Source organism: Marmota marmota, unplaced genomic scaffold (assembly GCF_001458135.2).
Source record: "Marmota marmota marmota unplaced genomic scaffold, marMar, whole genome shotgun sequence".
In the NCBI taxonomy this organism is placed as follows: Eukaryota; Metazoa; Chordata; class Mammalia; order Rodentia; family Sciuridae; genus Marmota; species Marmota marmota.
Window position 1 is genome coordinate 21,384,362 of NW_025999869.1, and position 54,129 is coordinate 21,438,490.

General features: G+C 46.3%; 2 protein-coding genes and 1 long non-coding RNA gene across 4 annotated transcripts in view; all 3 read left to right on the forward strand.

The window, feature by feature from the left end:
• The window catches only part of Sparc (secreted protein acidic and cysteine rich), a 22,454-nt gene extending 17,121 nt beyond the window's left edge, over nt 1-5,333 (forward strand). For both annotated transcript variants that reach the window (XM_015492705.2, XM_015492704.2), the window contains exons 7-10: nt 569-702; nt 1,303-1,451; nt 3,510-3,658; nt 4,154-5,333. In XM_015492705.2, the coding sequence (XP_015348191.1) occupies nt 569-702; nt 1,303-1,451; nt 3,510-3,658; nt 4,154-4,182 (461 nt within the window). In that variant the 3' untranslated portion in view covers nt 4,183-5,333. The remainder of the gene's footprint in view (nt 1-568; nt 703-1,302; nt 1,452-3,509; nt 3,659-4,153) is intronic.
• Nucleotides 5,334-32,000: 26,667 nt separating this feature from the next.
• Nucleotides 32,001-35,872, forward strand: LOC107148094. The gene is made up of 3 exons (XR_007351848.1): nt 32,001-32,051; nt 33,498-33,544; nt 35,658-35,872. It is a non-coding gene; the product is annotated as an uncharacterized LOC107148094 (long non-coding RNA).
• Nucleotides 35,873-37,892: 2,020 nt separating this feature from the next.
• LOC107148093 (transmembrane protein 14C-like) lies at nt 37,893-38,398 on the forward strand. Its single transcript, XM_048814674.1, has one exon. It carries the CDS (start codon nt 37,980-37,982, stop codon nt 38,298-38,300), a length of 321 nt encoding a protein of 106 aa, XP_048670631.1. The 5' UTR covers nt 37,893-37,979; the 3' UTR covers nt 38,301-38,398.
• Nucleotides 38,399-54,129: the final 15,731 nt, after the last annotated feature.

Genomic DNA, 54,129 nt, shown 5'->3' on the forward strand with positions numbered 1-54,129 from the left:
GGGGGGGGGGGGGCTCTGATCATGTGGTCTGCAGTAAGCCCCTTCCTCCACTGACCTCCAATGTGTCCAAGAAGAGGGTGGACTTGGATGAAATCTCCAGGTCTGATCTCTGGGAGGCTAAGTTATAAAGGCAGGATGGAGTCATTATCTCTGAGAAAGTTCTGGAGGCTCATTTTCCTGATTCCTCTGCCCCCAACCCAATAAGCCTGCCAAGCTCATTCCTCAGCCTCCTGTCTTCAAACGCCTCCTGACATTTGACATAGTGCAGGCTCAGCCTCTGCAGGCCTCACACCCACAGCCATCACCCAGGAAGGTGACCCTGACCCCAGAAGTGCAGATCAAGGTCAAGGAGGCAGAGGGATACCTCCGCACATCCCCATTTTCAGAGCATTCTCCCCACAGGGTCTCCTGGGAGGAGCTGCTCAGAGGTGGGGAGCACTGTCCCAAGGCACTAGGTGAAGCGGCCGTGGGAGTCCAGCATGGGTGTGGAGTGGCTTGGGCAGCGTGTCAGCTCTCAGACAGGGAGAGCCCGGGTCTGGGCTGACCACCCATGTGTTCTGGACCCTAGACATCCCCCCCTGCCTGGACTCTGAGCTGACTGAATTCCCTCTGCGCATGCGTGACTGGCTCAAGAATGTCCTGGTCACCCTGTACGAGAGGGACGAAGATAACAACCTTCTGACTGAGAAGCAGAAGCTGAGAGTAAGTGGGCTCTTTCCTGCCTGGCCTTGCGGGCCCTGGGTTGACTGAGAGCCTGTCCTGGCCCTAGAACGAGGCCCTCTCTGTAAGCCTGCGTCCTCCCTGGGAAGCACACTGGCCCTGAGTACCAGGGCATGTGGTTCTCCTTGCTGCCTTTGGAGGCTGACAGGCATCTTAAAGGACCTGAGAAGTCCTTTAGTAAGGTGTCCACTCATTTTGTCCGGCCCAGTGTTGAACAAAAGAGACACACGTCCTGGGCCTTCTTCTTTCTGAGTTTGTGGATCTTTAATCCAAGATGCTGATGCGATGTTAACTCCTCAGCTTCCCTTAACCTGGTGCATCAGCTTCTCTGTGGCCAGGAAGCTGCCCTTAAGCACATTCTCCAGGTGACCCTGACCGTGGAGCTCTATGAGGACACTTTCAGGGGGTCCCAGGCCTGCCTGTTTTTGAGTGAGTGCCTCTGCCCCTTCCTTCTCCTTACTGAGACCTGAGGTCTTGGCTGGTTTCTGTCTGCCCCGGCCTCCTGTCAGAGGTGGGAAGGGCCCAGGTGGGCTTTGAGGTTTTCCTGTGGATCCTTTGTCACCCGTGTCTCTGTCCCCACAGGTGAAGAAGATCCATGAGAACGAGAAGCGCCTGGAAGCTGGCGACCACCCTGTGGAGCTGCTGGCCCGGGACTTTGAGAAGAACTACAACATGTACATCTTCCCCGTGCACTGGCAGTTTGGCCAGCTGGACCAGCACCCCTTTGATGGGTAAGACCCCAGGCCCTCAGGACCACAGGGGCCGGCTCTGGCTTGGCCCTGGAGCCGGTGGAGTCACGGGTCAGGGCTGGTAGGTTCACTAGATGCAGCCAGAAAGCCTCTAGGCAAACTCCACTGTTCCCAGCCTCAGACCCCACAGTTTGTCTGGGGCTTGGAGCAGAAAAGGAAGAGCCATTTGGAGAAAAGATGTGGATTTGGGAAGAAGAAAGCAATAAGATGCCCTTGAGCCAGAGGTGGAAGTCACCAGGAACTGAAAATACCTCCTTAACTCTGAGAGTGTTGGGACTTAGGTCCCCACCAGTTAGGAAGGAGTACCAGACCCCAGGGGGTACAAGGGTGGCCGGCATATTCCCTGTCCTTTGGCAGAACATCTGGGAGCAGAACAATCATCCAGCAGAGTCTCAGCCTCATCCTGAGGCCCAGTCCCAGCAAAGCCTGGAAGTTCCTATAAAATTCGGACTCGGTTTCGACTACATTGCTTGTCCCTGGCTTGAGGTCACCTGCCCCTTGTCCAAATGACTTATGCAGCACAATAGGCAGGCAGCTGGGCGGTTACGAGGTACACACTGTCTCTTCTGCGCCTAGGACTGTTCCAGGCAGGGACTTTAACAGTGCTCAGAGATCAGGCTCTGTTCTCACCCCTGCCACCACCCGCAGGCCCGCTCTTGTGGCAATGAGAGCAAGAACCCAGCTCAGCCAGAAGGAGATACCCTTCCCCTCTTTCCTGGAGCCCTTTCACCCTTTTCTTTGATCATGAGAAGCAGATGTCTCACACTGGGGACAGGAGGGCCACCCTGCTCAGATGTCTGGGGGAACAGCGCTGCACCCTGGGACACTCCTCTCTGGGATGCTCACTGCTAGCTCTTTGTCTAGCCCGTCCGTGGGGATCGTGCCCACCCTGTGGTCCATCCTGGGTGGCTGGGTTCTCCGGGGCTCTGGGAAGCTCCCAGCTACTTCTCTCCCAGGCTCTTGACGTGGCAGGGATCCAGCTGAGTCACTCACTGTGAGGGAGAGGGGGAAAATCATAGGGGACCATCTGGAACTCAGGCTGAGCCCTTGGATCCCACGGCAACAACTGGATCTGGAGAGAGGTTTCCAGATGCACCTGCAGGAAACATGCATCTGGGAGTGCGTTGCAGCCTGGGCTGGGGGAGCTACCTCCTACTCCTCCTCTGGTCCTAGAGTTGTGGGTGGATTTGCCTATGTTCCCACCCCTCCCTTCAGTCTCCCGACCTGTGCAATGAAGCAGGGTGGGGCCGGGGAGTGTTTCTTCCAGTTCAAACATCGTGGGATTCCCTCCATGAGTTGCATGGGCTGTGAGGTCTGGTTAGGAAAAAAAAAAGTATTGAAGTCCCAAAGTTCCCTGGAGTCCCTTGAGGGGAAGAGTGACTTGGGACAAATTGTTAAGGGCATTGGGAAAAAAAGAAAAAAAATCACACATGTGCTCTGGAGTCCACGGGTAGCAGGAAGAATAGGAATGGAAGACTGTGGGAGGCAGATCAGAGGAGACTTCCCAGAAGACCTTGTGTGATATGCAAAAATAAAGCTTTGCAAACTCACAGCTTCCCTGGACCCTGGCTGCCCATCCCAGGCCCGGAAGTCAGCACTGGCACTGGTTTGGTGTGTCTCTTTGTAGACCCTTTCCGAGGCATTTGCAGCTGTATAAATGTGTGTTCATACCAGTTTCTGACCTAGCAGTAGCAGAAGTGCTGAATATTTTGATTTTTTTTTTTTTTTAAGTTTCTATGCCCCCAACTCTTGGCTAATTAGGAAACAGTTAAATGCTCCAAGAGACCTCTGCTAGTGAGCCCAGGACACCTCAGAAATGGAGGGGTCCTTAGAAATTAGGGTCAGCTTCTCTCCCTCCATCAAGGGGTGGGGAGAGCTGGGCTCCGAGGACCACAGTAGACTCATGGCAGAACAGGGATAGACCTGGGATCCTGGCATGGAACGTTCTCTCTTTCCATGCTGCCGTGCAGGCTCACTACCCGGATGCCTCCTGTGCTGGGGCTTTCCCGCGCTCAGGCCCTCCCCCGCCCTCTCCTGCAGGTACCTGTCCCACACGGAGCTGGCCCCTCTGCGTGCGCCCCTCATCCCCATGGAGCACTGCACCACCCGCTTTTTCGAGACCTGTGACCTGGACAATGACAAGTACATTGCCCTGGATGAGTGGGCCGGCTGCTTCGGCATCAAGGAGAGTGAGTGTCTGCCCGGGGCATGGCGCGGTCCCCCAGGTGGTGGGCTGTCGTCCCCCACCTCTCTGCCGGCTGCCTGAGTCCCCTTCTCTGCTGTCTCTGCCCTCTGTGCTCATTTCACCCCTGTGTGCTCTCCCAGGCTGGGTGAGCCTTGCTCTCTCAGGTGTCTTCCAGATCCTTCTCTGTCCCTCTCAAGGTCTCTTTCTTGTTCCATTTCTGTACCTCAAGCTTGGGCCCTCGCTTTGAGCCAAGCACTATTCTGGGAACTGGCAGGCTACGGAGAGGAAGCAGGAAGTGTAACTTGGCGGGTGTGTAAGAGACTGGGACAGGCCAGAGACGGGGGGCAAGGTTCTTCCGTTACCAACACCCTGGGGACCTTGGCCTTGGCCCCAGCCCCCCTGCCTCTGGATGGGTGGGAATCCAACCGCCTTCCCCTCCAGGGGAGCGCCTCTCCTCCACCCAGGGCCTCATGGTAAACTCTCTTTTCTTGCTTTGCAGAGGATATCGACAAGGATCTTGTCATCTAAATCCACGCCTCCTTCTGCAGAACCGGATTCTTTCTCTTTGATCTTCCCGGTCCTGTTTCCCCCCATGTTCAAAATGTTTGGATGGTTGGTTGTTCTGCCTGGGGATAAGGTGCTAACATAGATTTAAATGAGTACATTAACGGTGCTAAAAAATGGAAGTGGTAACCCAAGTCATGACATTCTTGCTTGTCACTTAACTGGGGGTCGCCCATTCGCAGCCCCACCTTTCTCTTGCCGTTGGCACACCGTGGCCATTGTCTTGCTGGTCACGGTGGAAGCTGACCCGCTCGAGTCTGCCTTCGACACACATTGAATCTTCAGATTTTCTATTATTCTGCTTGAAACTAATACTCACCAAGTCAGACTTTATGTTAATTTTATTTCAGGGGATGATGTTGGCTGCCTGGGGTCTTCCCCAGGTGGCCTGGAGGTGGGGACGGGAAGTAACAGACATGTTGTTGGCAAGGCCATTCCTGGGACAGTGGTGGGAGAGGTCTCAGGGACCCAACAGCCAGAACCATAGAAAGCAAGTCTATTTTTTTTTTTTTTTTGCCTGGGGCTGTGACTGAAAGATTCTGGGGCCATGTTCTAAAAATACACAAATTCTCATAGAAGCCCATTTCCTCCTTCACCCTTGTCTAATTTCTTTTCACATCAGGCTGTTTGTTTGAACTTTTGGGAGCCCCCGGGCCTTCCGTGCTCTGAGGGCGCGGATCAGCTACAAGGACTTCTTCCCTCCTAACTTCTTTTGGAGATTCTGGATTTTTTTTTTTTTTTTTTTGGCGGGGGAGGGTGCTCCAGGAAATGAGAGGCCCTTTCAGGCAGGAAGACAAAACCAAGAATGAGACATGGGAAAGTAGTAAAGCAGAAATAGTAGAGTTGGGTGAATTGGTTGTATTTTTTTTTTTCCACATTTCAATGGCTGTCCTAAGTTGCTAGCACGTTCTTCCTTTTTTCTTTCCCCCTTTGCATCTTCTATTAATCAGAGAAACTTCAAAGTCAATGGGATGGTCAGATCTCACAGGCTGAGAACTCGTGCACCTCCAAGCATTTCATGAGAAAGCTGCTTCTTATTAATTGTGCCAACTCTCACCGTGATGTGAAGAGTTTGACAAATCTTTCAAAATAAAAAGTAATGACTTAGAAACTGCCTTCCTGGGTGATTTTGCAATGTGTGTTTGTCTCGGGCACCTTATTACCCTGGCACAACAACACGTGGGCACACGTATCTACACACAACCACACAAATGCAAACCTACCACCATGTTTTTGGACACACACTGCACATACACACTTATTTATACACAGGGAATGTATGGTTGCTGTGAGCACTAATTTATTTATTTGTTTGAGTACTGGGCGTTAAACCCAGCGACCCTTACCATTGAGCCACATCCCCAGCCCGTTTTATCTTTTATTTTTGAGACAGGGTCTCACTAAGTTGCTTAGGGCCTTGCTGAGTTGCTGAGGCGGGCCTTGAAATTTGCAAACCTCCTGCCTTAGCCTCCCAAGCTGCTGGGATTACAGGTGTGCGCCATTGCACCTGTATGAGTACTAATTTAGCTAACTCTTTTGAATGACCTATGGTCTGACCAATTTTAATAATTGAAATTCACTTGGCTAAGCAATTATCTCCTTTCATTAATCATACATGTGTTCATTCATTCATTCAGCAAATATTTACTATTTGTCTATTCTATACCAGGTTCCATGACAGGCACCAGGGACACAATTATGGTCTAGCAAAGTCTTTGCTTTTTTGGAGTTTATTGTCCCTTGAAGGATACATTAAATAATTGCACAACTAAATACAAATTTCAGGATGTGGTGGGTGCAATGAAGAAAGAGTATAGGTGACCATGAGTGTGTCTAACAGGACAACAGCATTCTAGCAGTAGTCTAGGTATTATTATATTAGCTATAATATTAGTTATTCATTAGAACTGGTTTTTACATTAGTTATATTTATTATACTTTCCTGGAATGATTCTAGCATTGCACTATTCATTTATGAGTTGATTGAAGTTTAAAATTCAGTTTCTCTGGGCCTGGGGACATGGCTCAGTGATCGAGTGCTGTCTATCATGAATGAGGCTGTAGGTTCCATGCCCAGTCCTGAAAATAAAAATAAAAATCCAGTTTCTCAGTCACAATAGCCACATTTTCAGTGCTTGACAGGCATGGCTGGCTGGTGGTTCCCCTATATAAAAAGGAAGATCTAGAACATTTTCATCATCACAGGAAGTTCAATGGGACTAGCTCATCAAGCTCACAGGTCATTTTCTACAGCTTGTGTGTCCAACACGCTAGTTACTAGTGTGATATTTCAGTTCCAGGAGTCTCCGTAGAGATGGAAAAACAGGCACCAAAAAATGTGCTCAGTTGCAATGGGCCACATAGTTGGGTCTTCAGGTGTCAAACTTAGAAGTTGTCCCCCTTATTTCAATCTTTTTTTGTACTGGGGATTAAACTCAGGGACACTCGACCCTTGAGCCACATCCCCAACCCTACTTTGTATTTTAGTTTGAGACAGGGTCTCACTAGTTTGCTTAGCATCTGGCTGTTGCTGAGGCTGGCTTTGAACTTGCGATCCTCCTGCCTCAGCCTCCAGAGCTGCTGGGATTACAGGCATGCGAACCACGCCCGGCTTATTTCAAATTATTTAAAGATTATTAAAATAATACAACTCCTAAAAACAGAGCAACCATATTTTGGTGTTCTCATCTGCATAATGGGAGGGAGAGAAGGGAGGGATTGTCTGGTTTGGTCCTGTTCTCATGAGGAATGCAAGCCCAGCGCTGAGCGGCTCATAATCTCGAGGCATCTGGGCAGAGAGAGGGAGGAGAGTAAGTTTCATTGCTGGTTTGTTCATCTGCTCACAATGTTTTTCGGGCCTGTGTATTGTGTGAGGCACTATCATCCTACGGTCTCAGGGGTAAGGCAGGCAGGGGTTTGCTTCCCTGGAGTCTCCCTCCTAGCTAAGCAGATATCCCTAACATCACCATTTCAGTTAGCAGCAGGCGCCTGCTAAAAGGAAACAAAGCAGGGCTCTCTTGGAAAACAGGTGCACGGGTGCTCCTTCCAGCAGGTGGGAAACACGGCCCTGTGGAGGAAGGTGGTGGACTTGCCTTGCTAGGTTGGTCCAGGGCTGATCATTTGTGGGGTGCACAGCACCGACCAACAGATCTGCCAACAACTCACTGAGGTTCAGGGAGGTTGGGTGACTTGGGCACGAAAAAGGAATGAGAAAGGATGGTGGTGGGGGAGGAGGACTGGAACCCAGAGCTTTCTCCCCTGTGTTTGGTTGTCCCCCTGTAGCGAGCTCCTCAGTATTTTCAAGGAAAAGCCAGTACAAAGAGACATGAAGCATGACTCAGGCCAGGGCCCTGCGGGGGGCAGGGTAGGGCTGCACACCTGCTGCCTGTGGGAAAGCTCAGGATCCAGGATCCTTACAGGCAGGGCTTCCATATCCTCCTCTCCTCCCTTTAAAGCAAAGCATTTAAGGTCTCTCTCTCTCTCTCTCACACACACACACACACACACCCCTTAACATTCACAAGAAATTGCACTATTGCCTTAAGTGGAAGATCAGTTTCATTTGCTAAAAATAGAAATACACTTAAAGATAAAAACAACAAAAATAACAAATGCAATGAAAAAATAATGTGCAGGTAGGCATGTACCCCATGCTGTTTTTTTGCTAAAGAAGAAAACTTAAGAGAACTTCTCTTTGATAATCTGACTGTCCAAAGAGAATTTAATTATCAATCTTAAAATCATTTGCACCAAAATGGTGGCCGCCCCTCACTTCCCCAATCCCTCCTTTCCTTTTCACGGGAAGGTGAAGGTCTCCTTTGGAGATCATCCAGGCCTCTGCTACCATTGGTTAAAGAGGACACGGCCAGGCCCTTAAGGAAAGAGGAGGCACCCAGGTCAGCGGAGTCAGAGAATCGAAGCCTCTCTGCCTCTCAACGGCTGCAGAACTGGATTCCCCTTCTTTCTTCATCTGTGAAACTCCTGATGAGAATAGTGCCTGCCTCACAGGTTGCTGTGCCTAGCATAGAGCAAGCCAATAGATCATCACCACCAACAACCATTCCCGGCAAGTGTGAGAGGTCACTCCTTCCCCACTACCTAGACTGGGGAGTGTCTCAGTTCTGCCAGGCTCGTCAGTGTCTTGGTTTTGGCTCCAGGACTGCAAGGGTTAAACGTGTCCAACTGGAAATGGAAAAATAAGGGTGGCGACAGTTCACCAGACAGGGAATTAGGGATCTAGTTTCCAGGACAGCTGTGGGAGCCTGCACAAGTGTCTCACCCTCTAAGGGGTCATTCAGTGTCCTCTTTTAAATAATGGTAGACAGATCTGGATGAGATGGTGCAGTCTTCAGAAACTGTAGGATCTCCACTGCTCCCCTTCTGAATGGTGGTCCCAGGGAATGAGCAAATCTGACTCTCCCGGGCCTTCCAACCTGGTTTCCAGATGACCCAGAAGAGCCAGCAGGACCAAAGGGGAGTCACCAGCCCATGAGGGACTGAGGAGGGTTAGGGCGCCCCCTGGTGGGAATGGAGAGAAAAACTCTCAGGGATACAGAACTCCTGCATCTCTACCAGCAAGCCATAGGGGCCCATCTATTGGAGCCTCCTCACTTTCCACATGGGGAAACAGGTTCAGAGATGCGGAAGATATTCCCTCAGGTAGGGTAGCCAGATAAAAGACAAGATTCCCAGTTAAATCTGAATTTCAGGTAAAAAATGAATCATTTGTTTTAAAGCATGAATATGCCCCATGTAATGTTTAAGACATATTTCTACTAAAAATATATTTATTGGATATCTGAAATTCCAATTTAACTGGGAATCCTGTCTTTTTCTTTGCTAGATATGGCAATGTAAGAGCTCAGACTGCAGCTCAGACGGAGGTCAGGGTTTCTCCATCCTCTCTCTTCCCTAATGTATTTTGCTAGCAGCTCTGCCTGACATCCAGCAGGGGGCAAAGAAAATGCTTTGTTGATATCGTTCTAGGAGAGAGTGGGTAGAAAGACACCTGAATCCTGACTTTGATGATCATCAGGTATGTTTCAGGCAGAAGGAATGAAGTGGCTTCCTCCTCTGCCCCAACTTCTTCATCAATGGGAAATCCACCTGCAAGACTTTCTTTCTTTCTTTCTTTCTCTCTCTTTTTTTTTTCTCTCTTTCTTTCCCTCCCTTCCTTCCTTCCTTCCTTCCTTCCTTCCTTCCTTCCTTCCTTCCTTCCTTCCTCCCAAGGGGATTGAATCCAGGGGCACTTTACCACTGAGCTACATCCACAGCTCTTTTTTATTTTGAGACAGGGTCTTGCTAAGTTGCTTAGTGCCTTGAACTTGCAGTACTCCTGCCTCAGTCTTCCCAGTTATTGGACTTACAGGTATGCACCATTACACCTGGTTCTACCTGCAAGATTTTAATAATAGAGTTGCCTTACATCCTTGCCCCAGTCTGATTTACTAGATTAGGAGGGGTCTGGGTATCTGCATTTCTAAAAATTCCTCAGGGGATTATGATGCATAGCGGAGATTGGGACCCCTGGATTAACTACAGGGAAGTACTGCTTGAATGGGACAGATTTTGACAGGCATATATCAGTAATTGTCAGTCTTCCCCAAGCATAAGAATCATAGTGGGGGGGGATATGTATTGTTTCATAACATAGCTTTCTTATTATCCTGCACAAAAATTTTAAAAGCATGTAGAATGTCAATGTTATACATTTTAAACAACTTCTACAAATGAAATAATTTAAAAGTTCTGCATTTCACATACCTCTGCTAATTTGACAGTATTTCTCCATCTGTTGAAAGGAGTCTCAAATCTCTCTAGTTATATATTTGCTCAGGACATGGCTGCAATTTCAGATGGATGCAAGTGGGTTGAAGAGGTGACCCCCACACAAGTGGTACTGGTGATAGGAGTTTATGAGATGGTGAGCAAGTATATCTTGAGGCATTGAAAAATAATTCCATAACAAAACAAAGAAAACCAAAACAAAGCCTAAACCACTTTGTTATTGTTTGTAAAGGGGAGTTAAATGCAAAGCTCAGATAATTTGTTCATTCAAAAGCCACGCAGAATTAGTACAACCAGTGTGGAAAGCAAAAGTCCTCAAAACTTCCTCAAAATAAGAAAGGACCCACCATATGACCCAACTATCCCACTCCTTGGTATTTATCCCCCAAACCTAAAATCAACACACTATAATTATATGTCAATGTTTATAGCAGAACAATTTACAACAGTCACATTATAAAATCAGCTAAGATGCCCATCAATAGATGAGCAGATTAAGAAAATGTATATATACACAATGGAGTTTTACTCAGCCATAAAGAAAATGAAATTATGGCATTTGCTGGTAAATGAATGGAATTGGACAACATCATGTTGAGTGACATAAACCAGACTTCGAATAGCAGGGGTTGGATGTTTCTCTTGTAAATGGAAACTAGACGAAAATGGGGGGGGGAGTGTGTGTGTTGATTTGGTGGGGGGTGGAAATCAGATATCACAAAGATATAGGAAAGGAGGATCAGTGGCGGAGAAGAATATTGAGAGGGAGGGAGGAGGAACAGGAAATGGGAGGAAATGCAGAGGGAATTTAACAAAATCATGCTATGTGCATGTGTAACTATAGCACAGTGAATTCCACTCTTATGTATACCTATAAAACACCAATCAAAAATAAATAAATAAATGAGTGAAAGAAGACTCGTAGAGTAGAGGAAGGGGAAAAAGGGGTGGGAGGAAGGAGAGGGAAAGGGAAGGGGCACCAGGGACTGAAATAGAGGAAACCAAATTCCATGCATGTGTGATTTTTATCAAAATGAACCCAACCATTATGTATAACATAATGCACCAATAAAAACGAACGAAAGAAAAAAGCCATGCAGGGAGTGAGACAATTTATTATGCAGGACATCTAGCTTCTCCCGGCCCTGCCACTAAATGCAAACAGTGCCTTCACACACCCCACATTTCTGCATAGTTTCCAAAGAACCCCAGAGGACCACAGAACCACCATTGAGAATGCCTTTATTGGGGGTTTACTGAGCACTACCTGTGGAGACCAGCAGGGGTCAGCCTGTCCTAAGGAATGGGAACCCTCAACACTATGGTCCCAGTTTAGAAGAGCAGCCTGGACCAAGGGTTCTCAGGACCCAAGTACATAGAATTCCTGTGCCCTGAGACATGCATATCCCCAGTTCTCAGCCAGAGGACAGATAGGCACAAGGAAGAGCCTTCATGTGGACCAAGCCTGGTTGCTGGTCTTAAAACAGAAGAGAGTGGGCTACAGTGGAAAGAGAGAAGCCAGGAGGCTGTGTTCTGTCCCTGAGGCTGGCAAAAACTGGAAGACTACACAGTCCCAGCCAAGTGATCTCTATCTCTGAGCCTCTGATTTCCTTTCTTTCTTTTTTTTGGATTGATTTTATTATTGGTTTTTTTAAATACATGACAGCGGAATACATTACAATTATTATCACACATATAGAGCACAATTTTTCATATCTCTGTATATAAAGTATGTTCACGTCAATTTATGCCATTATACATGTACTTTTTTTTGCATTACAATTCTTAATACACAAATATACCACAATTTTTCATATCTCTGTTTGTATATAAGGTATGTCGACACCCAATTCAAGTCTTCATACATGTCTTTGTATAATGATGTCCATCACATTCCACCATCCTTGCTAATCCCCTGCCCCCTCCCTTTTCCTCCCCCCTTCCCTATCTACAATTCATCTAATCCTCACATGCTCTCCCTCCCTACCCCACTATGAGTCACCCCCCCTTATATCAAAGAAAACATTCGGCATTTGTTCTTTTGGGATTGGTTAACTTCACTTAGCATTATCTTCTCCAATGCCATCCATTTACCTGCAAATACCATGATTTTATTCTCTTTTATTGCTGAATAATATTCCATTGTGTATAAATGCCACATTTTTTTTATCCAGTCATTCACTGAAGGACATCTAGTTTGGCTTCACAGTTTAGCTATTGTGAATTGAGCTGCTATAAACATTGATGTGGCTGTGTCCCTGTAGTATGCTGTTTTTAAGTCCTTTGGGAATAGTCCAAGAAGAGGAATAGCTGGGTCAAATGGTGGTTCCATTCCCAGCTTTCCAAGGAATCTCCATTCTGCTTTCCAAATTGGCTGCACCAATTTGCAGTCCCACCAGCAGTGTATGAGTGTACCCTTTTCCCCACATTCTCGCCAGCACTTGTTGTTGTTTGTCTTCATAACAGCTGCCATTCTGACTGGAGTGAGATGGTATCTTACAGTAGTTTTAATTTGCATTTCTCTGAGTGCTAGAGATGGTGAGCGTTTTTTCATCGTCCAATTTCCTTTCTGTAATAAAAACAATAAACACATGGTAAAAGCTACCAAGGGAAAAACTTCAAACTGTGCAGAAGGGTGTAAAATGAGGTAAACTATTAGTATTCCTCACATGCTATACTATAGTAATGAAATAATATGTAAGCATCTACATCACTCTATATATTTGTTACACAAATGAGATCATACTCTTTCTCTTTTGTGTTCTTAGTTTCCAATTTGAAATATAGCTCATCATCTTCCTGTGGCCATATTCCCCATATTTCCATATTCTCCTTCCTTGCCGCAGCTGGTCAGTATTTCATATCACAAATGCAGTAGTTCAAGGCTGCACCTACAGGTAGCCACCCATGCCGGTGCTGTCTCCAGGTGGTTTGTGCTGACAAAGCTGCAGAGATCAACCTTGTGCATCCATCTTCCTGCACACGTGTAAGGCTTTCCCTGGGATGAATTCCTGCACATGGAACTGCTGAAACGGAGAATTGATGTGTGTCTAAAATGTCCACAGAGGCTGCCAAATTGTTCTCCAAAATGCATCCATTTCAGCCCCCTGTTTGGGTGGAGGGGTGGCCAGCTCCTCTCCTGGCTAACCCTGGGAAGTGCTCATCCTCGGGGACCTTTCCATCTGTGAAGTGTGAGGGCTGGACTGAATGAAACTACTTGCAGGCCTGACTTTGCAAATGAGTGACTTAACCGTCCAGATATCGTCTTGGGAGTGGGGCGGGGGGCTAGAAAGTAAAGAGCTGAACTCCTAGCAGAGTGGGAAAAGGCAGGAGACACAACTCCAGAGGCAGCCCAGTGTTTGGACCTCTGAGGGAGCCTGCCCCATCCAATCTCCCACCCGGTTTAGCAACTCCTGCCTTCTCTCCTAGGGCTCCATGCGGGTCTCCTGAGATAATATCTTACAAAGTCTTTTGCCAAAAGCATGCCTTTTTCTGCCCCTGGAAGGAATTAGTTTCACTTGTTCTGAGGAAGAGTCTCTGCATGTACTTGTTACTCCTGCCAAGAAACCTGAGAGGCTCTGAATTCCTCAGGGCCTGGATCCAGAATCACTTAATCTGCCATAGCCCCCTTTCCTAGGGCTCCGAGATGATGGAGTTTACGAGCTGCTCAAAGGCTCAGGCAGTGTCAGGGGAGCATTTGCCTGCACTTGGCTTGGCCTTCCAGATGGAAGAGCCTGGGAGAAGGGAGTGTTTACAGGGATTAGCGCAGACACCCGGCGGGGCCCCGGCTGCCCTTGGGTTTCTCAAGAATGGCTTAGGATAGGCATCATGGAAGCCCCGGAGGATACTCTTTCCACCTACAAGTTCTCAGAGTCTGAAGGCACGTGGGGCTCAGCAGCAGGGCTGCTCCACCTGGCCCGACCTGGGGGGTTCCATTTACATCAACTACTAGGTGAACGGTGTCCTGGAAGGGCACAAAATGGTATTAGTGACAATAATACAGCATCTGGCATGACCATTTAAGAATAAATAAATCAAAACCTGTAATGGTTTTGTTACATTCCAAATCCATAAAGCTCTTCATGATTCACCCCATGTTCCTTTTCAATTACATGTCCTACCATCACGCTGGATACACTCCAAGGACATGGACTTGATTTTTGAACTCCAAACATGCCTCCCAGTGGCCTGTTTGGCTCTTGCCACAGGGCCTTTGCGCAAGCTGCCTGTAGAACCTTCCCAAGGTTGGCTGCTTCTTGTTGGGGAATGATCATTCTAAACCTGCCTAGTCAAAGAGGCTTTGTAGACTAGAATGGTCACCTTGGGCTGGGGGGCATCACTCAAGGTAGGGGGCTTGCCTAGCACATGCAAGGACCTGGGTTTGATCACTAGTACTTCAAATCGATCCTTCAATACATAGAATGGTCATCTCCTTCTCCGTCAGGCCCTAGAGCCCTATCCTTCTAGCAAGCTCTGTGACTCCAACAAGGGTCCCCGAGGTTTCTGTGTAAAGTGAAAGTGAAGAATCCTCATCTTTCCTTCTTGATCTGGGCTTTTTCTATTGGCTCCTAGCTTATAGTCTAAATTCCATATACAAGGAAGGTGTGCATCTTTGGAACTTACTGTTTCTTTTTTCTGGTACATTCTTTGCAAACATGTACCTCATTCATGCTTATTCGCAGAACCACAAGACCTCACACCTTATAGATGCTCAAAATGACTTGTTGAACAAACACTGAATTCAGTCAGGGCAGTGAGGGCCTCTTGCAATTGTAAAGTGCCTTTCTTTGGTAAAAGACGCCCCCAAGAGCAGAGAAGTAGAGTGTGAGAGCCAGGGGACCCTCGTGTCTCTAGATGCATGCGTCCTTCTCAAGGAGTAGAAAACATTTCTTTGGTGTAAGTCATGTCTTTTCTTTTTCTCCTCCCTGCTTCCAAAGGCTTATGAATGGTGAGGCTGGGGGTGATGACCCAGTGCAATCAGTGCACTCAGGAAAGTGGAGGCTTCTCCAAAGGGGACCATGTGCAGAGTTGAGCTGAGAACCCAGGTCTCACTCCTGTGAGGCCAGCACACTGCAGTGGGGATTATACAGAATATGAATGGACAGGATATTGGCCTTCAAGAGACGATATGCTATAGAATAGCTAAAGAATTCTGGTAAGGACAGAGTGAGGTCACATATTTCTATTTACCCTTACAGACCTGTCACAATTCCTGGCATTCTTTATTTTCTCTCCTTCCCCCTCTCCCCTTTTCGGTACTGGGAACTAAAACCAGGGGCTTTCAACAATTGAACTACATCCCAAGCCCTGTAAAATTTTTTTTTTTCAAATTTTGAGTCAGGGTCTCATCAAATGGCTGAGGCTGGCCTCTGACTTGAGATCCTCCTTCCCCAGCCTCTTGAATAGAGGGGATAACAAGTGTGCATGCACCACGGTGCCAACTATTGTCTGTTATTTCCAATCATTACTCTTGGTCTCCAGAGGACTCCTGTTAAGACAGAAGAACTTAATCAAAATCTCGTGCCTTAGAAAAGATTTGCTTATTATATAAGCCAATCTGGAAAAGCAAAGAATGGGACCCTGACAGAAGGAGGACATTTCAGGAGGGGAAGTTGGTGTTTGTTCCAAAGGGGAAGGTCTAGGGGTCTAGGCTTGCGGCAGGAGTAGGAGGGAGGAGTGGCATCCAAACCAACCTCTGCCAATTTCACTGTGCCTCAGGCTGGCCTCAAACCTGAACCACAGAGAACTGTTCAAAAGCCAACAAACAAATACAAGCAGCAAACAAAGAGCCGTGTGTGTGCTGGGGATAACCAGTCCCACGGGTGGTTTGGGTGTAGCGGAAAGCAACGCTCAGGTTTTGGAACAGAAGGCATTTAGAAAGCAAAGGGGAGAGAGGACCGAGCCCTACCTCCCATGCCACCCTGCCCTCCGCCCCCGTGGAGAGGGGCAGTTAGTCCACATCAGAGGCATGACTGAGAGCCCGGAGGACCTGATCTGGGCCCCTGTCCATCCAGCTTGCCTTACTGCAGGGTGGGTGAGGAGGACCCTCAGGGCTGCCTAGACGGCTTGGAACCAGCAGAACGCAGCAAGTTCAGCAAGAAGGACTGATATAGAAACCTCAGAGCGGTACACACCCTCCCTGCTCCCTGCAGTCAATAACCAGAAATGCCTGCAAGAGTGGGCGCCATGGCATACGCCTGTAATCCCAGCTACCAGGGAGGCCTAGGCAGGAGGATAGCAAGTTCGAGGCCTGCCTTGGCAACTTAGTGCCAACCTATCTCAAAATAAAATGGGCTGAAGATGCAGCTCAGTGGTGGAGTGCTTGGCTAGCATACACGAGGACCTGAGTTCAAACACTGTAAAAAAAAAAAAAAAAAGGAAAAGAAAAAATGAAAAAACTTCTACATGAAAGTCAGTGGAACAAATAATGTCCCCAGGAGATCTGGTCCAGACACACTCTGGTTCTTTCCGTAAGGTTTGGCTTTTTGCATTCATTCATCCTCTGCTCCTGTAGGAGGGAGATGAAGCCAGGAACTACATCTGGAGCCTAGTTTGAAGGTGGCTGAGAGGTGTCCAAAGGGTATATAATTTTTCTTTCCTCTCTCCCTGTTAAAAGCCTATCTGTTCTGGAAAGTTCAGCTAAGGCCTTTCCAGTTCCAGCATCTCTCTCTTCTCTGGACTCAGGTGACTCTTTCCTGTAGCTGGCACTCCACCTAGGCGGTCCTGTGTCACAGAAGGATGCCTGCCATCTCTCCCCTACTGTCCCAGGCTCCTTGAAGGCAGGACCAGGGTGCTCTCCTGTGTCCACCGGGAAGAGTGGACACAGGAGAGCTGGATGGAAGGCAAGTCACTGTCATTACCCTCTCTTCACATGACAGTTGGAGAAATTGAGGCCCAGAGAGGGCAAGGGGGGTGGTGCTCGAGGGAGATCTGGGCAGGTCTGTGATAGTCATTGAAATGACAAACCAAGATAACGGGGTTCCTGTGCTCATCCACAGTGGCAGGCACGGGAGGTGAGATTTTAATGGATAAATCTGAGATGTGTCAAGACATCTGGATAATCCGCATTTTAACAAATCAGATACTATTTTAGCTGCCAGAGGTATGGTGGTTAAAGAAATAATGCAGCACGTCATTCCTTAAAAGTCAAGGATCCATCAAGGTTCTTTGGTTACGAGTCTAATACACTGACTCTGGGTAATTTAACAGAAAGGAAATTTACTGGAAAAATGTGGGGTTACCTGCAGAATGGAAAAGTTGAAATGCCAGACTTGAAAAGGGCTGGAACCTGGGCAGCTTTGGAGGTTCAGGTCGGAGGAACCTGTCAATAGTTACCAGGGACGTGGGTTTGATCAGCACCAGCCATCTTGTCCCTGCGTAGAGATAGAAAATTCTAAGATAGAAAAGCCCAGCTAGTGTCATGTGCCTACTTCTTGGCTGGAGCAAGGCAGGGTATCTTGGCTGACAAATCCACCAAGATCACGTACAGTGGGAAGACAGGCAGTTCATCCAAAGCTCCACTACCAGGAAGATGGGAAACAATCCCACTCCTGCTCACACCACCCTTCAGTTTGCTGGTTTAAAGCAGGTACCAGTAAACAACTGCTGTTTTTGTATAAAATTTGTTAGAACCCAGCAAGGACCACTTGGTTACATGGATTACCAGTGCTTTTGCAAAACACACCCAGTGGCAAAGGTGTGGAATTTTGACTGAGACCATGTAGCTGGCAAAGTCTTTAGGGACAGAGACTTTACCATCTGCCCCTTCTGGTTCAGAGTGCTGTGCCATCACCTCAGTCCCCGTGGCCTGACTTTGAGAGTGGCTCTATTCGTTGGCTCATTTGTGCAGTGCTGAGCTGGGCTGTGCGTCCTGCACGCGACTTTCCAGCTGATTTAACTTTGCCCGTTGTTCTCCAGTGAAGCTGGTGTCAACAGTTTTTTTTCCCCCTTAAAAACAGTCTTTACTTCACACCTCGTGAGATGGTGACTATTGCAAAAGAAAGGAAATGACAAGAGTTGGCAGGGATGTGGAGGAACTGGCCCTGCGGTGCATTGCTGCTGGACATGTCAATAGTGCTACTATTGTGGAAAACGATATGGCAGTTCCTCGAAAAATGAATATGGTCCCATGTGATCCAGCCATTCCACTTCTGCTGTGGAATGCTCAAGAGAATTGAAAGCAGATTCTCAGAGAGATATTTGTATGTTCATAGGAGAATTCTTCAAATAATTAGCCAAAAGGTGGAAACAACCACAGGTGTCCATTGGCAGGTGAATAAATAAACAAAATGTAGTAGATGTACATGTGCAATGGAACAGTGCTCGGCTCAGAGAGGGAGGGAATTCTGACACATGCTGTAACGTGGATGAGTCCGGAAGACATCATGCTAAAGTGAACCAGTCACAAAGACATAAAGGCTGCATGAGTGCGCTTTAATTGGTACCTAGAAAAATCAGTGCATGGATGGGGACAGTGGATTGGTGGTTACATGAGCTGGAGAGGGGCAAAGGGCAAAGTTGAACAGGTGCGGGGCTTCAGTTCTGCAGGATGATGGAGTCCTGGAGCTGTTTCACAACGATGTAGAAATATTCTTAAAGTTACTGAACTGTACACTTGACAATGGTTGAGATGGTAAATTTTATGTTGTGTACATTTTACCAGAATTTAAAAATTTTTAGAAGTGCTTAAGGCTGTGGTGTGAGCTCTGGAATTGCAGAAGCTTGCAATGCCTGTATGTTTAGGCACTGCTGTATTCTGGGCCCTTAGATTGATACTCGGCATGAAGTGGTTGCTCCGTACATGCTTATGGAATAGCTGAACCTCGGCAGATTTGCAGTGATGTTTCACAACCCCTTTAAGGGTGAGGGAGACAGAGCAATAGCTGTTTGAAGGTCAAGCCAAACCCCAGAGGGTCCTCAGGGGACTTGTCCTTTCACCAACTTCCTGCTGCTGGCTGAATTTGCCCAGCTCATGCCCGGGCCAGGGAACCAACCATGAATGGATTGTGACACTAGGAACCTGTCCAAGACCTGGCCTTGCCAGCATTCTTATGGGTAACTTCTAAAGCCATATCTCAGTCTATTTGCTCTGTCAGATACGAATATTCCAGATGATGCCTGATATTAGGACCAAACCAAACAAATAACTATGTCCAAGAGGCAGAGTACTTTTTATTTCTCTCATTATCCTTGCTGGGTTGGGTTCCTTCTCTTCTACAGGACACCTGACTCCAGCAAGAGGGAGGCCAGGAAATTTCCTTTGTTCTTTTTTCTGCACTCTTGAGCAATGGTGGGAGCTCCTTAAATGACAGCATTTTATAGCTAGAAAAGATCTTATTTTAAACTTTGATTCTGAGAAAATTCAAGCAAAGGTGATACAAGATGGCGTCTCTCATCCCTCCGTGTTGGTGGTGATCAATTCACAATCAATTTTCTCTCACTTCTGCTGTTATGGTCTGGGGTCTTAAATATCCCCCAAGGCTCTTGTTCAGTTGAAGGCTTGATCCTCAGGGCAGCAGTGTTCAGAGGTGCTAATCCTTCACAGGTTTTTTTTTATTGGTGCATGATAGTTGTACATATTGATGGGATTTGCTGTTACATATTCATATGTGCACACAACATAACAATATAATTTGGCCAATATTTCCCCCTGCCCCGAACTTCCCCTGTCCCTCCCCACCTTCTAGCCCTTGGTCCCTTTCCTCTACTGATATCCCTTTGATTTTTAGGATATCTACCCTCAGCTTTGTTTTTCTTTTTCCTCTTTAGTTTCCTCAGTGAGAGAAAAACCTACAACTCTCGAACTGAGTTTGACTTGTTTTGTCTAACATAATGGTCTCTAGTTCCATCCATTTCCCTGAAAATGCCATAATTTCATTTTTCTTTATGGCTGAATAGAATTTCACTGTGTATAGACTCCATTACCTGTATCCATACATCTGTTGCAGGGCACCTAGGCTGGTCCCAGAGTTTGGCTATTGTGAATGGTGCTGCTATACACATGGGTAAGCAAGTATCACTGTAGTAGGATGACTTTAATTTTTCAGGATACGTACTGAGGAGTGGTATAGCTGGGTCACAAGGTGGATCCATGCCTAGCCTTTCGAGGAACCCCATAGTGATTTCCATAGTGGTTGAACTAATTTACAGTCCCACCAACAGTGTGAAAGTGTTCCTTTTTCTTCCCATCCTCTCCGGCACTTATTATTGCTTGTATTCTTGATGACTGCCATTCTTAACCAGTTTGAGATGAAATCTCAGGTATAGCTTTGGTAGATGGGCTTCATATGTGTGTATATTTGTATGTAATTTTTGTGTGTGTGTGTGTGCGGTTCCAGGACCTGTGCATGCTAAGCAAACCCACTACCACGGAGCTGCACCCCTAGCCTGTGTATAATTTTTTTTTTAACACCTGGGGCAGAGAGGTGCTTCTTTTCCTTCCCTCTCCCTTGGCTTTCCTCAAAGTCTTTGTTCTGCCGCCAAAAGCTGCATGAGAAAGAGATGGCAAGGGGTAGGGTGATCGCTCCTGATTGTATGCCACAAAAGCCCAGCTTTCCCATTGCCTCCTGATGTGCTGACTTTGTGTGTGATCGAGACACAGAGCAACGGGGGTGTTCCCAGTCTCTGCCAACAGGGTTAGTAGTAGAAAACATAGAAGGTTAGAGTGGGATCCCACCTTAGTGCTCACCCAGGCTGTCCTTTGCACAGTTGGAGTTGGGGAAGACCCATGGGGCATGGGGTTCCTGGAGTCCCTCCCTCCAGAGCTCAAGTTAAACCCAAGCCTCCTGAGCCCAAGTCAATGCTCTTTATTCCATCCATCCCTAGAGCACTTGAGTTCCAGTTATCCCGATTCTATTTAGACTCTGTTGCTCTTCGTGCCTATTGTACAATAGCATCAATTCTGGGTTGGTGAAACATGGTCATTCAGGCAGAGTACCTGCCCTTAAAGAGCCAAGTCTGGCTGGGAAAATTCTGACCAGTAGGAATGTGTAGTAGGCAGAATCGATTTGATTACAAGTGACAGAAACTGAGATCAAATTCCCTTAAGCAAAAAGTGAATGCTGGTGCACACAATTAACAATTACTCAGGTTCCTTTCTCAGGGGGCTGGCTCTTTAAGTTTTGCTCTCTCTTCAGGTTGGCCTGTCTCTCTCCTGTAGTCAGTAACTTCCTCCACATGAATGGGGTATGTCAGGTTGAATAGTGACCCACAAAGACGTCCATGTATTGATGCCCAAACTGTCAATGTGTTTCCTTACAGGGCAAAAGTGATTCAGTTACAGATTTTGAGATGAAGAGATTATCATGGATTATCCAGATGACCCCAATGTAATTACAAGGATCTGTGTAAGAGGAGGGTAGGAGGGTCAGAAGAGAAGAAAGAGACCCAGTGACAGAAGCAGAGGTGAAAAATAGAGAGGAAAAGAGGGAGAACAGCTTTGGAGGTACTGCCCTATTGGCCTTAAAGATGGAGGAAGCAACCGTGGGCACAAGCAGGAAGATAGCCTCGGGAAGCTGGAAAAAATCAAGGAAATAGATTCTCTCATTATGTTAGGATAGCTTTCCATTACTGTGACAAAATACCTGAGATAACTGACTTAGGAGGAAAGGTTTATTTTGTCTTATGACTTCCATGGTTTCTGTCTTTGGTAGTCTGGCCCCATTGACATTACTTCAGAACATCATGGCAGGAAGCGTGTAGTACAGGAAACTATTCAGCTCATGGCGATTGGAATGCAGAGAACCAGAGGAGGTGCTATGGTCCTAACAGCCCCTGCAGACGTATGCCTCATATGACTGGAAGATTCCAACTAGGCCCCACCTTTAAAAGGTTCCATCATCTCCCAATAGCACCACAGGCTGGGGATCAAGTCCTGAATACATCCAAAACAAAGCATCCAGAGAGCTTACAGAAGGAACATGGCCCTGCCAGTCCCCTGATTTTAGGATTTCTGACCTCCAGAACTATAAGGTAACACGTTTACACTGTTTGAAGCCACTAAGTTTGTGGTCATTTGTTACTGCAGCAATCAGAAACTGATACGATGACTGAACATCTCCAAATTAATAATATCTCACCATTTACAAATTTATGGAACAGAGGGAGTTTCTTTTTCCCAGGTCTCCACAGAACTTTCAGATAAAGATTTTACTTTGACCACAAGCAGTTTGAGGGATTCTCTTGTGGCTCCTGATCTCAAAACAGGGAAGTGAGAAAGCCCACCAAACCTGTGTTACGATCCTGCAGTGGTGGTTTGGGTGAAGACCCTGCTGTTGATGTGTCCCTCAGAGTCATTTGGGATAAGAAGAGGACAGCCTGCTGGACAGATGAAATACTCACATGCCCACAGTGGGAATATTTGGAAAGGAACCTAAGGAACTGAAGCCAGGGATTAGGAGGTGCTGATGGCAGGGGAGAGGTAGACAAACCAGAGCAGGGTTTTGCAGGATTGTCTAGAAGGTCCTGACCCCCTCCAGAACCACGTGGGGATTTTTGATGCTGCATTGCAAGGTTTCCACTGTGGATATTGCTGGGGAAGACTTAGTGAGGTGTGTGTGTGTGTGTGTGTGTGTGTGTGTGGTGTGTGTAGGTGGGTGTACATAGAAAGTAGCAGAGTGAAGTCACGATTCTATGCATCAGATCTGCCTCTTCCCAGCTGAGCAATCTCGGGAAAGGTCCTTCATTTCTCTTAAGACTTAGAGGTATTCCTCATATGACTGGAAGATTCCAACTAGGCCCCATCTATAACACGGGGAAAACAGTAATCTCGATGCCATGCAACCATTGTGAGGATTAAATGAAATCTGGCATGTAAAGCGTCTAGCACCAGTAAATAACACTGTAATGGTAGCTATTACTGTGATTATTTTAATAAAGCGGGAATACCTACTCCTAGAAAATTCTGAGGGGGTGACTTTGTGTGGTCCTGGGGGCAGACTAGGGTCAGAGGATGGAAGCCAAAGTTGGACACCAGGAAGAACTTTCTTTAGAGCCACTGGAAGAAGGAACAAGCTGCCTGGAGAAGTAGTGAGCATCCACCCCTGGTATGCTCAGGCAGTGGTCAGAGGGCCACATGGAGGGGGACACCATGGAGGGGAATATGCATTCGGGTGGAGATGGAGTGGTTGCTTTTTGAGTTCTCTTCTTGCTCAGAGATCTTGTAGTTTTCATCTCTCCACAGGAGCCTTCCCCAAGCGAGGGGAGCAGCTGTGGATTCAGCAGCTCCCCTGGATCCATCAAGCCTCCATGCATTTGGGTTCTGACATGCCCAGCCTGGGATCTCTTCCAGGCATTAAGCTTCCAGTCCCAGAACTTGACTCTGCCTTTAACCCGTTGGGCTGGAGTTTAGAGAGCAGAGGAACTGGTTTGTGCTCAGTACCACCTCGGGAATCCTGTGGGGAAACCTTGGGGAAGCAGCTTCTTTGGAGCATGAGATCCTGGCACCCTGGTGAAGAACTGAAAATAATAGCAATTAACAGCCTCTGACCACTTTTTAAGTGCCCAGCTCTGTGCAAAACTCCGGCACCAACTGGAATGCAATTCAACTGCATTGTTAAAAAGACAAATAAGTTTAGTTTGCACTAGACATATACAGGGTTGGTTTTTCTTGTGTGCAAGAGAAGTTTGGGCATAGGCAACTCCATGCTGATCTGATTACTTCATGCAATTATGGGAGATCCAGGCTCCTTCTGTTTTTCTTTTTAGAGCATTTCCCAAAAGCGTCTCTGGTCAGATAAGTTTGGGACACATTGTATACTATTAGCCCACTGTACACACTCACAAATTGGTCCTGCAGTTCTCTGGACCTGGTACTATGTCCCTGCAGCTTTTAATTGATAATTTTTTGAAAAAAGTATTAGCATTTTTCACCCCAACAATTTATATTTGCTATGGAAAACATTTTTAAGTACAAGAAAAGTAGAAAAAAGAATTTAAAAAAAGCCCATATTTTCACCTTTAAAAACTTTATTAGGATGTTGATAGGTTCTTCCAAATTAGATATTAAAAAATGAACACAAATATTTACAAAAACATAGGGACCATTTTTTCCCCCTGAATCCCAGGGATGCTTACCACTGCATTACATCCCCAGATCTTTTTATTTTATTTTAATTTTTGAAAAAATTGAGACAGGTTCTCACTAAGTTGCTGAGGGCCTTGCTAAGTTGCTGCAGCTGGCTTTGAACTTGCAATTCTCCTGCCTCAGCCTCCTGAGTCACCAGGATTACAAGCGTGTATCAACACGCCTGGCTGAAATGAAATGGGATCATTCTTAACTCTTCTCTAGCCTTTTATGATATATAGCAAGAGATCATAAAAAACTTTTCATGTTATGAAACATAGTCACAACATTACATTAATTCATCTGTTTATCAACAGTATTAATTCAGTGTCTACTAAGTGGTGGGCATGGACTAGCCTAGGCAGGAAGCACAACACCAGGGTCTTACATTTTCTTCTTGGAGCTCACAGGTTTTCTCCTGTGCATCTTGTTCCATGCTGTGGATTCTTCACAATGCTCACACACTCTGACACACATGGCTGTTTATTGAGGTTTGTTGTAGTACAGAGTGAAGGGTAACATCTGTCAAGTTCAGTTGGGTGGATTTGAATGCATGTCCACAACCACATAGCCAGACCCAGACAGAACAATTTCTATAGAAATTTTTAAAGAGAAAAAAGCATTCTACTAGCCTGGAACTATTTTTGACCCATAAAGTTTCTTCTTGCCCTTTCCAAGTTACAGATGCCTCACGAGTAAACCACATGGGAGTGTGTGTTCCCTGCCCTTACAGGACTGGGTGGTCAGAGAGCATGACTGAGGGCTGGTGGGCAGCCCCACGGGACTTTGTACCCATCTCCTCCACCTGGATGTGTTGGAGGCAGAGGTTAGGTGTCCTCCTAAACAGGAGGACTTCAGTGCTCCTCATAACAGCAGTTTCCTGTCCTGTCTGGTCTGGGCCAGGTGAACTAGAGTGACGAGGGCAGTGGAAACAGGCATCAAGAGGGACGTGTGTGAGTGTGACGGGGGGACACCATTCAAGGTTATTCACATTCGGGAGTGGGTAGGAGGGGTGCCTGGGCACAGAAGTGGTGGGAAAAAATAATCACAGGTGTGAGGTGGGGTGAAGAGATAGTAAGTTTACTCTAACAGTAATAATTTACTCTTTGGGGGACAGTGGGGAAATTTGAATAAGCACTGTGGATTCCATAATGGCATTGCATCCAAGTTCAATTCTCTGATTTTGATCATTTTACTGTGGTTTTTATAAGGGAATGTTCTTACTTTAGGAAATAGATTTAGGGCAAGATGGAAATAAATGGTGGGTCTGGGTAAGGGGTTATGGGAATTCTCTGTACCATCAATTTTTTATATAAATTTGAAATTTTAATAATATATAAAGTTATTAAACAAATGGCATCTGAGACTTCATGGGTTTTAGATGTGTCCACTTGAATACCAGTGACCTGTGTGATCTTGGTACCTGCTTTTCTTCTTGGTCCTGAGGCTACTTTGTAGGAGAGGCAATTGGATACCAGATAGTCTTTGTGAAACAGATCAACCCTGGTTTTGTGGAATTCTAAGGTTGCTGATTTGTGGAATCACAGAATGACACAGGTGACCCACAGGGGGACTGTTGGAGTGAAGGGTCCCTCTATACCAGCCTTCATTATTAGTACAGCCTGCAGTATGGGTCTTGCTTCCTACAAGGGAGGAGAGATGGTGGTTTTCTAGTGGCTGACTCTCTCCCCAATTAAAATACATCAGTAAAGGTTGTGGCCTTCTTACCAGTGCACCCTGCTTTAAAAAGTGTTAGGGAAAAAACTTCTTTTTGAGACAGGGTCTCACTGTATTGCCCAGGCTGGCTTCAAACTCCTGGGCTCAAGAGATCCTCCTGCCTCAGCATCCCAGAGAGCTGGGATTAAGTCATGTGCCACCATACTCAGCTAGAAAAATTTTTAGGAATGGAAAGTAGAGAAATGATAAGCAAATGACCAAGGCATTTATAATCCCACCATTGTTAGGATGGCACTGATTTGAAAGGTACAGACTGTCAGAACAGGAAGGAAACCTCATCTTACTGTACAAACTGGGGAAATTGAGGCCCAGAGGGAAGTGGCTTGTTTAACATTATAAGAGAGTTGGTGACAAGGTCAGACCTAGAGACGATGTGTTTTGCATTTCAGACCAACCTAGTAGTTTTTTTTCAATATTTTTATAACTATATTACAGTTACACACAATAGTGGGATCAATGGTTACATGTTCATACATGCGCACAAAATACCATGATGATTTGGCTGATATTATTCCCCAGAATTTCCCCTTTCCCTACCCTCCCTTCTCTTAGCCCCTTTCTTCTACTCTACTGGTCTCCCACTTTCACAAGATGATTCCCATGGCAACGACATCCCCTCCCCTATTCCTCTCTGGCTTTCACGTATTAGAGAAAACGTACAACCCTCGACTTTCTGAGTTTGGCATCCATTTGCATGAAAATGACATAATTTCATTCTTCTTTATGGCTGACTCCATTGTGTATATGTGCTACATTTTCTTCTTCCATCATCTGTTGATGGACATCTAGGCTATATCAACCTAATATTTGTTTTTTAATGTTATTTTTTTTCTAACGATGTAAGAAACACATAAAATTTGGAAATACAGAAAAGTCTGAGAAGCCATCTCTGGTAAATTTTGCTCACTGGTTTTCATACGGTAAGGGTCTCCTGAGTCCTGAGGGAGCTCCCCTCTCTGCTTCTGGTGCCCACATTGGGACCCTCCTTCCTTCCCACCCACCTGGGCAGGGCAGGGTGGGGCAGAGCTGGATTCTGTTCTTCAGGATGCTCTTGGCTTCCAGCGGATAGTCAGCAAAGCACCCATGCCCTGAGTCTTCCCAGCTGGCTCCTCCTCATCCTTCCACGGAAAGTTGGACTGGAGCTACCCAGGAACCAGGTGCCATGTACACCACCCATGAAGCCTGACGTGGGGGAACCAGGAAGATAATCCATCTGTGCATTGTCCTGCCTGAAACTTTGGGATCAGAGTTTTCCTTTAACTTAAAAGTGTTGGCCACATTCCTTGGGTTGCCACGTCCACCTTTGGAGACAGAGGTTCATCAGAAGTTTGCATTGATCTGTGTGGGGGGAGGGAAGTGCCCTGCTCTTCCCTTCCTCTCTCCTCAGAATCCTTTTCATGGACTTCTTTGTTGCTTGCTCATGGTGCTGGGGATTGGACCCAGGGCGTGGTGCATGTGCACTCTCTACCACTGAGCCCCACCCCAGCTCTCCTTTGGAGCACTGCTCAAGTGATCATCAGAGTTCTGCTCTGGGGCCATCTGTGCATGGGCATTATTGTGATCTTGCGGTAGCTCAAGGTGAGAACACCCAAGTGCTGATACATTGATATTATAGGGATGACTCTAAAGTTCATTTAGCTATGGTTTTGGGTTGAACACACTGCTATGTGCTTGTCATGCATTATTTCTTTTAAATGCTCACAAAGACTCTATGAGGGATATGTTTTCTTCCCCCTGTTTTTTTGTTTTGTTTTGTTTTGTTTTGCTTTGCTTTGCTTTGCTTCTTTTCTGCAGTACTGAGGATTGAACTCAGGGGCCCTCAACAGCCGAGCTATAACCCGCACTCCCTTTTATCTGAGGCAGTGTCTCACTAAGCTGCCCAGGCTATCCTTGAACTTGCGATCCTTCTGCCCCAGCCTCCCAAGTCACTGAGATTACAGGTGTGCACCACCATACTCAGCTCTTCTATTTACCCATGTGGGAAACCTGGCTGGGAAGGCTAGGTTGTGTATGGTTGGAAAGACGAGTAGAGATGCCTCTGACTCTGAGGGCAAGGAGTCACCATTGCTTTGGGGGTTTGGCCAGCCCCCAGCCCCCAGCCTTCTCTAGCACTATCTTTGTCTTTAGACAAAGTCCTGGGTCTCTATCTCCTTCCTCCCCAAAGCCTCCCTCTGCTCAGTCTGCTACGGGTTGAGACTTGGAATGGCCTTCAGGGTTGATCCCCATCAATCTTCATCCTCCTTTTGTACAGCTGAGGACACTAAGCTCAGAGGCAGGGCCACTGTGTTGCACAATGCTGGACGCATCACTACACTGTATCCCATGTGAAAGTGCCTTCCTGGAGTTGCTCAATGCAGATCCTGTCATACTGGGGTGGGGACCAGACCAGGCTCTGTGGTCACTGTGGAAGAGTCGAGACTTGAACCCAGAACCAAGGTATTTCCTGGCAATCGGGGGCAGACCTCTTGAGCGTGCATTGTGGTTTGTAGACAGTAATTCTTGTTGGATGGTCTTATGTCCCAGGGGCAGGCCTGGAAGGCTTGGTGTCCCCATCCATCCAATGAGAAGCCTTTGGGGGATGCCTTCCCTGCAGGAGGAGCCACGGGCTCCCACATTTCCCTGGGCCCTAAGCAAAGTTCTTGGGAAAGGCCTGGCAGAGAACAGCAGGTGGGAGGCTTCTCCCAGAGCTTGGCCCTGGCCTGCTGCCTGCCTTTCCCAGGCTGGCAGCAAGCCCCGGGCAGAGCAGGTCACTCCTCTCTTACACAACCTCCCATGGCGCCCCATTGCCTCCAGGATGGAGGAATCCAGACACTTTTTCTTAACTGTCGAGCCTGCAGCAGCCTGGTTCAAGCCCACCTTTGAGCTGCCTCTTGGCCACAGCCCTCTTGGTGCTCTGTCAACTGCAGACTGACATTGCCACCGCACCTTGAACTTTCTTGCCTATGCAGTAGCTCAGGCTGTTCCACCTCTCCATACCCCTCTCTCCTCTCTAACCTCTGGTTCTTACCCTGCTGAACTCTCACCCACCCTTTGAGACTTTGTCCAGATGTATCTTCTCTAAGAAGTTGACTTATCAGAATCAGTCTGATCTTTTCTCCACATTCTGAAAAACATCCAATGGCCTGTCCATCCATCCCTCCATCCCTCCATCCATCTGTCCATCACCCATCTGTCCACCCCTTCACCCTTCCTTCCCTCCCTCCCTTCCCTCCCTCATTACTACTGTGTCCTATGCTTAAGGATTAAGTAATGAATGCTGCATGGCTACTGCCCTCAATTAGCAGCTAGGGAGGGAGGCAGACACTTCATCAAGGAATGTGCTAAGTGCTGCCCTGGGGGAAAGGAGGTCAGCAAAAGCCTCAAAAGAAGTGGAGATAGTTAATTTCCCTCCAATAAGCCAGACAAGGCCACATGGATTTGGAATTAAATAGCAGCACAATTCACAATGGTTAAACTGTGGAGCCAACCTAGATGCCCTTCAGTAGATGAATGGATAAAAAAAAATGTGGCCTGTATACACAATGGAATATTACTCAGCAATAAAAGACAATAGAATCATGGCATTTACAGAATGGAGTTGGAGAATATCATGCTAAGTGAAGTTAACCAATCCCCAAAAACCAAATGCTGAATGTTTTCTCTGATTTAAGGAGGCTGATTCATAATGGGGTTGGGAGGGGGAGCATGGGAGGATTAGATGAACTCTAGATAGGGCAAAAGGGAGGGAAGGAAGGGAGGGGCAGGGGGTAGGAAAGATGGTGGAGTGAGATGGACATCATTACCCTAAGTACATGTATAAAGACACGAATGGTGTGACTCTACTTTGTGTACAACCAGAGACATGAAAAATTGTGCTCTATATGTGTAATATGAATTGTAATGCATTCTGCTGTCATATATAACAAATTAGGATAAAAAAGCATACAGTATTTGTCACCAGTTGCATGTCTTTAAGAACTCTCCATATTAACAGTTATCTACCTCCCTTTCCCCTTCTCTTTCCCTCTCTCTTTTCTTTCCTTCTTTCTTTCTTTTTTTTTAATTTTTTAATACTTATTTATTAGTTTTCGGCGGACACAACATCTTTGTTTGTATGTGGTGCTGAGGATCGAACCCGGGCCGCACGCACGCCAGACGAGCGCGATACGGCTTGAGCCACATCCCAGCCCCATTTTCTCTTTCTTTCTTTCTTTCTTTCTTTCTTTCTTTCTTTCTTTCTTTCTTTCTTTCTTTCTTTCTTTCTTTCTTTCTTTCTTTCTTTCTTTCTTTCTTTCTTTCTTTCTTTCTTTCCTTTCTTTCTTTCCTTTTGGTACTGGGGATTGAACCAGGGGTGCTTTACCACTGAGCTACATCCCCAGTCCTTTTTTATTTTTTATTTTGACACAGGGTCTTGCAAAGTTGCTGAGGGTAGCCTCAAACTTGTGATCCCCCTGCCTCAGCCTCCTGAATTGTTGGGATGACAAGCATGTGCTGTCCATGTTTAAACACATGTTTTCTTATACACTCTCATTTGGGTCCCATAATGGCCCTCCTATTTATAGATGAAGACACAGAGGTTCAAAGAGGTGAAGTGACTTGCTCACACCACCCAACTAGTAAGAAGCAGAACTAAGACTATAACCCAGGTTCCCCCAAATTCTAATCCAGGGGCCTTTCATCTGTCTCAGCTGCTTCCTCAGGGTCTTTTTTAAAAAATATTTTTAGTTGTAGATGGACACAATACCTTTATTTTATGTGGTGCTGAGGATTGAACCCAATACCTCACATGTGCTAGGCAAGCACTCTACCACTGATCTGCAAACCCAGCCCCTGCCTCAAGGTCTTTGTGTTTGCATTTACTACCTCTCTATTACCTCTAACAGCTGCTGAAAGACCCTCCTCCTCATTGAACTTAAATTTGAGATGGATATTACTCCCACCTCCATCGAAATGTCTAATTCCTGTTCCTTTCTATCCCTGTTAGGGGGGCAGAAGGAAATAATGACAATTCCCAAAGCAAGTAGGTTATTTAAAGACATCTGCTCTGTGTCCATTCTGCTTAGAACTTTTTACTGAAACCAGTTTAAACAAGTCCTTCCCCATCTTGACACTTCAACTGGCCTGTCTGGTCCAGCTGATTATAAAGCCCCTTGCAGGGGTGATTGCTGGTCAGCGCACACCATACTAGGGATAGAGCCCAGACCCTTGTGCATGCTAGGCAAGAACTCTACCATTGATCTATAGCTCCAGTCCATTCATTCCTCTCTGCCTTCCAAATTTAGAGGTGTTCAGCATGTAGCAGATACTGTGGACACTGACTGCCTTTATGAACATGAAAATTGTACTTTTCACTTCTAGATGATGATAATAATGATGATGATTACTACTACTACTGATGTAGGGACAAACGAGGCCAGGCACAGAAGACAGCAGGAAACAGTTTTATTTGGCTGCAGCCAGGTTCAGAGGGCACAGCTTTTGCTGTAATCAATTAATCCCTGAACCCCGAGTTCAGGGAGTTTCAGAGTTTTATACCCAACATGTAAGGGGAGGGGCTCAGAAGTTCACAGTCTGCAGAAGTTCACATAAAAGCAGCTTTTCCCCCCCACTGTTTTGGGCAAGTTAACTCTTCAAGGACAACACCTGAGAAGGGGAGAGCTTCTTCTCCCCTTTCTTTCCTCCCCCTGCCAGCTGTTCATGGAGCCCAGTGGGTAACTTATCTTAAAAATGTACACATCTCTGTGAAGCCCAGCTCAAGGCCAGAGGACTTGTTTGTGCATTTCCTTCAAAGTACTATACTGGCTATGTTTGTGAAAAACTAGTAAGGGAGTGTCCAGCACCTGGAGTGCTGGTATCTTCTCGGCCAGTGGCCAAGTAAAACAGGGTGACACGAAAATAGGAAGTTTATCTACATTGAACTCTTTAGCAGAGACTCTTTTGCTGACAGTCCTAAAATCAGACTGGGTGAAGTTTTTTTGGAGAAGCCCAGTTAAGTCTTTTCAGTGGAGAAAGGGGGTGCCACTTTACTACTACTACTACTACTACTACTACTACTACTACTACTACTACTACTATTTTGGGTACTATGGATTGAACCCAGGGGTGTTTAACCACTGAGCCATATCCCCAGCCCTTTTAAATTTTTAATACTTTCATTTTTATTTTGAGACAGGATCTTGCTGAGCTGCTTAGTGCCTCGCTAAGTTGCTGAGGCTGGCTTTGAACTTCAATCCTCCTGCCTCAGCCTCCTGAGTTGCTGGGATTACAGGTGTGTGCCACCATGCCTGGTTTCACCTCCAGCTTTTTTAAAGAGGATTCTCCTTTCATGAAACTTGAAACCATAAATCTCAACATTTGTATATCTTTTCTAGAGATTCTCTTTCTGGTGGGCCACACTTTAGCTGTATGAATTTAGACACGCAACAATTTCTCTGAGCTTCTTCTCTTTATTTATAAGGGGAGAAATCATCACTTTTCCAAAGGGAGTTGGGAGGATTCAGTGAACCCCTATATATTAGTAGTATAGTGATTTAGCACTTGAGCTCTGGGGTCACATGTGTCTTAGTTGAAATCTGAGTCCTGCCACTAACTAGCTCTGTGACTCAGAGAAAGTCACTTAACCTTTCTGTGCCTTTGTTTTCATGTCAACAAACAAGCATAATGATAGTAACAACCTGAAGGAGGTTAAAGGAGATAAGGTATGTAAGGAATTTAGCACAGCTGCCAGATAGCATTCATTACTTAATCCTTAACCCTAGGATTTAAAGAGAGCAAGAAGGAGGGATGGAGAGGTGGAGAGATGGGTGATGGAAAGGCAGACAAGCTTTCTGGTCCTCATCTCTCCCTCCTCTTAGTTCTCCGTTGCACCCTTTCTTCATCTTTTTAAAAATTTTAGTTGTGCCCTGTCATTTAAGGAGGCAACTCATTATGAAAAGTACAAAGCACTTGTGAGAAGTCCCCCTCCCATCCCTGTTCCCCAGTCACCTCCAGGGAATCTCTATGCTGTTGGTTCTTGACTTTCAGATTGTGTGTGTGTGTGTGTGTGTGTGTGAACAAATCTGTTTATATATGCTCCCCGTTTTTACTCAAATGATAGTTTCCTCTATTTATTGTTCTGCGCTTTGCCTTTTACTTCTTCATACTCTGCCATAGAAACCACTGCATTATGTATGTAAAAACCTCTCCCACTCTTTTGCTATAAAAAGCTACACAGTGTTATATGACATGGGTCGCCCTGATTCATTAGCCAGCTCCATGCCAGTCATGTTTAGGATCTTTTCAATTACAGAGTATGGCAGTGAACACACTGTTCTTTTTGAGTTTTTTTCAACCCCTCTCAGCCCACAGTCACTTAAGTGGTCCCATGGGGAAGGGCCATGAGGATCCTAAATGCAGGCAGGACAGACTGGTGGGCAGAGTGCGGGTCCTTCCGCAGGCCCAGGATACTGTCTGTTGCTGTAGGAGTGGCCAAGCATCTTTCGCTCTAAGGCAATAGTACCAGGAGTTTGCTACTCTCAGAACTTTCTAGGTGATGTTGGTGCTGCTGGTCTGAGGCTGCTGTAAACCAATACCAAGGGGAATCTGCTCATTCCCATCTCATGGGCCTAACGCGGGGATTAAAGTACTGTAGGCAGCCCTGTAAGGCCAAGCTAGCACCACACCAGGAACTTAATATATCACTGTGCTTACTACTGTATCTGCCCCCTCACTGCAGGGACAAAAGGGAACTGGACACAAGGATGATTCACAGCGATGACGCAGGTTTGGGGTGCGCTGGAACTCCTCCCCCAGATCTCCTTCAAACCCCAGGTTCTGGAATGGCTGGGGAACTCGACGGAGCTCCCTGTTCATCGGAAATCTTCATTTTTGTAATGGCAAATGGGAGTGGAGAAAAGCGGGTGGAAGCCCCGCCCGGAGCCCTGGGGTCCTGATCCGTGCCTCTGCCAGTGCCATGCTGAGCCAGCTTGCTTCTTGGTTAAGGGGGTTGGACCACAGGACAGAGGGCAGGGAAGGGCCCAAGTCCCATCCAGCCCTTACCCTGCACCCTTCAAAGGCCCCTTCCATTCTCAGAGCCCCTGTAATTTGCTCTCATTAAGGCGGCTTTGTTCTGAGATGGGGGGCCTTGGCCATCCCTCAGGCGCTCACTGCAGGCCTGGTCATGCCCCTGCAGCTGGGCGCTCTCCTTCCTGCCCTGGGAGGGGATGGCAGGAGCAAAGGCTGCAGCTTTGCTACCTTCCCACGCTACCCTCCCTGCAGGAGAGCCTGCTGGGGCGGAAATGGTGAGTCTGTTAGAAGAAGGGCCCTGGCCTGAGCGCCAGATCGCTGGGTTGGGAGCAGGACTAGGCTAGGCCCTAACTACTTTGTGTGTGACCTTGGGCAAGACCTTCACCTCTCAGAGCCAACAAGTCTCCTTTTGCAAACAAGATGTGCTCTGGCTCTCAGCCTGGTACCAGAGTCAGTGTTGGATTTCAGAAGATAGAAGAATTTTCCTTTGGTTCACCTGGGCCCAGTATGAGACACCGCGTCCAGCACAGGGCACGCGGCTTCTTTCACCTGCATGCAGGCCTCCTCCCCTGCCTGGCGACTCAACCTGCGCCATCTTGTCCCAGACTCCTTTCACCTTCCCAGTCGCATTTGCTCCCAGCACACCACTGTGACGCGGCTGTGCCACTGGCTGGCGGTGGATCTCAGCTTCCCCACACCCTATTTCGTTCAAGGGGATGATACCCACAGAGCATTCAGCACCACACCAGCCACCCAGGAAGCTCCCAACAACAGCCCGCCATTCCTGGGGTTATCATCGTTGTTATTATTTTCAAAACTAAGTCGAAAGAGTGCTGGGTACACAAATGCCCCAACTCTCCAAACTCCCTGTCTTTACTTAATTTTCCATTTTGCCATTGTCTCCTCCTCTGTCCACTATTCCCAAAGTATCTCATTATTTAGAAAAATGGTCCAAGTGTCCATTTTTTTTGTTTTGTTTTGTTTTTATCAATGAAAAGACATGGTTTTATTCCTTCTTTCAACAAACATCCAAATATTGGAAGAGCTCCAGCCATGGAGACAAAAGAACGAAGAGGGCTCCTGACTCAGTTGGAAGAGTAGCCAATAATCACAAAAGTTAATACATAATTGCAACCCAGAGGTGCTTTCTGGACAGCTTGGGGGAGGGTGGAGAGAGCTCAGATGTTTCACACTAAGGTCTCCCATAGGTTTGGTTTGGCTCGTGAGTCTGCAAGTGGGGTGTATTTCACACGAGGACACAATCTGTGCCACAGTCTCTATTCCAGGTGTGCTGGTATGACGTAGGTGTAGAGAAGGGCAGCTGGAGAAGGGGCGTTTTTAGCTATAGCAGCAGCTGCAGGCAGGACTTGCTAAGTGACTTTGATGACTCACTTGGCCTCTCTGAGCTGCTTAGTGTATTTTCTATTTCCTGACTTTCCCCAGGACGGGCTGAAAAGTCCTCTGGCATGAGCTGACTGTTCGTTCACATGTGCCTCGTTTATTTGGGAAACTTCCTTATGTGCCTACCTCTACCCCATGGTGGGGGAATGGCGAACTCTCGAGGAACTGTCAGGATTTTATAAGCGCTTCCTGAGTTTCAGGCATTTTACTCATTTTATTACCACAAGAGTCTTGTGAGGACACTTACTCCTATCTGCATTTTATAGGCAAGAAAATAAGAGACACAAAGTGGTTCAATGACTTGCCCAAAGCTCCTAAGAGTTTGGCTTTACTACTATACCAGGCCTTCTCATGGACTGGTCTGGGGACCCCCGGGGACCCCAGAACCCATGTGGATGGTCCACAAGTTCAAAATAATTTTTGGGATAAAACTAAGACCATGTTTGTTTTTCTGCTGCCCTTTTCTCAGGAGTGCTCTGAGATTTCCAAAGGCCACGCGCTCATGGTACCACACCCTGCAGCTAGGAGAATCTGGGGGTCTGGTGAAGAGATTTGCAAAAATGCAAAACAGGACCACTCTCCTCATTGTTTTTTCGCTTAAAAATATTTTTCATAAAATTTGATGTGAACATGTGATGAGCTTATTGGAATTTTTTAGAATAAATAACTCCATACATATTTAAATGCTCTCCTCGTTTTTAATTTCTAATAAGGTAAAAGTGGCCTGGGAGCCACTGCACATGCCAAAGTGCAGGAGTTTTGTACTGTGGCCTGAGGCCCATTTGAGGTGTCCTCCTTGTGTGGCTTGCCAATATCATTAACACTGGGAAGTCCGAGCCCTGTGTAATGCCATACCAAGTGGCCCATGGGAGAAAGATCCATTGCAAATCATTCACTGTGTTTCAGTGTCTGACCTTGGGAAGTGCAATATAGGACATAAAATTTAAATCCCTTTTAAAGTTTCTCTTTCTACAGTTTCCTGAAAGGGATAGAAACTCATTGGTGTGAGGTGCTGGGGTTCGAACCCGGGGCCTTGTGCATGCTAGACAAGCACTCTACCACTGAGCTGCAGCCCAATAGGCTTCTCTGGGTGAGAGACCTTTCCTGAAAGTATCCAAGACATCTCCCTCACAGTTTGAGATGCTCCCTACCCAAGCCCTGAAAAATATATGATGTTTCCTACAAGTCCATATTTTTATTTTTTTTCATTTTTTAATTGATTTTATTTTTTTAAATACACAATGGCAGAATGCATTACAATTCTTATTACACATATAGAGCCCAATTTTTCATATCTTTGTATATAAAGTATGTTCATGCCAATTCATGTACTTTGGGATTTTTTTTTTTTTTGCATTACAATTCTTATCACACATATATATACAACAATTTTTCATACCTCTGTTTGTATATAAAGTAGGTTGACACCCAATTCGTGTCTTCATACATGTACTTTGGATAATGGAATTCTTTTTTAGTTGTGGATGGACACAATACATTATTTATTTGTTTTTATGTGGTGCTGAGGATGGAAACCAGTGCCTCATGCATGCTAGGTAAGCACTCTACCACTGAGCTACACTCCCAGCCCTAACAGTCCACGTTTTATACAAAATGTTTCCAAACATTCCTTTCAAATTGGTAACAGCCCATCTAGTGACTTTCACTTGATGAGGTGACAACTAGAAGCTGAATAATGAAAATGCCCATCACAACATCAGGAATTCTGTTAAATGTTCACAGCACCCAATCCAGTGTCACGTCTTGGCAGATCTGGAAAAAAATTATAAGCAGCCCTCATAAGGGAAGGCAGTCCTCCGGATGGCATTCCTGCCTTTATCTTCTGTTATCAACTTTTAGCCGGTTCTCTTTATCTGGAAGAAGGAGGCTTGTGGAGAAATCCTGGAGGGCCTGTGTTTTAGAAGGATTTCATTCCAGAAATATTCAGACAACCTAACACAGAAATGAGTCTATTTCTTAGTGTTTCTATAAAGGTTCCTTCCAAAGACGGGAGCTGGCTTTTCCTGCCATATTGGTTGAACTCCTGTAGTCCTTAGGGGTTGGTTCATCCTCTAAACCGCCTCGCCGGAGAGCATTCCATATCATGCCTGGCAACTGGCCGTACTTGGCTTGCCTTTGAGCTTTGTAACCCTGTGATTCAGTGTCTGACCTTGGGAAGTGCAATAGAGGACGTAAAATTTAAATCCCTTTTTAAGTTTCTCTTTTTAGAGTTTCCTGAGAGGGATAGAAACCCTCTCATTTGTATGAAGTCAGAACTTTCCTGAGAGCTGATCTTGTCTTGGAAGCTCACAATGGCATGGTGTCAGAAGGAATGAGCCTTTGATCCTCCTGAAAGGGAAGTTCAGACCAGAGATTTCTGCTCCTGAATCAGGATATTCCAGTGTGATCCTTGCTCAACTGTAAGATGAGATCTAAATCTCATCTTATAAGATCTAGAGCCTCAGATCTTCCATTGTCAAATGGAAAAAGGAATCAACCCTGTTGCTCTTACAGCCTTGTTCTGAGTACAAAAAGATAAAATGTGCCCAAAACAGAAAGCCCTTGTCTCTCTGCAGAGGCCTCTGATGTGCTGTTCTGTCTACCTGGAATCTGTCACCCCTCTTTCCTGAAGTATAAACACAAAGAGTCTCAAAACTAAATTAGAGACCTCTGTTGCTTTCCCCCGTGGCTTGTGCTCCTCGTCTCCCCGAGAGCTGCCCCGCATGAGCAGGTGCCTGGTGTAGTCTCTTCCTGATCGAAGTGAGAGAGCAATGCAGAAGAACTTTGGCCCATGGTGCCTTTACATTATTTTGGCTTTGGCTACACAGCACTGGTTGCTACTGGTGGAATCACTGGCTGTGCCAAAGCAGGCAGTGAGGAATCCCTGGGAGCTGGGCTCTTCTTTGGGAGTTTAGCAGGCCTGGGTGCTTATCAGCTGTCTCAGGATCCCAGGAACTTTTGGGTTTTCCTAGCTACTTCTTGGACCATGGCATCATTGGGAGTAAATTTCTACCATTCTGGAAAGTTTATGCCTGGGGGTTTAATCACAGGGGCCAGTTTACTGATGGTTGCCAAACTTGGAATTAGTATGTTGAATAGACCCCAATCGTAGGGGTCACATCCCAGCTCAGACTCATGAAGAATGAAAAATCTCCAGACTTCCACTGTTCTCAGGGTATTAAGGGAAAGAAATGCAACACATTTACACACTCTTGACATTTTACTTCAAAAACCAAACCAAAACAACACCGAATTCATTGGGGGGGGGGGGGATTAGTCATTTCTATCACAGCCCTTCAGAGGTGGTGAGGATATAGCACAAGAGCTTAATGGCTCCCTTTTAAGGTTCAATTCTGTGTCAGTGATGAGTGAAATCACACTGGGTAAAATGTAAGGTGTCAACATTGGGGGTCCTGAAGCCCTGTTCCCCTCCCAGAAGAACAGTGTGAAAAAGTCTTGTGGTGAGATTTAAGATGTGAGATCTTTTCTCACTTTATAGCAAAGACCTACTTTGAGATTATGCAAAATGAAATATCAGTGAAAATAAATTTTACTATAAATAAAACAAACAAACAAAAAAACCATTAGGACTCTTGTCCGTCTGCTCTGATCTACTCCTGCAAGTATCTATCCCCGGGCCTTTGTACCCGACACTCCCCTTTGTATGGGATGTCTGTCCTCACAGGTGTCTTCCTGGCTGACATACTAACATCCTTCAGTGAGGTCTCTCTCTTGCCATGTCACAGACAGGCCTTCTCTAGACACACCACGTGAATGAGCCACAGCCCCAGTACTGCCTATTCCCTTCACCCTGTATGGATGTTCTCATCATGTATCACCACCTGGCACCTGGAGTAGTTGACTATTCGACTTCAGAATGTGAGCTCCACAATTCGACTTCAGAATGTGAGCTCCACAAAAGTAGAGACTTCACTTTGTTCTGCTGTAATCCCAGCGCTTAGACCCCTCCTGGCACATTCGCCCCCTCTGCCAAAAATAAAATAAAATAAAATAAAAATAGCTGGACTGGGGAGAATGGAAATGAGCAGCCAGCCATATCAGAGCGTGGAACAGGGTGGGCCGGGTGGAGATTTCAGTGGGGTGAACCACACAGAACAAAGAACAGCAGACCCCCTGCCCCCTCTCGCCCCAACCCCACCTCCCGGCTTAAACGTCTTAGATGGGAGCCTCGGCGTAATTATGGGCATTTGGATTGTTTACTCCTCGTTAACCACCCTCTTTGCACACTTAATTGGTCCGAAGCCTTTGGCATGAGTAACTAACTGTGCAGCCCTTTGGCACGTGGTCAGCCCGCAGCGGCGGGATTGCGCAGGGAGGCTGAGCTGGCACTAACTGGGCGGGCTTGGGGCGCATTGGTCACGTGGTAATGGAGCTCAGACTTGGCGGCTGCGTGTGCAGTGCCTTTGATGTCCTGGAAAGCACACCCCATGGGACTTGCTCAACCTCCTTCTCGCGGTGCCCACCTGGGGCCCTCTGAGCTCTCTACACCAGAGCAAGTGTCACTCGGGGGCGGGGGGATGAAGTCCAAGCTACAGGCTTGGCCTGGCCTGGCCGCTGTCTGCAGGACACCTCTCCTCACACCCTCTCCTCCTTGGTTTGCTCTAGTTCCTCTCCCCTCCACCTGCTCTCCTGGGAAGGTTCTACCTTGGGCCCTTAGCAGTAGCTGTGCCCTGTCTTGGTGTGGCTTACCTTCCCATCTGCTCTGTATCAGCTGTGTGCTGGATGAGGGTTTGTCTCCATTTGAGCAAGTTCTGCTTTCTCTTTGGATCTCCATTTCCACATGGATAAATGAGTGGATTTATTGATGTTCTGCATTCCTTTTCAAACATTTCCTGAGTATTGTGCTCTAACCATTTGATGAGGCCACAGAGCTTTTTAGAGATCCCCTGAGCCTTGAGTTCTGGGTGCCAGGTAGTGACAAGGAAATAAGACAGAAACTCTGTCCTCAAGGGAAAGGCACAAAACACAGACACAAATAAATAGATGATTTCTGTTATTGACAAGGGCTGTAAAGATAAAAAGAGGGATTATGGTGGGGAGGGAGAGATGGGGCTTTGCTTAGTGAGAGGAAGGAGGGCCTCTTTGAGGAAGAGACTTGGATTGAGACCTGATGATGGGAAGCTGGGGACAAATGATCCAAAAAGGAGCAGCAATTGCAGAGGCCCAGAGAAAAGAACAAGAGCATCTTCCGGGAGTGGACAGAGGCCTGTGCATATCATGGTGGGGAGGGTGTCTAGGGGCAGAGGAGATGATGAAGATCTGGTCCAGGAACCATGGTAGAGTGTGCTTCTTGCTGAGGGCCATGGGAAATGCTTGGAGTGTGACTTATATCTTAGGGCCCTTCATCCTGGCTGCTCCCTGCGGAGAGCACTAGGGACACAGCATCTAGGAGAGAAAGGGCAATGGCTGGTTAGAGGACAGAGAGGCTGGAGGAAGGGGACAGATTCAGTGTGTGTGTTTGGGAGGTAGAGAGAACTCCCTGTGGATTGGATGTGCTTGTGAGGGAAGGAGAGACTTCTGGGACACTGTTAGCCCGTGTCCAATGCCTGGCAGACATGGCCCAGTGATCCCCGTGGGGCGCTAGTTTGCCAAATTCAGCCTTGGGGTTTAGGCACATCTGACAGGAGAGTAGGTGACCCCTGTATTCTCACCTGTCATCGTCTTCGAGGGTAGGAACCATGTGGCTTTGCCACTTTGTCCTAAGTGCTTAGCTCAATGCCAGGCACTTGGTAGCACTCACAATAGTCCCTGAGTTGTCCCTGGAGCTTGTATCTTCCTGAGGGACCTCCCAAGAAGGCCAGGAGGACCTTCCAAGAAGGCATTCCTGGGATCCTCAGCCACATGCTCACTGAAAGTCCTACCAGTTCCACAAGGCACCCCTGCCAGGAGGTGAGACAGCTGGCTCATCACCCAACACTGTCCCCTGGTCACCCTGAGCCCTCTTTATTGGATCTCTGCACCCTCACTGGCTGCAGGCTCCCAATCATGATGCATCCTGGTGCTTTCCCTCATTGAATATTCTTATTGATTAAATTTCATTAATAGTTCCCTCCACCCCCTGCTTCTTTCCTTGTGGGTCACACATACATTTATTTAGAGCCTTTGGGAGGCCCCTCTGTTTTACATTAAAGGTAGAATTACAACTGGGTGTAGGAGATATCAGGGGCAGGGGTACCCGAGTGAGAGAGCAATATTAATCCAGATTTCTCTTGGCTGGTGTGGGTCAGGGGGACCTCTCACTTTGTCTACAATTAGGGTTGGTGCGGGCAAAAGACATTCCTTGGTCAGAAGGTCCCTCCTGGATCCTCCCAGAGAAGAAGTCTCAGAAAGCTTCCCAGGGAAGGGACTCCAGCCCATGCCTTCTTGCCCTGTCTAGCTAACTTTGCAGGCTTCGCCTTGTTCCGGGGCTAATAAGAAAGCCCAGCCCTGGGGCGCTGGGGCTTTGTGTTAAATTTTTAATAGCCATGGAGGGTTTGATCCCACAGTCCTGAGAAAATTAGTCACTATAGATTCAAGTGAGGAATTTACGGACAGGCCTCAACAGTCTACTTCTAATTTGGGGATGGAAACTTTGATTTAAGAATTCCAAAAGGCAATACAATATAGAGTAAGGAACACTAGACAAGGAGCCCCCATTTCTTCCCCTCAACACATTGAACCATCTGTGGGTCTGGTGCTGTGCTACTCCAGATTCCTTCCCGTTAGGCTGAGGCTGTGTGATCTTGGGCAAGTCCCTTCCCAAGTCTCTGGTTCTCAACTTCCTAACCGGCAAAATGACAGAGTGGGGCTCCTTTGGAGCTCTGGTGCCCTAAACCTGGGTCTATGAAGGATGAATGGTGTCTCCAGCTGTGGCCGCTCCCTGGCATGCCCCCCAGCTGTTACCGGAGGGCCACCCATGCTTGGGATAGTTTTCCACCTCCTTTCCTGAACCTCACCCTGTGCTCCTGCTGTTGCAGAAGGGGTTAAAATCACTGCACCAGGAAGGAATCGTCACCCAATCCATGCTCCCTCTTCAGTTCCTCTCCCCCTTTTGTTCTCAGGGATTTGCTCAGCTTGCTGGGGCGAGGCAGCCTGCTCCCAGGCTGAGAGCCTGCCTCTGCTGCACAGAGCCCAGAACTGTAGCAACTTGCCCCAGCTCTTCCCGCGGGCAAGAAATGTGAAGCCACCGCAAGGGAGTGGAGAGACCTTGGAACCTGAGACAACTACCACTAGAATTGCCTTCAGAGATCACTGAGTCCAATTAACTCCTTCTGCAGATGGGGACACTGAGGCTGGGAAGGGAGACACTTCTTAGGTTCACGTTAGCGAGTTAGTGATGGACACAAAGGCAGCTTTCCTATTCCCCAGTCCAAGTTCTTTCTCCTGGGCTCATCTCGGGAATCTGTGGACATTTCTTTGATATTGGGACAGAAGGGGGCCAGAGGGGGTCATGATTCCAGGTGTCAGGGAAGCAGGAAGGAGGGACTGGCTCCTTGAGGCTACCTCCCTGACACCTATCCCTGCCAGGTGGCTCACTGTCTTTAAATATCCTGGGATTGTGGGAGGCGGGGCTGGTCTAAGAACCTAGCTCTGATGGACAGCCTATGTCAGGTCAGGGCTCAGTTTTTTTTCAATCAGGCCAGACCTCAAGTCTCAGCTCCTCCCTTTGTTAGCTGTGTGACCCTGGGCAAGTTGTTCAACCTTTCTGAACCTGAGCTACCTGTATGTCAGTGTTTAGAGTATCTTTTTCCCAAAGTTCTACTGAGAGCCTGACATCTTGATGGGGAACATGTGGTAGTACAAAGCTGCTCACCCTCACAATGTCCAGGGAGGAACGAGGGAGAGAGAGAGAGAGAGAGAGAGAAAGGAAGAGAGAGAGGCGAGGGGAGGGAGGGAGCGAGAAAGGAACTGGGGTCCTGATATCCCTCCCAAGGACATGCCTCCAGTGACCTAACTTCCTCCCTCTAAGCCCTGCCTCCTAATGATCCCACCACCTCCCAGTGGTGACCACAGATAGGGAACAAGACTTTAACACACAGGCCTTTGGGGCATGGTCAAGATCCAAACTGTAACATTATATAAACAATGTTAACTGCTGACCCAAATTTCATTTCCTCTTCTCACTAAAAGTACCCTGGATAATGAATGGGGGCAGGAGAGGACAGAGTAGGTAAGTCCCAGGAGCCATGCCATGGGAAACGAGGCTAATCATGACACACTGTTTCTTGTTTTTTAGGATCTCTTGCAGTTGGGTGATGGCCACGTGACCTAGTTCTAGACTGAGAAGGAATCAACTGGGAAGGAAAACATAAGGGGCTCCACATGAGGAAAGGAGATATAGCCAGCGTCACTCTGTCTCCCTCTTCCTGCTTTGAAAATGACTGTGAACTCCACTTGTGCCCTCTAGGTCAAAATGCATTCTACTGGGCTGGGGATGTGGCTCAAGCGGTAGCACGCTCGCCTGGCATGTGTGCGGCCCGGGTTCGATCCTCAGCACCACATACAAACAGAGATGTTGTGTCCGCCGAAAAAAAAAAAACTAAAAAACAAATATTAAAATTCTCTCTCTCTCTCTCACTCTCTCTTTAAAAAACAAACAAACAAACAAACAAAAAAAAAACCAAAATGCATTCTACTGTAAAATAAATAAGTTAGTTAATTTAAAAATTAGAAATAAATAAAGAGATACTGACTAAAAAAAATAAATGTGATATCTGGAGCTTCGGTAGCTATGTTGTAATATATGTTGGCAGAAGCCAAAGGAATTTATAGGGTCACCAGCACTAATATCACTGAGCCCTTCACAAATGCCAATTGCTATCTGCCTGAGTGTCTCTAGTAATATAACAAAAATGAATAGCTATTTGTTTTAGGTACTGTTAGTTAGATTTTCTGTTATTTGCAATTCAAAGCTTCCTTTGAAAATGAATCATTTCACTCAGAATGCAGAAACCTATCTAGCAATGTCATTAATCCAAAATTCAGACAATAGTAAAGAATCAAGTAGATAATGTTTATTGAGTACCTGCTATTGCCAGTCAGTATGGTAAGTGCTTTAGTTGCATATAAACTTATGTTTAGTTGTAATAACATAAAGCGGATGATTTTTAGTCCCATTTTATGGATCAGAAAGCTGAGCCACAGAAAGACCTTGCTCAGGGTCAAACAGCTAAGTGCTGCTGACAGCAAGACTTCTGAGCAGCCACAATGGGCTCTTCTCTGTATTCCACTCCCGGGAGAACACCTTGCCCAGAGATGATGTATTTGTTTTATATGCAATGCAGACATGTAGACGTCTGACAGATTTGCTGTTGTCAGGAAAAGAGAGAGAGTGAGAGGGCCCTAAACAAGTGATGGTTGACACTTGAGAGAAGAAAAACCACAAGCAGACTGAGTTTTTCAGTGAGGGCAAATAGCCTAACATACTTCACAATGTGTCTTAGTATAGTTTCTCTTGCTAGTAAAATACCTGAGGCCAGATAATTTATAAAGAATAAAAGTTTGCTTAGCCGGACACAGTGGCACACACCTCTAATCCCAGCAAGTCAGCAGGCTGAGGCAGGAAGATTGCAGGTTTGAGGTCAGCCTCAGCAACTTAGTGAAGCCCTAAGCAACTTAGTGAGACCCTGTCTCAAAATAAAAAGTTAAAAGGGCTGGGGGTGTAACTCAGTGGTTAAGCACCCTGGGTTCAATCTCTGGTACAAAAAAAAAAAAAATTTCTGGAGGCTGCAGCAGGAGGATCACGAGTTCAAAGCCAGCCTCAGGAAAATTGAGGCACTAAGCAACTCAGTGAGACCGTGTCTCTAAATAAAATACAAAATAGGGCTGGGGATGTGAGTCAGTGGTTGAGTGCCCCTGAGTTCAATCCCTGGTACCACCTGCCCCCACTCAAAATAGAATATAGCTTACAGTTCTGGAGTCTGGGAAGTCCCAGAGTATGGGGGGGCCTTCCTGCTGTCTGGTAACATGACAGAGAGTTGGGGCAAGCGTGCTAGCCCATGGTTCTTCTCCTCTCCCTACAAAGCTACTGATGCCATCCCTGCCTCCCATTACCTCATCTAATCCTCATTACCTCCCAAAGGCCCGGCTTCTAAGTACCATTGACATATGGATTTGGGGATTAAGTTTTCAACACATGAACTTAACAATTTTTTAAATTTAACTTTTATGTTTTGGTGCTGGGGATCAAATCCAGGGTGCTTAACCACTGAGCCACATCCTCAGTCCTTTATATTTTTTTTTTATTTTGAGAAAGGGTCTTGCTAAGTTGCTTAGGGCTTGCTAAGTTCCTAAGGCTGGACTTGAACCTGGGACCCTCCTGCCTCAGCCTCCCAAGTCACTGGGGTGACTGGTGTGTTCCACCATGCCTGGCTTAAAAATCAATTTTTTAAAAAAATTGACACATTATTTCCATATTTATGAGGTACAGTGTGATGTTTTAATATAATAATATAATGTATAATAAATGGGTTAATTGGCAAATCCATCACCTTAAACATCATCTTCTTGTATGAGAAACATTCAAAATCCGCTCTTTTGGCGATTTTGAAATATACAAATCCAACACATGAGCTTCAGGTGACACATTCAAACCAGAGCTCAGCCAAGGACGCCCAATTAAAACCCAGTTCGGTCATGGCTGCTTTTAAGATGGTCCCGAGTCATCACTTAAGGATGAAACCATGATTGGCCTCTCGTTGACAGGCTCGGAGACATCCCCCTGCAGCAGTCAACTCCTACGAAAAGCTGAGCTCCTTTCCCCGCCACACTGCCCAACCCAGCTCTCTGGAAGACTCAGCTCAGGGAATGTTTCCTGAGGCCCTGGTGTCAGGGCCTGCATTTCTCATCACCATTTCCCCAAGATGGTCCCTTCCCAAGCCTATAAATGTCCACCTGCCTGTTTGCAGCAAAGGTGATCTTAATTATCATGCCTGGGGGTTACCAACTGGCACTGAAAGCAGAGAACCCAGCAATAGTGTGAAGACCAGGGAGCAGGATGAGCTCGGGACCTCTGCTTGCCTCCAGAGCTGGCCTCTGAAGTGTACAGAGACAGGGAGAAAGGTCCCAGAGGGCGTTTCAACTGACCCAGTGTCTGATTGGGCAGGGTCCACTCATCAAGGGCCAGGAAGGTAAAGGCCACAGCATGCCACAGCTGGGTGCCTTACCCATAAATCCAACCTGCTGTCTTAACATATAGGGAAACAGAGACCCAGAGAGGTGAGAGACTTCCCCGAGGTCACACAGCAAGGCTGCTGCAGAGGTCGGAGATTTGTTTCTTGACTTTGGACCAGGGCAGAGGGGGACACAGAGCAAAAGCCCCTGAGAGTTCATACTTGTATTCTGGATCTAGGAAAAGGTTTCACCTGGCTGATGCACTTCTCCCACCCTGGACATCCTCTTGGGGACTTCTGGAGCTTCCTAGAGAGCTGATTTGGGTGGGGTGGGCGTCTCTCTGAGATGTTTATTTAACACATATATATTGAGTGTCATATATATAACACATATATATATATATATATATATTGAGTTTATTTAACACATATATAACACAAGAGTGAGGAAAGTGTTAAGTGATGCCTGTCCCTGTGTCAAATGTAGTGGTAAGGCAGGGGCCAAACTTGGAGGCCCTTGCTTGCTGCACCGAAATATATGCCAAGCTACAGAGCCAGGGACTTTCACACAGACCCACAGAGGGACCTGAAGTTTCACACCTGGTGACACGGACACTGCCCACACACAGCACTAACACAGAGGTGCATGCTTCTCCTGTGTCCACATCAGACGCACGCACAGAGGTGTATATCACACACGGACACAGGCATCTATGTGCACACGTGTATATACACACATGTGCACGTGCACACATGCAAAGCCTCCTTACTGTGAGTATGCGAGTCTCAGCAACACTGGAGGTGACAGCTACATATTCTGGAAAATTCCTAAGTGCTTCCTGACCTGCCACCAGGGGTGTGGGGTCCCTCCCCCACACATCTTGCCATTACACACACACACACTGATAGAGGCCGGAACCCAGGGCACAGCCCCTCCTGCCTGATTCACTCCCTCTGGGGGCCACCGAGCTGTCCCCTCCCCCCCACAGCAGCCTCCCAGGCCCCAGCACCTTCAGTTCTGGCCCTGACTCACTTTGCCTCAGCGCGGCACAGAGGCCTGTGGTTTGCACAAGTCAGGGCACCACCCCAGGTGGGGGTGGGGTGATTTGGGTGGTGAAAGGGGAGGAGGTCACTCTTGGGGAATGGCAGTGGGGGAATATGGGTGTAGGCTGTGGGTCTGGGCAGGGTGCAAGGAATATGTACCAACCAGCCCTGCTGGAGAACCAGCTTATGGGGGTCAGCGGTGACCCCATGATTGTCTGTAATTACCCTGGAGCTCCTGGGCCCTGCTCTGACCCTCTTCTACCTACATTGTGCTTGTGGGGTGAAGAGTCTGTGGCAGCCATGGGGTGGCTGATCCAAGCCTATGACCCCCACTTTTGGATCACATTCTGGGTATCCAACATCTCCATTTCCAGCTCAGTGGGCCCCAGTTATCTTCCTTGGGCTCCCTAGGGGTCTTCTCTCCAAGGGAAAGCTACACACCCCTGAGGGTGACCTGATGGGTGGCCCAGTTGTTTGCTAGGGAGACACAAGGGTGGTGTGGTTGGAGCTCGGGCAGGTGGGAGGAGGAGACGCCTTAGCCCCTGCGTATAACCACCATCCTTGTGGGAAGAGATGGCTGAGCAGACAGGCAGGTGGCCTGTGCCCTCCCCACACACCCTTACTTCAAGACCTGCTATACTCGGGTTAACGTGCCTGGAATCAGTCCTGGTGCAGGCACATGGCAGCCTCCCCAAAGCCGTGTGCCAGGTTGAATTTCTCTTATAAGGGGAGAAGCATGAGGCTGCATGTCAGAGAGCCTGGGCTCTGGCCAGACCCCTTTGGATAGGAATGCAGGCTCTGGGGTTAGTTCCCTGGGTTTCAAAACTCTGGGGCTTTCTAGTGGTGTGACCTCAGACAACATCACCTTAGTGAGCCTCAGTGTTTTCATCTGACTCATGACACCAGTAAATGTCCCTCCCTCCCGTGGAAGTGGGAAGTGCTTAGCACAGTAGCTGGTATGTGGTAAGGGATGAGGCTGGTACCTGATTGGCTGAATTGTAGGTGACCTTGTTTGAATTTCTTGCCTTCTCTGAGTTTCAGGAAAGAGGCCATGCTGCTCAATTCAGTGCTTTCTAAAGTTTTAGGATTGGATCTGAGGGAGAAGCACATTACTACCCAGAAATCCCCATGAGCAAAGCACAGCAAACCCATCAAATATTCTCCCAGCATCAGCCAGCTGTTCTCACAGTGACTCAGAACTAGAAATCCTTATCAAAAGGTTCTTCTCAGAGAACCACAACCCTTCCCACCCCCAGGCCTTTGCACTCTCTGGTTCCTTTATCAGAAGTGCTTGTCTTCCTCTCCTCACCAGTAAACTACCACTTGTGTTTCAGATATTAACTTATACATCACTTCCTTAGAAAAGCTCAGATTCTCCGCAGACTTTCTTATTATAATCCAACTGGATGATCATCTGAGGCTACTTCCTCTAAGAGGCCTTCCTTTCTGCTCTACCAAAGCCTTGTGCCCTCCCAACGTGCCCCTGAAGAGCCCCGCACTTTGCATTTTTAATTGTTTAAAAATATGGTCAATTCCAACTCGACACTAAAGGGAGAGCAGATGTCACTCATCCTGGAGACACGAGATTGAGACAGGGTTCTCTGCTGTATGTCTTCAAGGTGCTCCAGGATTGCCTTATCCACAATTGTGTATCTAGTATATCTTGACACATTGAAAAGGTGAATAATTGTCTACCCTTTCTTCTCTGTGAACTCTCTCTCTCTCTCCTCTCTCTCTCTCTCTCTCTCTCTCTCTCTCTCACACACACACACACACACACCCCTCTAATACCCTCATTGCCTGTGACAGTGTCTAGCAGAAAATAAAATTTTCAATTAGCATTGTTAAATGAGTGGATGAATGGATGGATGGATGGACAGAAGGACAGATGGATGAATAAACGATTCTCTACTAGAGTCAACTTTTTGAAAGGCCCGGGATCGTGTATTAAATGATGTTGTTTTCCATTTCCTTGTGAAAATGGGATTGAGCATGAACCTGGAGACCATGTCCCTGGAAGAGGAGCAGATTCTCTGGCTTACATTTCAGGCAGAGCAAGGCTGCTGCATCCTCACTTTTCAGCCACTGACAACCTTCCCTCTTCTCCCATCTGGCTCCCAACTTTCTTTCCTGTTTTGATTTCTACAACTTCCCTTCAACCTTGGGATCCGTCATGGAAGCCCTCCTAGGGTTCCCTGAAGCCTCCTATTTTCATTGTTCAACGGCCACCATGGAGAACCTGGAGGAGGAAGAGCAGAAGGAGAGGCACAATTTCAGTGGGACAGTGACACTTGAACCTGACCTTGAAGGACGAATATTACTTAGCCAGGCTCAGACTGCAGGGTGGAATGGAAGATAGCCAAAGGAGGAAAAGCATTTCAGACAAACAGAATTGTCCACGAAACAGCCAGATGTGGGGAGCTGGGGCTCAGTGGCAGAGCACTTACCTATCCTATGGGAGGCACCAGGTTCGATCGATTCTTAGTACCGCATGTAAATAAATGAATACAATGCAGGTCCACCAACAACTAAAGACAAATTTAGGGGGAAAAAAAACTCTCAGGGGAACCAGCTGAAATTCCTAGCATGGTGGCTGCTTCCTTTAAGAATATTGGGGTTCAACATTTTGAGGGGAACAGGATTGTTGGGTATTGAGAGAAAGGAAGTGGTGGTATCATCAGCATTGGAAAAACTGAGATGTGGCCTTTCCTTTGAAAGAGACACCCTGTGCCTCCTGCCACTGGCCCTTGCTTCCCCAGGTCTCACCTTCCTAATCTGCAAAAAACGAATGTTTTGGATACAGTGATCCCTTCAGCCTTTTCCAACTCTGAAGTCCTGTGACTGGAGCTAAAGTTCCCCTTTGGCTTCTTGTTCTAGTTCTTGGCTGGTCCCAGGACTTGTGACCAGATATGAGGTCAGTTTTGCAGATTTCAAGACAAACAGGGGCTCTGTCTGCAGCCAGTGCCCATTTCCTGTGCCTGGGGCTTTGCCCTTGTGCTTGGTATGGTGTCACCGTGTCCATGGTGTCACCTGCCTCTACCAGCCTTTCATTCTCTGGGCTCCTGGAGCATCCCTGGAGCCTGACCAGGGGAAGGGGGTGCAGCAGGTCAGGGTAGGCGGGTACAGCGGAGCTGTGGAGGCTGGCAGGGCCCTGGTGGACACCCTGGTGACAGTTGGCTCAGTGGTCCGGGCTTCCGTCTTCCTTTCCCATACCCACATATGTTTCTTGCAGACAATAGATTTTGGAATGAATCAGACCTGGCTTTGAATATTCCCTCCTTGCCATTTAGTAGCTACCAGCATTTGGTGTAGTTAAAATTTGATTTTTCTGAACCTGAGCTTCTCCATCTATAAAATTGGGATGATGGTAACTATTCATTTGTTATTAGCTTAATTGGCACATCAATTCATCCATATTTGCATTATCAAATAACTGCTTAATACCTACTCCATGCCCACACAAGGCAAGGGACTCAGTGGTCACCAAGCCAACATTGTCACCACCCTCATGACTCAGGGTAACAGAAGTGCTGGCCTGCAGGTCCAACACGACAGCCACTCACCACCCATGGCTATTGAGCATTTGAAATCTGGCTAGTATGATTGAGGAACTAAATTTTAAATTTTACCTAATTTAAATTTAGATTTTAAAATGAACACTCAGTTCACTTTTAAGCATGCTTGATATCACCCGGAAATGTGATGCTATTTTTCCAACCCTGAATTTTATGAAATCTAAATATAAATTTAGTATAGCCAATGGAAATTCAGCATTTGAGTCATGATGCACTAGAAGTATATATAAACACATTGGATTTTTTAAAGATGTAATAATGAAAACGATCTTGCTAATTTTTTTTTTTGTACCAGGGATTGAACTTGGGTGCATTCAACCACTAAGCCACATCCCCAGCCCTGTTTTGTATTTTATTTAGAGACAGGGTCTCACTGAGTTGCTCAGTGCCTCAATGTTGCTGAGGCTGGCTTCAAATTCACGATCCTCCTGCAGGTATCACAGGTGTGCGCCACTGTGCCCGGCGCTAATATGTTTGAACATTGACTGTGTGTTGAAATATTGCAGATATGTTGAGTTAAATAAAAACATTTTCCCAGAATGATTTTTCACCTGTTTCTTTTCACTTTTTAAATGGCGTTCCTGGAAATATAAAATCACATTTTGTGGTTCATAGCATATTTCTGTTGGACAGTGCCATGTTGGGCAATTTAACAATTAATTATGATATGAACTCACAAGATTGTGATGTCAGTAAATGATAAGCTAGAGGCAGAATGCTTAACTTGCCCCATCAGTATTAACTGCAGCTAAGCATCAGACACGGGATATATCCCACATCTCTCTTTTTTTGGGGCTTTTATAAGCAGAGCCTATCTTGGGGTTAAGCTCTAGCACCTATTGCTGAGAGTGACTTCTTTCCCAGGAGTTTCTGGGTCTTTCATGCAAACAGAGTCTTCCCTGACCTGCCCCACAGACCTGTGGAGACTGAGGTATGCCTGCCACAGCCTGGGCCCAAGGGAGCCCCTCAGAACCTACTTCATACTGTTTCTGCCTTCCATCCCTGCTTCCTTCACCAGTGCACATTCTCTGTCCCTTCTCAGAATCTGGTCCATTATTTAGGACTTTCTAAGACCCTTTTGGATTTCATAGATTGATAAAATTCCCTATAATATTTGGGGCCCAATATAGGATTGTTTTGTTTGTTTTTGTTTTTCCCAAACAAGGTCATTAAGAAGAAGAAGAAGGAGGTGAGGAGGAGAAGGAGAAGAAAAGAAAGAAAGAAAGAAAGAAAGAAAGAAAGAAAGAAAGAAAGAAAGAAAGAAAGAAAGAAAGAAAGAAAGAAAGAAACTCATTTACTATCTCTTAAAACCTGTTTTGAAAGAGAAGAAACACTTTTAAACATTGGATGTGTTTTTGCAGAATTTGACTAGCTAACTTTAAAATTCATATGGAGCTAGGCATGGTGGCACATGCCTATAATCCCAGTGACTTGGGAGGCAGAGGCAGGAGGATGGTGAGTTCAAAGCCAGCCTCAGCAACTTAGTGAGACCCTGTCTCTAAATAAAATATAAAACATAAAAAATAAATAAAATATTAAAAAGGGCTGGGGATGTGGCTCAGTGGTAATGTGAACCTGGATTCAATCTCTAGTGCAAAAATTTTTTTTTTGATATGGAAATGCAAAGGACTCAGAAAAGCCAAAATGATATTGAAAAAGAACAAAGTTGGAGGAATAAAGTTGCATACTTTCTGATTTAAAAAATTAATTTCAAAGCTACTGTAATCTACATGGTGTGTCACTGACACAAGAATAGACATACAGATTCATGGAAGAAGATTGAAAATTCAGAAATGATCACTTGATTTTGTCCAGGGTGCCAAGAAAATTCAATGAGGGAAAGAATAGTCTTGTCAATAGATGGTATTTGGACAACTGGATTTACGAATGAAAAAGAGCAAATTTGGATGCCTATATCATACCTCATGCAAAAAAAAGTAGCTCAAAATGGGTCATAGGCCTAAATTAGAGACCTATAAAGTCTTGAAATAAATTTACAGTTGAATCTTGATAACCTTGAGTTAGGCAATGACTTCTTAGATGTAACACCAAAGCATGAACAAGAAAGGAAAAATTGACTAATTAGGCATCACCAAAATTAAGTTTTTGTGTTTTAAATTATATCAGCAAGCAAGCAAAAAGACCCACAGAATGGGAGAAAATATTTACAAATTGTATGTCTGATAAGGGGCATATATCCAAAATATATGAAGAGCTCTTACAACTCAACAGCAAAGGCAAATAACCCAATTAAAAAATGGCAAATGATTTGGATAGATATTTCTCCAAAGGAGATAAACAAATGAGTAATAAGCACATGAAAAGATGCTTGACATCTTTAGTCATTAGGAAAATGCAAATTGAAACCACAAGGAGATCCCACTTCACACCCACTAGAATGGCTATAATAAAATAGATAATAACAAGTGTTGGCAACAATGTAGAACAATTGGAACCCTCATACAAGGCTGGTGGTAAAGCAAAATGGTGCAGCTGTTTTGGGAAACAGTTTGGCAGTCCTTCAAAATGCATGCAAAAGACAGAGTTACAACATGGGGCAGCCGTTCTCCTCCCATGCATCTACCCAAGAGAAATAAAAACGTGGCTATAAAAGAGAAGGAAAGGAAGAAAGCATGCAAGGAGGGATGGAAGGAGAATATATTATATATATATTAGGAGCAGCATTTTTCATAACAGATAAAAAGCAGAAAAGGCCCAAATATTCATCAACGGATGCATGGATAAACAAAATAGTGTATTTCTATGCAATGACATTTTATTTAGCCACAAAAAGAAATGAAGTACTAACGCCTGCTACATCAAGGATGGAACCCAAACATTAAGCTCAGTGAAAGAAGCCAGTCATAAAAAGAACAGATACAATGTGGTTCCATTTATAGAAATGTCCAAAATTGTCAAATCCTAGATTAGTGGTGGTCTAGGACCAGGGGTGAGGGAAGGAGGTTGGGGAGTGATTGCTGATTTGTGTGAGATTTCTTTTAGGGGATGATGAAAATGTTCTAAAATTAGGTTATGGAGATGATTACGTGATCCAGTAAGCAGTGTGAAAGCCATTGACTTGTGTACTTTCTTAAATCTTTCATTAATTTTGTTTTGATGGGAGGAAGAGATTGAACCCAGGGGCACTTAACCACTGAGCCACATCCCCAGCCCTTTTTTCAATTTTTTTTTTTTTTTTTTTTGAGACAGG

Coding starts and splice junctions, on each gene's coding strand:
- LOC107148093 (XM_048814674.1), top strand. CDS start 37,980: ATGGTGCCTTTACATTATTTTGGCTTTGGCTACACAGCACTGGTTGCT.